General features: G+C 46.0%; 4 protein-coding genes across 4 annotated transcripts in view; all 4 read left to right on the top strand.

The window, feature by feature from the left end:
- The first annotated feature begins 25,999 nt into the window (after positions 1-25,999).
- LOC123120829 (D-aminoacyl-tRNA deacylase) lies at positions 26,000-32,214 on the top strand. The gene is made up of 9 exons (XM_044540815.1): positions 26,000-26,246; positions 27,060-27,243; positions 27,581-27,723; positions 27,792-27,855; positions 28,517-28,569; positions 29,126-29,181; positions 29,907-29,975; positions 30,805-30,990; positions 31,843-32,214. The coding sequence occupies exons 1-9, from the start codon at positions 26,145-26,147 to the stop codon at positions 31,940-31,942; spliced, it is 957 nt and encodes a 318-aa protein (XP_044396750.1). The 5' UTR covers positions 26,000-26,144; the 3' UTR covers positions 31,943-32,214.
- Positions 32,215-37,041: 4,827 nt separating this feature from the next.
- On the top strand, positions 37,042-39,992 carry LOC123120826 (fasciclin-like arabinogalactan protein 2). Its single transcript, XM_044540813.1, has 2 exons — positions 37,042-37,507; positions 38,850-39,992. The coding sequence occupies exons 1-2, from the start codon at positions 37,151-37,153 to the stop codon at positions 39,699-39,701; spliced, it is 1,209 nt and encodes a 402-aa protein (XP_044396748.1). The 5' UTR covers positions 37,042-37,150; the 3' UTR covers positions 39,702-39,992.
- Positions 39,993-41,600: 1,608 nt separating this feature from the next.
- On the top strand, positions 41,601-43,263 carry LOC123120827 (ervatamin-B-like). Its single transcript, XM_044540814.1, has 2 exons — positions 41,601-42,236; positions 42,346-43,263. The coding sequence occupies exons 1-2, from the start codon at positions 41,765-41,767 to the stop codon at positions 42,939-42,941; spliced, it is 1,068 nt and encodes a 355-aa protein (XP_044396749.1). The 5' UTR covers positions 41,601-41,764; the 3' UTR covers positions 42,942-43,263.
- A 25,808-nt stretch (positions 43,264-69,071) lies between these two features.
- LOC123120823 (auxin transport protein BIG) overlaps positions 69,072-72,089 on the top strand; it is a 22,777-nt gene continuing 19,759 nt past the window's right edge. The window contains exon 1 of the mRNA XM_044540810.1: positions 69,072-69,426. Coding sequence (XP_044396745.1) covers positions 69,210-69,426 — 217 coding nt within the window. The 5' untranslated portion in view covers positions 69,072-69,209. The remainder of the gene's footprint in view (positions 69,427-72,089) is intronic.

Below are 72,089 nucleotides of genomic sequence, written 5' to 3'. Positions count from 1 at the left end.
CAGACAACCCTCATACTCCCCTCCGCCTGCGACTGGACCGGCGCATCTTCAACGGCTCCTGTTCGTTCCGTCCGAGGCCTCGCTGTCGTCCTCCGCCTTGCGGCCTTGGTTTGCTCGCCGTGCGTGGTGCGCCGCCCTCTTGAATTGTCAACGTCGTCAACAATCGAGAGGAACAAGGAGATGACTGTACGTGGAGAGGATGACAGTAGGGACCCACCAGTGTCATGGCAGTACGCAAGCAAGTGCCTCTATAGTACAAGCCCAAAAATATGGTTCCTCCTAATGGTTGGACATCTGGGGCTCACGCCATTGTCAACGTAGTCAATAAACGAGAGAATTACACTACGAGCGGCTGACACCAGGGACCCAGCAAGTCGCGCAGTTTTTTTGAGGAACAAGCAGTTGTTATTTATACTAGTTTTAGCGACGGATCAGGGTAACAACGGGGCTGTGCGGGGGCTGTGGCCCGTCTAGCCAGGGTTTTATTTATGTTTACCACATCATGAGCCCAGTTGTGTTTTTTTCTTGCTGAAAATGGCTAGCCCAGTTCTTTTTTTTAAGAAATACCCAAACAAGGCCTACTTGCTTTATCGGCCCTGCTGGGCTGCAAATCTTTCAAGACGAGGAGAGTTTCATTCGGTTTGCCCAGAAATGGGCTGTACATTTTTAAAACACATCAAACCGGGAATTAGTTTCAATTTTTTTCATTACAAGATCTTAAATTCCATTGATTTTTATGCGTGGACAATTATTTGGATTTTATATTTATATAAATTATTTTTCAAAATAGTTTGAATGTGAATCGATATTTCTGGATTAAAAACAGTTGACCGCACCAAAATATGCAAAATTTCGTATACTTTTTAACCGTGGCCACAATATGGGGTGTAATGCTAACAAAAAGAAGATGGGCTCCAAAAAAATTCTTAAGAATTAGCAAATGGGCTGTACATTATTAGAAATAATGGCAGATGGGTTGTATGCTGTTTTCCACAGATTTGAGGCTGACTTGTGCGCCTACTACAGGTTGACGCGTATGCTTTCATAAAAAAAGGTTGACGCACACGCAACGCCCTGTCAACTTAGTCAACACACGAGAGCAGTGACTGTTGGATGTCCATCCAACGGCTGTCGTGCTTCTTCAATCTCTGCTCTTCATGCTCCAGCCGCTCAAACAAGCGCCGGCGGGACTGCCTGCTCCCTCCTCCCGCGGCCGGCTATGCTGCCGCGCAGGCCTCACGGCCCCACCGTACTCCCATCGCTGGCCTAGCCATCCCTCTACTCACCCACACATGCTGTTATTCTCCGGCGACGGCAGACGAACCAGTAAACCCTCGTACTCCTCCGCGTGGGAAACAACTGCCGAGTATTCCCTGGCTCCGTGTCGTTCCCTTCCTAGGCCTCGCCGTCGTCCACCGCCCTGGTGCTCTCGGCGCGGCCTGGTCAACGTGGTCAATGAACGACATCCATCGGAAGTGGACTGTACGTGGAGAGGCTGATAGCTGGGTCCACGGCCGCACGCAAGGAAATGCCTCCTTATTACGCGCAAAATAATGATTCCTCCACCTGACAGCTAGGACCCACAGGAAGGGCCTCTATATTTCACGAAAAAATGTTCTCCCCGCTGACAGGTCGGACCCACCAGCTATTTCTTCGCACGCAAGGAAGTGCCTCCTTATTACGCCCAAACAAATGAATACCCCCCTGCTAGCTGGGACCCAACATATTGTTGGGCTGACTTGTGGGCCTACTAAGTTGACGGGGACGGAGGGCTTTGTCAACTTAGTCAATACTCCAGTGACCGTATGATGTCCATCCAACGGCCATAGTGCTTCTTCAACCTCAGGTCTTCTTGCTCCAGCCGCCCAAAGCAGCGCCGGTCGTGCCGCCTGCTCCTGCCTCTCGTGGCCGGCTGTGCTACCGCGGAGGCCTCACCGCCCCCATACTACTCCCACCACTAGCCAGGCCATCCCTCCACTCACCCACACCCCCTGTTATTCTGCAGCGACGACAGCCTCACACCGCAGCCGAACCAGTGAACGCTCGTACTCCTCTCCGCGTGGGCATCCACTGCCGCGTCTTGCCCGGCTCCGTGTCGTCCCCTTCCTAGGCCTCGCCGTCGTCCACCGCCGTGGTGCTCTCGGCGCGGCGTGGTCAATGTGGTCAACAGCCGACTTCCATCGGAAGAGTACTGTACGTGGAGAGGCTGACAGCTGGGTCCACGGCAGCCGCAAGGAAGTGCCTCCTTATTACGCGGAAAATAGTTATTCCTCCACCTGACAGCGGGGACCCACCGGATGGGCCACCAGTATTTTGCGAAAAAAATCATTTCCCCCTGACTGCTGGGACCCACCGGACGGGCCACCGTATTTCGCGAAAAAAACGTTCCCCCCGCTGTCAGCTCGGACCCACCGGAAGTGCCTCCTTATTACGCACAAAAAAATGAATACTCCCCCGGCTAGCTGGGACCCACCTTGGTGGGAGGCTGACTTGTGGGCCTACTAAGTTGACGGGGACGAAGGGCTTTGTCAACTTAGTCAATATGAACGATTCTAGCTCCAGTGACCGTACGATGTCCATCTAACGGTCGTAGTGCTTCTTCAACCTCTGGTCTTCTTGCTCCAGCCGCCCAAAGCAGCGTCGGTCGTGCCGCATGCTCCTGCCTCCCGTGGCCGGCTGTGCTGCCGTAGAGGCCTCACCGCCCCCTACTATTCCCACCGCTGGCCAGGCCCTGCGGCGACGGCAGCCTCACACCGCAGCCGAACCAGTGAACCCTCGTACTCCTCTCCGCGCGGGCTTCCACTGCCGCGTCTTCCCCGGCTCCGCGTCGTCCCCTTCCTAGGCCTCATTGTCGTTCACCGCCGTGGTGCTCTCCGCGCGGCGTGGTCAACGTGGTCAAGGAACGACTTCCATCGGAAGAGTACTGTACGTGGAGAGGCTGACAGCTGGGTCCATGACCACAGCCCAGTTTTTTGTTTGATTTGCCAAGTAAGTCGCTTTGTCAGGCCTATTGGGCTGCAAATCTTTCAAGACGAGGAGAGCTTTCATTCGGCTGGCCGAGAAAATGGCCCATCAGTAATGAGAAATGGGTTGTACATTTTTAAAACACATCAAACCGACAATTAGTTTCAAATATCTTTTTTTATTTCAAGAATTTAAATTACATTAATTTTTATGCGTGGAGAATTTGTTGGATTTTATATTGATATACATTTATTTTTTAAATCAGTTTGAATGTGAGTCGAAATTTCGGGATTAAACAGTTCGGACCGCACCGAAATATGCAAAAAATCGTATAATTTTTTTACCGTGGCCACAATATGGGCTGTAATGCTAACAAAAAGAATATGGGCTCCAAAAAAACCTTAAGAATTAGCAAATGGGCTGTAAATTATTAGAAATAATGGCAGATGGGCTGTATGCTATTTTCCACAGATTTGAGGCTTTCCTAAAAAAAGGTTGACACACAAGCACTGACTATTGGATGTCCATCCAATGGCCGTCGTGCTTCTTCAATCTCTGCTCTTCCTGCTCCAGCCGCTCAAACAAGCGCCGGCGGGACTGCCTGCTCCCTCCCCCCGCGGTCGGCTGTGCTGCCGCGCAGGCCTCACCGCCCCACCGTACTCCCATCGCTGGCCTAGCCATCCCTCTACTCACCCACACCTGCTGTTATTCTCCGGTGACGGCAGACGAACCAGTAAACCCTCGTACAGTCGTACTCCCCTCCGCGTGGGAAACAACTGCTGAGTCTTCCCTGCCTCCGTGTCGTCCCCTTCCTAGGCCTCGTCGTCGTCCACCGCCGTGGTGCTCTCGGCGCGGCGTGGTCAATGTGGTCAACGACCGACTTCCATCGGAAGAGTACTGTGCGTGGAGACGCTGACAGTTGGGTCCACGGCCGCAGCCAGGAAGTGCCTCCTTATTACGCGCAAAATAATTATTCCTCCACCTGACAGCGGGGACCCACCGGACGGGCCATCGTATTTCGCGAAAAAAATGTTTCCCCCCTGACTGCTGGGACCCACCAGCTACACCTTCGCACGCAAGGAAGTGCGTCCGGGCAAAAAAACAAAACGATTCGCCCCCTGACTGCTGGGACCCACCAGCTATATCTTCGCACACAAGGAAGTGCCTGACAGTCGGGACCCACCTGGTCGAAGCGTACATAGCGATGTCATTCTGGTCGCGAACGTGTACGTACATATATACTGGTGGATGTAGAGGCGCGCACGTGTCGTAGTAGAGGCGCGCACGTAGCATGTACACGTACGTACAGCGGCCAGGGTGCAAGAAAGAAAATACGACCACGTATGTGTACATACGGGCGGGGTCTCGAACGCCTACTCGCGCATACGTACGGCCAGGGCTTGTGTACATGGCTGGGTCGAACGGAGAAACAGCGTCGTCGTCGTGTTCATGGGGAGGCAACGGAATGCGTCGTGTTCATGGGGAGGCAACGGAATGCGTCGTGTTCATCGGGAGGCAACGGAATGCGTCGTGTTCATCGGGAGGCAACGGAACGCGTGGGAGCCCACCGGCTGGGTCGGAATGGAATGCGTGGTCGTGTTCATCGGGAGGGCTTGGACGAAACAGGCGATGGAAACGAGGCCTGGCGTACTACACAACGGAGGAAACGGACCTCCTACGTTCGGAACGGGGTCCTGTTGATCGGGAGGGGTGTGGCGTACCGCAAAACGGAGGAAACGGACCTCCTACGGTCGAAACGGGGGTCCTGTTGATCGGGAGGGGTGTGGCGTACCGCAAAACGGACGAAATGGACCTCCTACGGTCGAAACGGGGGTCCTGTTGATCGGGAGGGGTGTGGCGTACTGCAAAACGGACGAAACGGACCTCCTACGGTTGAAACGGGGGTCCTGTTGATCGGGAGGGGTGTGGCGTACCGCAAAACGGACGAAACGGACCTCCTACGGTCGAAATGGGGGTCGTGTTGATCGGGAGGGGTGTGGCGTACCGCAAAACGGGACTCCACGGGATATTATTCATCTCCACCGTCGACCTCCTCCAGCCTCCACGGGCTACCGTCGACCTCCTCCAGCCTCCACGGGCTCCTGTTCATCCAGCCTCCACCGCGCGCTACTCCACCGGCTACTGTTCAACCACCCCTCCACGGGCACCCCTCCACCGTCTACTGTTCATCCAACCCTCCACGGGCACCCCTCCACCGTCTACTGTTCATCCAGCCCTCCACACCACGGGGTCCTGTTCATCCAGAGGCAACGCCACCGCTCACTGTTCATCCAACCCCCCCTCCCCCCGCAACGCTCACAGTTCATCCCAGAGGCAGCATCGATCGGCTTCAGTTAGCAGCAGTAGCGAAAAAATCGCTCGATCGGGTTCAGTTAACAGCCATCGATCGATCGCTCGGGTTCAGTAACGCGTAGCCTGCAGTGCAATCGCTCGGGTTTAGTTAGAGCCAACACCTCGCACACACGCGCGTACGTGTATGAGAGAAACGCGCATCGCTCGGCCCCCGACCTCCCACCGTAACCGGGAACTCCCCAAAATTTTCCTCGCCCTCGCTTATACCACGGTTTTTTCCGTCATGGACGGCCCAAAGAATGTCATGCAGCTGCGTCTCCGGCCCGCCCAGGACGAAAAGCCCATTTTCTGTCATGATTTTTTGTCATAGAAGTAGGAGCCCACCACATCTATGATGATACCGGGTTTTGTCACAATTATCGTCATAGAAGTGTTATATGTATGACAGAAAAAAATTTCGTTCGAACCAAAATGTCACGGATGTGTCTTTTTTTTGTAGTGTGGGCACAACCCACCTGGGCGCACCAGGGGGGCCTGGCGCGCTCTGGTGGGTTGTGCCCCCCTCGGGGCACCCACCCAGGTGCTGCTCTGGCCCAATGGATGTCTTCTGGCCCATAAAAATCTCCGTGGAGTTTCGTTGCATTTGGACTCCGTTTGGTATTGATTTCCTGCGATGTAAAAAACGAGCAAAAACAGCAACTAGCACTGGGTCAATAGGTTAGTCCCAAAAAATGAGATAAAGTTGCTATAAAATGATTGTAAAACATCCAAGAATGATAAAATAACAACATGAATACTTCATAAATTATAGATACGTTGGAGACGTATCAGCATCCCCAAGCTTAATTCCTGCTCGTCCTCGAGTAGGTAAATGATAAAAGAAATAATTTATGAAGTGTGAATGCTAGAAAAGTGCACAAGTTTGATCAATGACGATTTCAATCACTTTTCCTAGCATCATAACAGAAATTCTTTCTTATAAAACTTCTCATGTTGTAGTGGCAACCAATTCACATGTTAAGGTTCAAACAATGAACTCTCTTGAAACTCAACAACCTATGTTCTTAGTCACCAAGCAATTGCAATTCAACTTATTCAACAGAGTTTAAGTAAGAGCTCCACATACTCAACTATCATATAGTCTTCTATGATTGCTAACACTCACCGCATACACATAAGCAAAACGTTTCAACCGGACACATAGAAAGATAGGGGTTTATTGTTTTGCCTCCCAACGTATTCCCCTCAAGGGTGATGTCAACAATAATAACTCATGTTACCCATATTCAACTGGACATATGTGCCTAGATCTTTCCTCACGACATGATGCTTGCCAAAAGAGAAAAATAAATAGGAATAGAGAGAATAACTTTGACTCTTTGCATAAAAATAAATACTGAAAAGTAAAAGATAGGCCCTTCGTAGAGGGAAGCAGAGGTTGCCATGCGCTTATTTGTTTGTATGCTCAACCCCTTAGTGCAAAAGAACGTCATGTTATATTGCCCCTTATGATAGCAACCTTTATTTTGCAGTCCGTCGCTTTTATTGCTTTGCCATCATAAGTTCGTACAACGCTCAATTTTCTCTTACACTAAATGATCTAACACTTCTAGAAGCAATTTTTATTGCCTTATTGCACCGATGACAACTTACTTGAAGGATCTTGCTCAATCCTTAGGTAGGTATGGTGGACTCTTGAAGATAAGATTTGGGTTTAAGGGTTTTTGGATGCACAAGTAGTATCTCTACTTGGTGCGGAATTTTTGGCTAGCAAAGATGGGGGGCAAGCACCACATGTTGAAGGATCTATGACAATATAACTTCTATGTGAATATGAACAAACATAAATCATTACGTTGTCTTCCTTGTCCAACATCAACAATTTTGGCATATAATATTTTGATGGGGGCTCACAATCACAAAAGATTTCCAGGATAGTGTATTTGCATGTGAAAGTTCTCTTCCTTATACTAATTATTCGTGAATTGCTTGTATGACCAATATTGTGATTGTCAAGCCTCAAAAGTTTCACTTTCTAAACCCAATGTGAAGGTACCACTAGGCATGATATGATATAAACTTCATGGCATTCAATTTATTCAACAATTTACTCAACGAATATAAGTGAAGCACAAGAGCAATTCCAAAGAAAATAGCTTCGTTGACGGGATGTGAATGCCGCTTACTTAGCCTCCTTGGCAACTATTTGAGGACTCTATTTTATTTAAAAACTTTCAGATCTAAGTATTTTATTAAAACAGAAAGCAAAACAAAAATAAAATGACATTCTAAGAATAGCACAACTCATGTGAAGAAGCAAAAACTTAGGCTCAACCGATACTAACCGATAATTGTTGAAGAAGAAAGGTGGGATGCCCCGGTGGGATGCCTACCGGGCATCCCCAAGCTTAGATGCTTGAGACTTCTTGAAATATTATCTTAGGGTGCCTTGGGCATCCCCAAGCTTGAGCTTTTGTGTCTCCCTGGTTCCTCTCATATCACGGTTTTCCTAAATCTCAAAAGCTTCATCCACACAAAACTCAACAAGAACTTGTGAGATAAATTAGTATAAACTAATGCAAAAACCTTATCAATCTCCACTGTAGCAAATCACTAAAACTATTATTCAACATTTCATACTAAATGCCTCTGCAATTTAATACTCATATCCTCAAATAGATTCATTAAACAAGCAAGCATATGCAAACATAACAGTAATCTGCCAAAACAGTACAGTCTGTAAAGAATGCAAGAGTATCAATACTTATTCAAATCAAAACATTATTAAATTCTACCACACTGTAGAAATTTTATCAGAGCTTATTATACAAAAAGTTTCAACATTTTATCACATTCTGACTTTCCTAGGGAATTTTTGCAACATCGATAAACTTTCTGTTTTCAAACAGCAACATGTATACTTGCAAAATAAGCATGGTGAAGGCTATCCTTTACATTTTTATTGAAGTGAAAGATGCAAAACATTATTCTAAATAACATCAAGCAAATCTTATCAAAATAAATTGACGCTCCAAGCAAAACACATATCATGTGACGAATAAAAATATAGCTCCAAGTGAGGTTACCGATAATGTTGGAGACGAAAGAGGGGATGCCTTCCGGGGCATCCCCAAGCTTAGTTGCTTGGATATTCCTTGAATATTGCCTTGTGGTGCCTTGGGCATCCCCAAGCTTAGGGTCTTGTCACTCCTTATTTTCCTCATATCGATGTCTCACCCAAAACTTGAAAACTTCAATCACACAAAACTTAACGGAACTTCGTGAGATAGGTTAGTATGATAAAGAGCAAACCATTTCACTTTGGTACTGTCAAAGACAATATTAATATTTTTCCAACACAATGCCTACTGTAGAATATCATATCCACAATTTATATTGAGCAATATAAGCCATAGAAACTAGAAAACAAGCAAACTATGCATTGAAAACAGAATCTGTTAAAAACAGAACAGTCTGTAGTAATCTGTACTCAAACCATACTTCTGCTACTCAAAAAATTATGAAAAAATTAGGACCACGTGAGAAATTTGTATATTGAACTTCTGAAAAAAATAATAAACTCAATAGCACTCTTCTGTTAGAAAAGAGACTTATTTTCGTGAGCGCAAAAGTTTCTGTTTTTCAGCAGGGTCAAATCAACTATCACCCAACATGAACCCAAAGGCTTTACTTGGCACTTTATTGAAACAAAAGCAGTAAAACATGATTACTACAGTAGCATAATAACGTGAACACACAAAAACAGTAGGTAAAAGTATTGGGTTGCCTCCCAACAAGCGATTTCCTTTAATGCCTTTTAGCTAGGCATGATGATTTCAATGATGCTCGCATAAAAGATAAGAATTGAAACATAAAGAGAGCATCATGAGTCATAAGTTCCTCTCTCATAATAATTTTCAGTAGCATCATGAATAGATTCATCAATATAACCATTACATAAAGCATTCTTTTCATGATCCACAAGCATAGAAAATTTATTACTCTCTATGGCATACATGTCATCATAATAATCATCATAGATAGCAACTTCATTGTCATAATCAATAGAAACCTCTTCCAAAATAGTGGATGTATCACTAAATAAAGTCATGACCTCTCAAAATCCATTTTCATCAATATTTTAATAAGATTCAACACCCTCCAAAATAGTGGGATCACTACTACCTAGAGTTGACACTCTTCCAAACCCACTTTTATCAATGTAATCATCATAATAAGTTTGATCATTCAAAGTAGGGGGACTAAAAAGATCATCTTCATTAAACATAGCATCCCCAAGCTTGGGACAAATATTAATTGCAGCAAATAAATTCTCAAACATGTCATTCTCATCAAACATAGCATCCCCAAGCTTGTGGCTTGGCATATCACAAGCATAATCATTCTCATCATTAATAGTACGAGTAGCACCAACGATATAACAATTGCTATCATCATAATTTCCCAAGTTGGTGCCAAAAAAATTTCCAAGATTATAAGAAGCATCATTATCCTCCCAATCATAATCATCACAAAAAGCAATAGGCATAACAAAATCATCATCAAGTGCATCATCTTCCACAATTATTTTTGATTCATTTTCATGAAGCACAACAATAATAGGAGCAATGTTATTTGGGATAGATACCTTTTTACCTCTATTCTTTCTTCTTTTCTTATTCTTCACCACATCATGCGTGGGTTTAATTAATCTTTTCAAGCTTCTTATTGATGAGATTGGTTGGATAGGAAGAATCTCCTCGTTACCTGATTCATCATAATAAACACTAGGAGGGTAATGGGAAATATTTTCCCTTTCATTAGTACTCCCTTCATATTCTATTTGTTTTCTTGACTTTAGATAGTTTGCAATATAAGGATTATCAATGCAATTTACCGCACAAAACATATAAATTTCCTCTAGATCAAAATCAAGAAATCTTTCGAGATTAAATTTTGGAATACCCTTAGTTATATGTTTCATTTCTTCATACCCCAAAAGAAGACTAAGCTCTTTATGATGCTCAAGGGTAATCAATTTATCACAATTTCTGGACACGATTTGATCATGAAAGAATTTGCATTGGAGATTTAAATGACCACATTCATTGCAAAGTTCACAAGGATGGCGAAAAAAATTACATCTTTCAGCACAATCATCTAGCCTCTCTTGCAATTTTTTCGTTTCTAAATATTTATGCTTCTTACAAAATCTATCTTCCCTTTTTGGTGTGCAATTGCACTCCCAATTCACTCCGCAAAAAGTGACATGCTTATAAGAAACATTTCTGTCATGACTTGTGCAATCATCATTAGCATTTTGGATATTCAAAGAATTCATACTAACAACATTGCAATCATGCTCATAATTCAAATATTTTGTGCCAAGCATTTTATTGACTTCTTCTTCTAACAATTGAGCACAATCTTCCGAACCATCATTTTCAAGAAATATATTATAAAGATGATCAATAATATGATGCAACCTAAATTCCATTTTTTATGTTTTCTTTTTATAAACCAAACTAGTGATAAAACAAGAAACTAAAAGATTCAATTGCAAGATCTAAAGATATACCTTCAAGCACTCACCTCCCCGGCAACGGCGCCAGAAAAGAGCTTGATGTCTACTACGCAACTTTATTCTTGTAGACTCGTGTTGGGCCTCCGAGCGCAGAGTTCTGTAGGATAGTAGCAATTTTCCCTCAAGTGGATGACCTAAGGTTTATAAATCCATGGGAGGTGTAGGATGAAGATGGTCTCTCTCAAACAACCCTGCAACCAAATACAAGAAATCTCTTGTGTCCCCAACACACCCAATACAATGGCAAATTGTATAGGTGCACTAGTTCGGCGAAGAGATGGTGATAAAAGTGTAATATTGATGGTAGAAATATATTTTTATAATCTGAATAAATAAAAACAGCACGGTAGCAAATAGTAAAAGGGCACAAAAACGGTACTGCAATGCTTGAAAATGAGGCCTAGGGTCCGTACTTTCGCTAGTGCAATCTCCAACAGTGCTAACATAGTTGGATCATATGATTATCCCTCAAAGTGCAATGAAGAATCACTCCCGAGTTCCTATTAGCGGAGAACAAAAGATAGAAATTGTTTGTAGGGTACAAAACCACCTCAAAGCTATTCTTTTCGATCGATCTATTCAAGTGTTCGTACTAAAATAACGCAAAGCTATTTTTTCCATTCGATCTATCCTAGAGTTCGTACTAGAATGACACCAAAGCAAATTCATATTCATAATACTCAATCCACACAAAGAACTACAGAGAGACCCCAAAGTTTCTATCAGAGAAAAGATAATAAAAACGTGCATCAACCCCTATGCAAAGATTACCCCAATATCACTGCGGGAATCCGCAAGTTGAGTGCCATAACATACATCAAGTGAACCAATATGATACCCCAATTGTCACCTCAAGCATTCATACTGCAAGACATACATCATGTGTTCTCATCTCTGAATATTCAATCCGACAAGACAAAACATCAAAGGGTAAAGACTCAATTCATCACAACAAGAGTACAGAGGGGAGAAACATCATATGATCCGACTATATTAACAAAGCCCATGATATAGATCATGAGAGAGAGAGAGATTAAACACATAGCTACTGGTACAAACCCTCAGCCCCGAGGGTGGACTACTCCCTCCTCATCGTGGTGGCCGCCGGGATGATGAAGATGGCCACCGGAGATGATTCCCCCCTCCGGTAGGGTGCCGGAACGGGGTCTAGATTGGTTTTCGCGGATACAGAGACCTTGCGGCGGCGGAACTTCTGATCTAGGTTAACCCCGATGGGTTTCGGAATATTTGGGAATTTATAGTGCAAAGAGGGGGTGCGGGAGGCCATCGAGGTGGGCACAACCCACCTGGGCGCGCCAGGGGGGCCTGGCGCGCCCTGGTGGGTTGTGCCCCCTCGGGGCATCCCCCAGGTGCTGCTCTGGCCCACGAAAAATCTCCGTGGAGTTTCATTGCGTTTGGACTCCGTTTGGTATTGATTTCCTGCGATGTAAAAAACAAGCAAAAAATAGCAACTGGCACTAGGCACTGGGTCAAGGTTAGTCCCAAAAAATGATATAAAGTCTCTATAAAATGATTGTAAAACATCCTAGAATGATAAAATAATAGCATGAATACTTCATAAATTATAGATACGTTGGAGACGTATCAGCGCGGAACAGCCACCACACGCTCCGCTGCCGGTGCCCGTCGGCAGCTATTGCCGGCCGCCGTTGCCGCCACACCACCATCGAAAGCCAGGGCCATCACCCGCTTCGCCGCCGTGGTCCGAAGGCGGGAGGTGGCCGTCGTGGCCGCCACCCCACTGCCAGCCACCGTGGCCATCACCCGCTCCGCCACCGCGGCCCGAAGGCGGGAGGTGATGGTCGTGGCCGCCACCCCATTGTCGGCCGCCGTGGCCGCCATCCCACCGTCGACAGCCGGGGTCATCACCCGCTCCGCCACCGCCGCCCGAAGGTGGGAGGCGAAGGTGGATGCCCGCACGTGCGTCAGCGACCTTGCGTGCTACACCGAGTTCCTGCGGGAGGATGAGGAGCGCCTCGTTTAGCACGTAAAGAGCCTTACCGCCGCCGTGGCCGTGGCACACGCCGCCTCAGAGGCGAGGAATCAGGAGATCTACGAGGAGAACCACCGCTTCAAGAGGGGTCGTTTGGAGTGGCAGAGGGCATTCGAGGTGAGCATCGCTGAAGCTGCAACAGCGGCAGGCACCGTATTGCGGTTGCCCAACCCGTCGGTAGGCTCGTAGTCCTCCTCCTCCTCGTACTGTGCGCGCCCGGCAGAGGAGAGGCAGCCGGAAGTAGTATAAAGCCCCTTCACAGTAGTAGTAGTATCTAGGGGCTATTTTGTTCAGTTCATCAGACCATAGATGTGGTGGAACTGTACAACGTACTTAAAATTAGCTAGTATATATAGTTGAACTAGCTATTTCAGTACGTGGTTGGCAACAATTGGGGAAAAGTTTGGTCGGTTTAGCTGTCGAGTTGAACTGTTTGTATAAATTAAGAACGACTGCTTAATCTATGAATGAAATCTATGCTTAATACTGAATTTTTAGCTTCATATTTTGACAAATCGCAGTGTTACAAGGTTGACAAATGGCAATGTTACTAGATCAACAAATGTCAATCTTTTCAGTTTGACAAATGGCAACAAACCCAATATGACAGATGCAAATCTTACCAAATTGTTTGTACGTGGTTGCACACAGGTCATCCAAAAGAACCGTTTGCGTTGAAGAGATGCACAAATCCTGCTCTCACTTTGCATCATGTCATCCCGGGATCGACGGGCGGGGCGCGGGAGGACGGCAGCTGGCGGCGCTGAGGTAGCGTTCGACGGCGGCGTCCCATGCCGCTGAGGGGGGCGCGCACACGGAGAGGAAGGCGGGCGGCCATGGAAGTCAAAGGGCTCGCTTCCCAGTGAGCCTGCGCAGCGTAAAGCTCGCACGCTTCCCGATGAGCCTGCGCATTCGAGGACAACTTGCACGCCTCTCGGTCAGGCTGTGGACCAGACTGGGCTTGCACGCATCCCATTCAGTCAAGGTCAAGCAGCTGTCCGCACGGCACCTCCTACAGCCATTAAAACCAAGACACGTGGCGTCACGTGAATGGTTAACAGAACGCACACGGTTTGAATTATACAAACATTTGAGATATTAAAGTGGTAGCTATTTTTTTAAATGCCTTTGTTGGCTGTCATTATTCGAGTGCGCCTTCTCTCAAAATGGACACGAAAAATACCACAGCATGTCGGGTGCCATTCCATGATACCATGCCAAGTTACATGAATTTCAGACGAGTTTTGGATCTACTAGAATTTAAAAATAAAGTATCTCAACGTTTTGCCGGCAATCAACGATGCTCTGGTGTTTGAAATTCATTCCCATTTCTTGCATGGGACCTAAGCATGCACCCAAGGACACAGATTTGATTTTTCAACCAATTTATATGCACTGGAGCATGTGCATGTAGTTCAAATTTGAATTATGCACATAAATGCATCGAAAACTCAGTTAATGCATAAAAATGTCCAAACGAACCCCAAAAAATCACAAAAATTGACACAACACTCCTGTTGTTCTATGTTGACACGAGAAAACTTTTGAAAGCAATAAGAGGCCATTGATATCGTTTCGTCCCCAAAGGTGGGACGTTCCCTACCGAAACCCTCATGCTTGTTGTGAAAAGCTCTGGTTTTGTGAGAAGCATATACCCAAACCTGCCCCAAATGGGACAAACTTTTTACCACGGCATGTTGATGCCGCTCCATGATAGCATGCCAAGTTTCATGAATTTCAGACGAGTTTTGGATTTACTAGAATTTAAAAACCAGGTATCTCAATGTTTTGCCGGCAATCAATGGTGCCCTGGTGTTTGAAATTCATTACCATTTCTTGCATGGGACCTAAGCATGCACCCAAGGACACATATTTGATTTTTCAACCAATTTATATGCACTGGAGCATGTGCATGTAGTTCAAATTTGAATTATGCACATAAATGCATTGAAAACTTAGTTAATGCATAAAAATGTCCAAACGAACCCCGAAAAATCCCAAAAATTGACACAACACTCCTGTTGTTCTATGTTGACACGAGAAAAAATTTGAAAGCAATAAGAGGCAATGGATATCGTTTCGTCCCCAAAGGTGGGATGTTCCCTACCGAAACCATCATGCTTGTTGTGAGAAGCTCTGGTTTGTGAGAAGCATATACCCAACCTGCCCCAAATGGGATAAAAATTTTACCACGGCATGTTGATGCTGCTCCATGATAGCGTGCCAAGTTTCATGAATTTCAGACGAGTTTTGGATTTACTAGAATTACAAACGCAAGTACGTTGACATTTGCCAGAGAGCCACGGTGCCGTGGTGTTTGAATTTCATCCCCATTTCTTGCATGGGACATAAGCATAAACCCATGGACACATATATGATTTTACAACCCATGTTGGTGCACCGGAGCATGTGCATGTAGTTTAATTTTGAATTGTGCACCTGAAATGGCTAGAAAACCAATTTAATGTATAAAATGTTCAAACGAACCCTGAATAATTCTAATTCTTTTACGACACACATATAGTTGTGTGTTCACTGCAGATAAAAGGTCTAGCAATTCAAACACCGTCCATTGCCGTTGTGACCCCATTATGTAATTCAATTGAAGATGAAAAATCAAGTAGATCACACACAGTTTATTATCACCAACAGTGTGAGATGCAACACAAAATATCCTGGAGCACCGTTGGTGTATATATAGTACGCCTATGGCTTATGCGAGATGGTGCATCGGCTACAGTCCACAGCCAGCATCTCAAGCACACTAGCTCGCTCCCCAAATATCATTTCACTGTTCAATCGTCGCCGGTGAAAGATGGGCTCGTGGACCCGCGTTGTGAGGGCAACTTCGGTGGCCCACTCCGGCGAGAGTGCGGCCACAGCCGCCATGCGCGTGCCAACAAGGAGCATGAGCGCGGCCGCAATCTGCGACCGGACGGCCAAGGCAGCCCAAACGGCCGTTGTTGCTTCTCAGGTGGCGCCAGCAACATCTACCTCGGGGATAGCAACTGGCGAGAGTGGCACAGCAGCTGTCCGTTCCGCAGCAGTGGCCTTAGCCCTGATGGAGGCAGCCCACGCCCAGCTCGTAGCGGTTACAGCACAAATCGGACGAAGCTTCTCCGACAACGGTCGGCAACCCACGGCCGAAGAGCTGGCAATTGTCGAGAGCGTGCGAGCAGTCGTCCGTTCCTCCGCCGCATACCTTGCGATGACAGAGCTCGTCCAAGCCCGGATCATGGCCGCCCACGCCCAGCTCGTGGCGGCCTTTTCCAAAGAGATGGAAGACACGGATGGCGAGATGTTTGCCGAGTATGGTGCGATGGATGCCATGGAGCCCCTTCCCCAGGAGACCGTCGGGCGCGAGCTGGACATGGAGGCGGCGGCGGAGATCGACGAGCACCAGCTGTAGTACTAGTACTCTTTGTTTTGTTTAATTAAGAGCGCCAGTCTTTAATTTTTTAGAGTAATGTTTAGGTCAGCTAGCTCTGTTTAATTGCTGAACTTGCTCGATTAAGAAGTGTGGGTGTGTTGTAGTCTCATTTGTGTACCCTATTTATGCAATGACGTGGATGACCACTGTAACCATGGAAATTCGAACCAAAATTTTTGACGTTCAAACTCATCACACACGGGTTAAACTATCTGAATCGTTTGTGATGTTCACATATTGTACACAGTTCTGAATAAGGGACCGTGTCTGATGACACTTTGCGCGCCAGTTTTTTCGCTGAAGCGATTCCAAATTTTCGTCTTCCGCGGAAATATCTACCTCCCCGCCCCCTCTCCCTTACCAAAAGCCACATTTCCCCTGTTTCCGCCTTCCTTTCCAAGTTGAAACCTTCACTCCTTGCTTGCAGCGCCGCCTCCTCGCCGGCGACCCTCCTTCACGCTGCTCGGCCTCGTCTATCCAGGCAGGTAATCCACACCCGACCCCCATCCTCCTCCTCCTTCCACATCCCACATGCCCCGACCGCCGGCGCGAGAGCGGCACCTTCCACCCAAATCACCGACCCCTCCACCAAATAAGTGCCGCCCTAAACCATGGTGCATGCAGTTTAGCCAGGATCTCAAGGAGCATTTGGCAGCGGAGAAGCAAATCGCGGCTGCACGCGCGGATGAGGTCGCGATGGCTGCCATTCGTGCCGACCCCCAGATCTTGGAGGAGCACCTTGCCATTTGCTAGCTACGCCGGTTAAGCATGCTCGGTTTACCCGTTGCGTGTGCTGCTCTTGCCTTTCCTTCACAAATTCTAGTGAATTGTGCTATGTAATTTTACCATGCAATCTGTTGCTCTAGTGTATATGTTCTATATGTCGTGCAGTGTGGTGCTCACTTATTAACTGTTTTCTTAATTACTTGTTGTCTTTAGTTAACCGTTTGGTTCAATTCTGCAAATATGATGTTCAATTCTTCAGGCTACAATTTTGTATTGTCTTCCATGTGAGAAATAAATCGAATTTATCTTTACAAAATACATGAGAAACGAATACAATTGCTATATTTTCAAGTTGTCAACCATGCTTGGTTTGGTTATACATTGTGCAATGTGATGCTCAGTTAACATTTGGTTCATTTGTGTTGTGGTGTTTAGTTAACTGTTTGGTTCAATTCTGCAATCCGATGTTCAATAGTTGTGGGTGCATTCTGTTATTGTATACCATGTGAGGAATAAATTGAATTTGGCCGTAGTAAATACATGAGAAACAAATACAATTGTTATATTTCCAAGTTGTTAACCATGCTTGGTTTGGTTAACTGTCTGATCTTCTATTAGGAGTATGTTATATTGTGCAATGTGGTGCTCAGTTAATATTTGGTTCATTTGTTGTGGTGTTTAATTAACTGCATGGTTCAATTCTGCAATGCGATGTCCAATTGTTGTGGCTGCATTCTGTTATTGTATACCATGTGAGAAATAAATCAAATTTGGATGCACTTAATACATGAGAAACATATACAACAATAAAAACAACAACAACAACAAAGCCTTTAGTCCCAAACAAGTTGGGGTAGGCTAGAGGTGAAACCCATAAGATCTCGCAACCAACTCATGGCTCTGGCACATGGATAGCAAGCTTGCACGCACCCCTCTCCATAGCTAGCTGTTTGGTGATACTCCAATCCTTCAGGTCTCTCTTAAAGGACTCCTCCCATGTCAAATTCGGTCTACCCCGCCCTCTCTTGACATTCTCCGCATGCTTTATACAAGTGCTATATTTCCTAGTTCTTAATCATGTTTGGTTTGGATAAATGGGTTTCCATGTGGCTTGAATTAATCTAATGAATTTGCAATGTGCTTATTTTTCATCAACATATTTTACTGATAGCATGCGAACCCTTACTTAACCTGATGACTAACTACCTTATATGTGTTGCAGGGAAACAATGGGAAGCACTGAGGTTTACAATCGAGGTTAGCACGTGCATGGTCCGTTGTCTAATAGCACATTATTGTGCAATTGCAGGAACCATTCTAATATTTATGTTTTTAACAATTTGGTCTTGCACATGTAGGTCCTGCTTTTAGAGGTTTTGACCCACTGTTAGACCCTTTTTGCATATGGGGAAATGAGTTGTCCATGAATATCAATCAAATCAAGAAACTCAGAAAGATTGTTAGGATAAAGAAATTAGCAACAAAAAACAACAAGATCTTTGTCTGCACAATGAAGAAGACATCAGTTCACTACAAGATGGTACTAACTAGTATACCTTGCCTTTTTTTATTCCTTTGCCCCATTTCCAATATAGAGAAGATATTTATGCACATCCTTGTTTTCAGGCCTTTCCAAAGCAGTTCACTGATGATTACCTCTCAAACCACCTATATGGTCAAGAGGCGAGGAAGATTTTCATACAACACCCACGGTTCAATATTGAAGTGTTCCTGAAGAGGACGAAGGACGGATGGTCAATCATCCACAGGCACTGGCCTAAATTTGCAAAGACCTTCAACATGAATGAAGGCTCAATATTCACCTTCCGCTTCAGCAGTTTTCCAGATGAGATGCATCTGTCTATACCGTCTATGATGCTAATTTCGAAAGGTTCTACATGTTGCATGTGAAACTTGGTGCTGGTACAGTTGTGTAATGGGGTAGCTGAGTGCTAAAGCTATATCACGTTGTACTCCGATCTAGGTGTCATACCTAGTGCATCGGGACCAATGAAAATCTTTTGTGACAATACTGGTGCAATTGCCTTGGCAAATGAATCCGGATTTCACAAGAGAACCAAGCACATCAAGAGACGCTTCAACTCCATCCAGGATCAAGTCCAGGTGGGAGACAAAGAGATTTGCAAGATACATACGGATCTGAATATTGCAGACCCGTTGACTAAGCCTCTTACACGAGCAAAACATGATCAGCACCAAGGCTCCATGGGTGTTAGAATCATTACTGTGTAATCTAGATTACTGACTCTAGTGCAAGTGGGAGACTGAAGGAAATATGCCCTACAGGCAATAATAAAGTTATTATTTATTTCCTTATTTCATGATAAATGTTTATTATTCATGCTAGAATTGTATTAACCGGAAACGTAATACATGTGTGAATACATAGACAAACAGAGTGTCACTAGTATGCCTCTACTTGACTAGCTTGTTAATTAAAGATGGTTATGTTTCCTAACCATAGACATGAGTTGTCATTTGATTAACGGGATCACATCATTAGGAGAATGATGTGATTGACTTGACCCATTCCGTTAGCTTAGCACTTGATCGTTTAGTATGTTGCTATTGCTTTCTTCATGACTTATACATGTTCCTATGACTATGAGATTATGCGACTCCCGTTTACCGGAGGAACACTTTGTGTGCTACCAAACGTCACAACGTAACTGGGTGATTATAAAGGTGCTCTACAGGTGTCTCCGAAGGTACTTGTTGAGTTGGCGTATATCGAGATTAGGATTTGTCACTCCGATTGTCGGAGAGGTATCTCTGGGCCCACTCGGCAATACACATCACTATAAGCCTTTCAAGCATTGTAACTCATGACTTAGTTGCGGGATGATGTATTACGGAACGAGTAAAGAGACTTGCCGGTAACGAGATTGAACTAGGTATTGAGATACCGACGATCGAATCTCGGGCAAGTAACATACCGATGACAAAGGGAACAACGTATGTTGTTATGCGGTTTGACCGATAAAGATCTTCGTAGAATATGTGGGAGCCAATATGAGCATCTAGGTTCCGCTATTGGTTCTACATAGTTCTCGAACTCGTAGGGTCCGCACGCTTAAAGTTCGGTGACGATCGGTATTATGAGTTTTTGTGTTTTGATGTACCAAAGGTAGTTCGGAGTCCCGGATATGATCACGGACATGATGAGGAGTCTCGAAATGGTCGAGACGTAAAGATCGATATATTGGACGACTATATTCGGACACCGGAAGTGTTCCGGGTGGTTTCGGAGAAAACCGAAGTGCCGGAGGGGTTACCGGAACCCCCCGGTGAAGTATTGGGCCTTAGTGGGCCTGAGGAGAGAGAGAGGGCAGCAGCCCAGGAGGTGGCGCGCCCCCTCCCATGAGGAGTCCGAATTGGACTAGGGGAGGGGGCGCGGCCCCTCTTTCCCTCTCCCTCTCCCTCTATTTCCTCCCCCTTCCCTCTTCCTAGTTGGACTAGGAAAGGGGAGTCCTACTCCTACTAGGAGGAGGACTCCCCCCTCCTTGCCGCGCCCCAAGGGCCGGCCGGCCTCCCCCCTTGCTCCTTTATATATGGGGGCAGGGGGGCACCTCTATACACACAAGTTGATCTGTTGATCTCTCCCAGTTGTGTGCGGTGCCCCCCTCCACCATAATCCACCTCGATCATATCGTAGCGGTGCTTAGGCGAAGCCCTGCGTCGGTAGCAACATCATCACCGTCACCACACCGTCGTGCTGACGAAAATCTCCGGCGAAGCTCTGCTGGATCGGAGCTCGCGGAACGTCATCGAGTTGAACGTGTGCTGAACTCGGAGGTGCCGTGCGTTCGGAACTTGGATCGGTCGGATCGTGAAGACGTACGACTACATCAACCGCGTTGTGCTAACGCTTCCGCTTTCGGTCTACGAGGGTACATGGACACACTCTCCCCTCTCATTGCTATGCATCACCATGATCCTGCGTGTGCGTAGGATTTTTTTTGAAATTACTATGTTCCCCAACAGTTTCTTCTACGGATCGTGTGTGATGCATTCAATAACGCAAACGATTTAACGGAAAAATTGTGTGTGATGTACCTGTGAACGGAAGCGTTTTCCTTGGAGCGACTATGTGGGGTGTACATACGAACGGAAACGTTTAGCGGGGACTGACTGTGTGGGATGTACTTGCGATCGGAAACAATTTCGCCTGTATAATTGTATTTTTCTAGCTCTACTGTACATATTTCCGTATTTGAGCGCTCTCCGGTCGCACACGACCTCATTTTGCCGAGCGTGTGTGCCAGGAGGGCATATCCCCGACGGTTTCCGGGTCATGTGGGAAGGACCCCCCTATCGCCCACACTCACTAGGCGACGGTTTCAAATGCCGTTGCGGAAAGGGGTTAAAAACCGTTTGTATAGCACCGACGTGTACCAGTGCAACAATGCTAATATAATTGGATCATATAACCATACCTTAACGTGCAATGAATAATCACTCCAAAATTCTTATCTAGCAGAGAACATAAGACAAAATTGTTTGTAGGGTACGAAACCACCTCAAAGTTATCCTTTCCGATCGATCTACCCAAGAGTTTGTACTAAAATAACACCAAGTTATTCTTTCCAATCAATCTATCTAAGAGTTCGTACTAAAATAACACCATATGATACACATCAACCAACTCTAATGTCACCTGGATACTACAATGTTACCGCGAGTATCCGTGAGTTGATTATACGATATGCATCAAACAATTTTAGATTCATAATACTCAATCCAACACAAAGAACCGCAATGAGTGCCCCAAGATTTCTACCGGATAAACAAGGACAAAAACGTGCATCAACCCCTATGCATAGATTACCCCAATGTCACCTCGGGAATCCGCGAGTTGAGTGCCAAAACCTATATCAAGTGAATCAATATGATACTCCATTGTCACCACGGGTATTCATAGCAAGACATACATCAAGTGCTCTCAAATCCATAAAAGTATTCAATCCGATAATAACGAAATCTCAAAGGGAAAACTCAATTCATCACAACAAGATAGAGAGGGAGAAACACCATATGATCCAACTATATTAACAAAGCCCACGATACATCAAGATCGTGCCAAGTCATGAACACGAGAGAGAAAGATTAAACACATAACTACTGGTACAAATCCTCAGCCCCGAGGGTGAACTACTCCCTCCTCATCGTGGTGGCCGCGAGGATGATGAAGATGGCCACCGGTGGTGATTTCCCCCTCCGGCAGAGTGCCGAAACAGGGTCCAGATTGGTTCTTCATGGCTACAGAGGCTTGCAGCGGCGGAACTTCTGATCTAGGGTTATTTCTGGGGGTTTCTGTATTTATAGGATTTTTTGGCGTCGGTTTCGCGCGAAGATGGGCTTCGAGGGGGCCACAAGACACCCACACACGGGCAAGGCACCTGGCGCGCCCTGGTGGGTTGTGCTCAACTCCTTCACCTTATGGTCCTCCCACGAAGCTTCTAGTGCCTCTTTTGTTCCAAAAAAATCATCAAAAAGTTTCGTTGCATTTGTAGAACTTTTATTTTTGCACAAAAAACAACATCACGATAGTTCTGCTGAAAACAACGTCAGTCCGGGTTAGTTCCATTCAAATCATACCAAAACCATATAAAAATGTTGTAAACATGGCATGAATACTTCATAAAGTATAGATACATTAGAGACGTATCAAGGGCAAGCGCCCGTATTGACGGTTGTTTGATGCTCTGCCTCGCACGTCTTCAGCATACAGAACAAACGACGATGTTCCATACGAGCGCCCGCGTCCGTATGAGTGGTCGTATGATCGAAATTTTCATATAATGAAGCCGCCGACGCAGGGGTTTCTTCTTCTTCCTCCCCAAGCGCCCAAGCCTCTCACCTCTCTCTCTCAAACCCTAATTAAAATCCTCCATTTCTTCGAGGATTTTGTTTGTTTGATCCATGCATCTTCATCCTTGGTGAGTTTCTCCTCAGATCCATGGTTCATTTGCAAGTTTTTATGGTGATTTCATCCATGAGATGCAAATATTTTTGATTTTACGTTCGATTTGCACGTTATGATTCAAAGTAATATTTTAGGATCAATCTTAGATAGTATTAGAACTCGATCCCCACTTAAAAATTACATTTTCTATCGTTATTTTTGTCGTGTGTAGGAAATGATGAGGTTGGCGATTGCTGCGGGGAAGAAGGCCTTATCCTCCTCCTCAATATTAGATAGCTCAAGATGGTGATCTGTGGCTTCCACCTAGTCAGTGACATTGACATTCACAGGTTCACCATGATGAACCCACCTAGTATATGTGACTGACATCCCATACAAGTTAGATTATTTTCCACGATTGACCGAGGTCTTGAAACTGAATTCACACAAGTGCTACATGGGCAACACACCTCTGCTTTCGGACCACCGTACCGAGCTTTGGTCCCTAGGATGTGGCTCTAGGGGGATACCCTCATTGGGAATCATGTAAACTTCACAAAATTGCTCAAGTGTCATCTCTTTAGGAACATCATATAAATGGAATGACACATTGGGTATATCTCTCCTAGCATCAAAACATAAGTTTTACACGAAAGTATTAGTGAGGAGGAGGTATTGGTCATACTTATCTTCGAGGAAGGGAATGATGCCGACATTGTTCGCCAAATAATAGAAATCCTCGAAAATTCCCGCATCCTTCAAGAACGTGTCACATGGCCACTCATACGGTCACACCTCGGCCGCACAAGGAAGATTGTAGTTGGGCTTCAGGGTTTCCTTACGACCCCGGCTCGAAGAACCTCTCAACCTCCACTTGAGCATTTCCTTTTTCTCTAAAAATTTCTAAAAATTTTAGTACCTAAAAAATAAAGTGAATAAAACTTAACAAAATTGATAACAACTACTCTCACAACTGTCTAGAGGCTATATCATGCATCAAAACTACTTTGGACCAAACAAATTCAACATGCAAGCTCCAATACATGGTCACTACAACAACAAAAATTTGCAAAGCATAAAGCACTAGAACAAAAATTAATTGGACCATTGGAGAAGTCACATACCAAGGAATAATCCCCCAAAACAGTTTCGGAAACAGAGCTCCAAGCAAGGAGATCGACAATCGCAGGAGAATGAGCAAGAACACGGGTTTGAAAGCAATGGTGATTTTTTTTCTGGAGGAAGGAGAAGGCAATGGGTGGCTGGAATAAGTGCGGCCCCCCTGTGGGACCCACAAGCCTAGTAGGTGCGCCTAGGGGCTAGGCGCGCCCTGTGAGCTTGTGGCTCACAGATGCATCCCCTGGGGTGTGTTCACTGTCAGAATTCTAAAATATTACAGAAAAATCATACTAAATTTTCAGGTCATTTTGAATTTTTTTATTTTTAGGATATTTTTAGTGCACGGATAATTCAGAAAACAGGATCATCATTGCATTTCTACCTTATTCAACTTTAAATAAAAGAGAGTAAAAAGTGGGTACAGTAGGTTGTGCTTACTAAATTCATCGACCACATGCCTCTAAAAAAGAATCCATTAATAAGGTTGATCAAGTCTTATTAACAAACTATTTCCGAATAACATGAAATCGAAGAATCTTCGTATAACACTAGGTTACCTCAATGGGGATATGCATCTCCCCAACAATAAGAGTTTCATATTTCTTTTTGACTGGCGGAAGAGGAAATTAAAAACCTCCAATAGTGATTGTAGCATTTTTTCAATAATATTGATACTATTCACCGAACTGTTTCTTCAGATCTATGTAGCAAGATTTAGTGTCAGGTGCTTCCGATCTATGCAAGGATTTAACGACGATGACTGCGACTCCAAGACGCTGGTCCTTAGAGGCACGTGCATGAAGACTTCCCAACTGTTATCGACAAGATCAAGCCGGCTCCGGTAGAGGAGCGACGACAGCGGCGTGGTGGCGGCTCATTCTAACGGTAGTAGCGGTCGTTCAGTGGGCTCACAATCTCAATGTAGTTTTATTACGTCTCAGATGGTTTGTACTTTCGATAAACTTTTATAATAAACCTATTGTTTTTTAAGAAAATTGACCCAAGTTACGAGGAAACAAGGAAGCATATGTTATGGCCTAAGAGCATCTACAAACGGAATTGCCTAATACGGGTCCTTATACGTCTGCGGACGCGCCCGCGAATAGCGACCGGACGAGCCTCAATTTTTGTCATTTGCAACCACAAAACCTATTTTTAAAACACCAAATACATGCAAACACATGCACACCAATCATTTTGAATGTTTTAGTCCATGTTGGACCGGCAGGGTTGTCAAAACATCAAATAAATTGTTTTTACTTAAGATTTCCAGTGTAGATGTAACATTCGTGTTGAACCGACGGGATTGAGTGTTTAGTCCCACCTCATCGCGCGAGGAGCGACACGACTGACTTAAATAGCTGCGTCGTCTAAAAGCCGTAATCTTTGGTCATCATTGCACCCTTCCTGAAGGATCAACATACAAGGTTCATAATGACGGTGCTCTACTTGGCTCTTTTTTTAAATTAAATCATTTTTGATTTCTTTTTATCTGAATTTGAATGGGTACATTTTTTTTCTAAAGTCCGATGGCGGTGCTTGAGCGGCAAGGAGGGGGGACGAATATGACAAATTGACACGGGCCCTATTAATCAGTCCGACGTGACGGGCGCATCCGGGCGTCCCTATATCCGCCCTCTTTATCGTTACCAAGGATCTATCTTTGTCTCTTGATTCGAAACAGAGAAAAGTATGGCTGGATATGGAGACCGCCGGTCAGTCTCGACGTTTGGGCCGGTCGAGGGGAGCCTGGTTGTGTGATGTTTTTTCGTCCTAACAATGACCGGGGCGGATATGGGGTTTGGTTATAGATGCTGTAATGAGTACGAGTAGCTTGTTTGTGACTTGCACGGGACGCATCCGAGTGTTGTCCGTTTAATCTCAGCCATTAAACGTTCGAGCAAACGGCCCGTATTGTTCTGACCCGTGACACAGGCGTGCACTGCCCCCTGAAAACCCATACCTGCGGGCTACGGCGCGAAGATTTCCCCCAGAAATTAATAAACCACCAAAGCCATAGCTTGAGGCGGCGAGAAGCAGAGCCGGAGAAGGAGGGGAGTCGGAGAAGATGGTTGTTCTCGTGGTAGCGACGGCGTCCGACCCGGCGTCCATCGGCCCCGCCGCCGCGTTCCTGGCTATGCCTGGCTGGTCCCCCGGCCCGCCCATCCCCGTGAGGAAGCTCTTCCCATCACCCATCAATCTAACTCCTTTTCAGTTTCGAGCACATTCGACTGTACACGCTGTTCTTGGCAATCTGTATGCATCAATCGCGAGATTAACTTTGCCGTTGACTAAGGATTATTAGTAGCGACGGAGTGCGGTGCCGGTTAGGGTTGGCACAGTGCCTAGCGTTTAGAAATAGATAAATAGTTGCGGCTGTGAAGCAGGAAGCTCGTTCAATGAGAAAAATCTCTGCCTCACGATTTGCTTCTTGAAGGCCAGAATTTCGCTTTTTGTTTGTCTACTGAAAAACCTCCATGTGGGATAAATGTCATCCTAGAATGCGTGCAATAAAATTATTCTGACTGTATTCTGTATCATTATTTTTGTTAGTCTAACGAAAATAATGTGGTTAGATTCTGAAGAATAGATTCAACCTATACTCTCTAGGTTTTGATATATTAAATAGAAATTTGTTGCCAAAGCTGTGTTATGGAGACTATTTCGGTTTCTGGAATGACTGTTGCTGGCAACATAGTGGCAGTGACAGCAATCTGGGAGTAACAAACAAACTGTTTATTAGGTGCATTGTTGCTAGAATTTTGTATCCACGAGTATACCCTAGTAAATTGCATACCTCACTGGTGTACAGAGATCTAGGATCATGTAATGTAACAAAGCAATGGTCCATTATGTTCCACTGGCTCTGATCTCATTTAAAGTTACCTGCAATTTTTATCCTTATTTTATTTATTCGTAAGGTATCTGAAAAATGTGTTTGTGGCATAGTTCCCAACTAACTGTTGCTGATATTTGTTTTTAGGAGGGGATGGAGAGCTTTACAAATGGGAATGTTAGGTTATTGAAGCATGAACGCAGCATTGTTGCAGAGGATGATCTTGACCGTCGGTGGCAGGAAGCCACTGGAGAGGCTGTTTCTGAGGTCATATTCCTCAGCAAACACACTGCAGTCTCCAACCGCCCTGCACTCACTGTCCATCCAATCGGTTGGTTCTGCATTCATCTGTCTGTATCTTTGTTTAACACACAGGTGCAATCAAAGCTTGATATGTTATGTGTAAAATCCTATTAAATACATAAATATGATACCACATACAAATTGTTAATATATTCGAAAGGTACTGCACTTTTTCTTCTAGCATACAGGCAATAAATTATATTCCCAGCTTGCGATTGTTTGGTTTCATGGTTTGTGAGCAATGTCCATGCTTTTCAACCCACATGCATACAGGCATATTGATTACTAATTTAGTGGTTCCTTCTTACCACAATCTTTGTTTTATAATTGATGGTATGCTCATTCTTGTGAACGTGCTTTTGAAGGTGTGCCACATCTGAGGGAGGATGAGACCCCCCCTCAAGGAGGGAGGCCTGGATGGGCAGGGGTGCCAAACCCTCGAATTGGCCCATGGTTCCGGTTGATGCAAAAGGTTGCTGCCGACCAAGGTCTTGTTCCAGAGTTTGAGGTACGTTGCTTCCTTGATGCCTTTTCTATTTCTGAATCAACTGATATTAATACTGATTGCTTTTGAAGATTACACTTGAAGCTACTCACCATGGACCACTTACCAGTACACCCACGATGTTTGTTGAGATAGGTACAAATTTATATCCATCCTTAGTTCCTTACATTTTTTGTGCATTAGTTCTTCGGATAAACTCATATAAGCTTTTTTTATTGCTTAGTGCAGCCAAAGGACTGGTGCTTTGATATTTAAGAATTAAATTCAGGGACAATTGCCTATTTAACCTATGCTGTGTAGGGTTGGGCTCTGCTCTAACGTTTCTTTCACAAAACAAACAAACACGAACTATAATGAGGATACCACAGTATCTCTGCTGAAGAATTAGGTGCTAAATGCCAACGATCATTTATATTATTATTTGAACTTTCGAATCTTAAACATCCAAAAGATAGATCATTTATTATTTGGACTATAATTTTATCATGTCAAAAGATTCACACTTGTGCAGCCCAAGCAGCCAGGCAACCTACATCTGTAAAACATCTTGCATTCAACATGAAAACCAATTAATGAACCAGATAATCAACTCCTCCAAAAGATACTGCACAGAAAAAACTGGCTGATCGAGATACAATAAAGTGATTACATTGGGCTCATATGAATTTCCTGATATAAAAGCAGCAGGTGGCCACTCCTGCAGTTGATTTGCATATAAATGCAAAACAAGCAAGTCTATGCTATTGTCAATGAATATGTTGTACCAGAATAGCTAATGTGAATGTTTGTATGTCAGGAAGTACACAAGAATACTGGGGTAGACAAGATGCTGCACAGGCCATTGCTCTAGTTGAGTCCCCCCCCCCCCCCTCCCTCCCTCCTTCCCTCTCTCGTCATGTACTTTGTTCCTTCTTGTGGATTCGCAAGAGAACCCGAAGGGTTTTGTTGTTCGAACTGCAAGATCTCATGCCATGCCCCGTCCCCCCTCCAGGAAAAGGTCATAATGCATGTATGATGTATAGGTTGAAATTAGTACAGCAAAGCATTGACACTTATTGGCGCATTGTCCATATTCAATACCTTTCAGCTAAAATGCAGCTTTCACCCTTTTTCTTGACTGTCAAACTTTCTTTTCTTTTAATTGTGCATAGTACCTGACTACCTGTTGGAGTAGTACCAATTAGGCAACTACCCAATGTGCAGAACTTGTTTTAATTGTCACCATAATTCCTAATGTGGTAGAAGCAGGTAAGAACTTGCAAAAAATGCACTCTTATCACTGTTTAAAGTAACCGCAGGCTCATGAGTTTCTAAATATTAATCTCATGTACATTTGAGACTTGTTTGTTTCAAAAGTAAAGACAAACATAGGAGAACATGGAACTGAGCTCTCCAATCATTTCAGGTTCTATGGAAAGGTCTTGGCCTTGAGGAAGGAAATGCTGTTGGAACTTGGCTGGGGTATGTTGACATATTCTTTTCTCATTATTGGAGTCTCAGTGAGGTGGTTGCATGGCTGGTTAGAATCTTTGCAGTAATTCATTATGTTTTATGGGGGTGAGCAGTGATTTAATATTCAACAGGAACTTTCTCTGGGGATCAGGATGATTGGAATTTGACAACTCAAATTCAAAATTGCGCGAATAAAATGTTAGATCTCTGCAACAATGTATTAGTCAAAAGATTTATGACTTCACAGTCTTCTATACTCCCTGCATCACTAGATATAGGTTTTCCTTAAATGCTTGCAGTCAAGCACTTAATTTTGGCCGTCAGTATGTAAAAATGTTACTTCTCGACAGACCAGGACATAGATGGATCAGTGTTATCATAAACGGAAAATAATTTCACTTTCAAAATATTATGCTTCACAAAATAGTTTTCCTTTTGAACCGAAAACTGCAGGAGAGGTCCAGACAGTAAAAAATTGAAATTATAAAGTCACAAACATTGGTCCTTTAGCAATATGTGCCACAATTCAGTTGACCTTAGTTTGTGAAACCTGTATCATTCTGCATTGACATAATTAAGTTATATTATGCTCTTGCATACCAGGGTTGCATCTTATCAGTGACATACTTTATTTGTTTGGTATCTGAAATGGCGACCTTCCTTTTTTTCTTTCAAGTATTCATTCATTACTTTTTCTCTTCTTAAGGCTCTAAACCTCATTTCTGGTTATGCAGGAGTGGTGAAAAGGTTCTACTAGGTATCGGTGGTGGTCACTATGCCCCTCGCCATATGGATATTGTCATGTAAGCACTGAGGTGAAATTATTCTTGCAGGCAGTTTCTAAAGACACATTGTTGCCCCTCGAATTCTGGACTTACAATGCTTTTTATAATTGTAATAATGATTCAGTATAAAAGTGTATGACCTAAGCCAACCCACTCTGTTACAGATAGATGATTGGCTGTTTCTTTTCATGCTCATGTTGTGTAGTGAAGTTGCTCCCTGATATTGATCACGAATTATGATGATATTATCCGAGGGAACATCCATGAGATTCACCTTAGATCACAATGATTCCTTTTTAAACCTGAACACCATAGAGAGATGAAGGGGGAGAGGTAATACAAGTGGTGCCACCTTCGCAACAGTGTAAGAACATAAATTCACCAATAGTACAACCAAATATAGCATACATGGATCTCGAAGCAAAATATGTAGCCAATATGCAGTGCTCTAATGCCAGTGTGCCAAAATGCATTTTTGAACATCTTATAACTTGTTTGAACATGATTCTGTAGTTATTAGTTTATTAAATATTATTATTATTACGGAGCTGCGCCGTTTACAAAGCGTATTGTTGTTGAAATGGATATAACCATACTAGAAAAAATGGTTTGTTCTGCATTGTTTGATCGATTCCTGATTTTTACCTAACTGCCGATAAATTCTTGGTGTCTCTTATGCTGAAGCGAATATGTATGCAGCCCTATTCCTTAGTGACTACTCTTTCCGAGCTATGTGTTCTCTATATACTTATTTACTGAGGGGCAGACTGGCAGAGACGTGAGCATTCCTCTCATGCTTGAAAAATATTAGTAGTCTGATATTGTTTACGTGCTCAATTTTTATCAGCAAAGACGGTGTCTGGGTGGGTCATCTCCTGTCTGGTTACTCTTTGCCGATGGAGGCTCCACCTCAAGTAAATGGAAAGAGTTCTGGTGAGGTTGGTGGGATGTGGAAGCATTCCATCAAAGTTTCGTATGAAGCCACAAAGGCAGGATTTCCCGGTGGTGAAGTTATAGCACATCTTGATCAGAAGTAAGTAGCATAACCAGTTTCTTCTGGGACACCTCTTATAAAAAGACTATAATTGTAGTAGCAGTTTCATAAACTGGATTAATTAGCAGCAACCAACCCACCTTAAGGTGAAAACAAGCTTGTTTCGGTTCCCAAACAGCAAAATCTCAAATAATCTTTCTTGCAAATAGGTCGTATTGGAATTCTTTTGACTTTTCAATGTTGCTCAGTGTGGTTCCTGTGCACTGCATGCCATCACAATCTATGAAAAGAACATTCAATACTTGTTTTGGTATTTGGTTTTATTCGATATATATGGTTAAATCATTTATTAACCTAGCTAGACACTCTACATAATCCACATCTGTGACTAATTCATGCACCCAAATGTTACGCTAGCTGAATCTTGAATGGGCATGATAAGTTTTCCTTAATATCGTATATGTTCTTTTGGTTCATACTAGCTTGTACTGTTCGGCAAGTCTCTCTTGGATCAATGTCCATCGAACATTGTTGAGTGTCACTCATTTTTCATTTTCCCTCTTCTTTTCTGCTGGACGGTTCGTATTTATCTTGAAGTTCAACATTAACAGCTGAAATTTTCTGCAACTATTTAAAAACTTTCGTCCATGACCATCTCATCATACTCGCCTTCCTCTTCGTAATCAAATAATGTTTCATTGGGAGGCATTTTGCCCAAATTTGTTCTTGTATGGTTTCAAAACAAAAAAAAAATCTGCTTCAAAGGTCCATTTATGACTTGCTGCAAGCCTATTTAGTGTAGGGTTCATTTGGATGGCGATGGCGATAAACACTTGTTAATGCTACCTCAATCGTGTTGTAGGCTGATGTTTTTGGTGTCTTGCTTTGCAGGAGCTTCAAGGGCTGGCAAAAGAACGCCATCACGAGCTATTTGCAGGAGCAAAATATCAAGATAGGAAAACCCAATGATTTCCTCTGCAAAAAAATTTAACCGCGTCCGCAAGGCAAGTCGTCGAAGTGACTTCACCCTCCCTAGGGCCTGGCACATACAAATGGAGTAAATATAGAGCACTGTATTTTCGTAACCCGATTTCAAGATGTAGAGTACTCCCTCCCCGTTCGTCTTAGAAGGCCTGACTTGTGCCAAAAAAAAAACAGGAATATACTACGAGAGAGACATATCTTAAGGACACGACTATGCGTGCTTGTGGTTCCCAGAGTTGGCAGGCAAATGGGGGCTATCATTATCCATATTTTTATTTCTGTTGACTGACTATGATGGTTGAGACTTTACAAAAAGAAAATGGTTGAGACTGGTGCGCGTACGTTCCAGCTGGTTAGAGCATGCCAATCAATCCTGGTCAGGGTTCAACTGCTAATTAGTCCTCACACGCCAAGCCACCAAGAAGCGTGGGCAAGCTAACACGCTGCCATCTCAACACGTTTGGACGTACGTGTACTAATCACCCTTATCCATGGACGAGCTGCTGCCTATGGGGTCGATTTGGGTTGTTCATGTAATGTAATCATGCCAGGTACTGGTAATCATGTCAGTATACAAACTGAATATATTAGCAGTTACAAGTTAACTTGGGTAAAATTGTGCACACAATTTTTGATATACCAATGTGAAGATCAATTTGGAGGCAAGGTATCAATGTTTTTTTTCTAAACACGGTACAAACAGGTGCTCACATACACCACGTGCACTCATTCCTATGAATGCACACACACAACTTATCCCTACGAGCTAGTCATGCGCGAGTATGAGGAATGTGGGCTAGCAAGAGAGAGGCATTGAAGGTCCCCTTGCGTCTGGCGGCATAGGGGAAACACTAGCCACCACAATCGAAGGGCCCCTCCTCCACCACCACCACCCCCGCATTGTTGCTGACGGAGGGCCTTCCTCCGAAGTCGCGCTGTGCCTGGGGATGGTGGCGGCGGGGCGGTTTCGTCCCTTTCACCTCTCCTCCCAAGATCCGATCTAGCGTGTTGCGGGGTGATCCCCTCTAGCTGTTGCATCCTACCCTGCCGGTCTTCTAGCACTCGTGGTTGTTGTTTTCCTTGGAGGCGTTACCATGGCCTCCAAGAAGTCACGACGTCGAATTGGATGGATGGCGGCGGGGAAATCACTAGGTAAGTTCTCCGGATTGAATGGTGGCGGAGTCACGGCGTCGAGCTCCTTCTTGAAGGCGCTATCTTGTTCGCTTGCAGCATCCATGATGTTGGCTTTGGAGATGTTGGACATTGTGTTGGTTCAGCCTACCTCTCCAGTTCTAGGTTTGGTGGGTTTAGCTGTGCTATTCTCACTGTTCGGGCCGAGCTTCTCTTGTGTCTCTACTCCGGATATCATGTCCACGTATTCTTGCGTCCATGCCATGTGTTGTACCCTCTCTTGTACTCATTCCATTTTCTTCTATCAATGAATAGATACACAAGCTTTGCGTATTCACGAGAACAATAAATCATAGGTAGGTGTACACGACAAATTTGTTGTCTCTTTAGTTTACATAAACGTGGTCCTATACATATATATTGTTATATTTGTATGATGTTTGCAATGTTGGTACAGCGTTGCCGTCAGAACAATGTTTGCCATTGCAGGTCAATAATTTAGCAAAACAGAAAACGATTTCTCTGCATTTGAATATATTTTACTATTATAACTAACTTGCTGGGAGATGGGCGAATTGGCTCCCGAGCTCATCTACACCCGCCATGAACAGTAAAATTAAATAAAATAGTAGACAATTTCAACCCCCCCCCCCCCCTTTTTTTGCAGGATAGATGCTTCAGTGCTTGAGGTCTATGCCAAATTTCAGCTAATTTGGACATCTGAGTAGCTCTCAACAAAAAAGGCAAATTTGAAGTTTGTTAAACAGTGCATTGTTCATGTACTGTTTGGACCGGGTTTTTTTTCTGAGAGCTACTCAGATGTTCAAACGAGCTGAAATTTTGCACGACCCTCACGCACTGAAACATCTCCCATGCTTTTTTTTTGTATTTTATTTGATTTTACTGTTTATAGGGTGCAGATGAGCCCAGGCTTAAAATTGGATATTCGACGTGTTGGGCCTTACTATCTATATTAGCATAATCTTACTATATCCACTAATCTGCATAGTTGGATTTTGAGACTCCAGGCGCGGAGCTTTGGACGTGCACCTTTTGGAAGCCACAGAAAATGTTTAATGTTAGAGATGTGTAGTGCCAAAAAACGTCTTATACTAAGTTATGAAGGGAGTATTTGATTATTCATCTTAACAATCAAAGAGGAACAAACATACTTTTTTGTTCCTGTTGTTTACAGGAGTGTGCCTGCTAGACAGGCTGGAAAAAATGATGGCATTGAATTCTGGATAAATTATCGTGCAGGGAGATGTAGGTGTAACTCGTGAGGATGTTCTCCAACAACCCCAACGAACGTATAAAGTAGTATCAAGTACTAGCTGTTTACAATGTATGATCAAGACCTTTAAGAAAAATAAGCGCACGTAGAAAGTATTTATATGAAGCTAAACGAGGCTATCATAGTGTTTTCCTTCCTCTGCTGCGCATACAACAAGTTCACGTGCGACTCGTTCAACACCATATCTGGTTCACAGCTATTCCAATTAAAGGTGCTACCAGCTAGGTCCAAGTCATGGTCGGCTAAACTTTCAATTCATATTCTTCTTGATATCTTGTTAGCTCATCTGAAGAGTTCTCACTGCATACAATATCCTCACCTGCTGCTTCTCATGATTAGTGCGAACCAAACTCCTGCGTTAGTCGAGGAACACAGCTAGCTGTCACACTCACACATCAGTTGCGCTAACTAACAGTTGTTGCTGCCTTCTTCAAAGATTGTTCTTCTCATAAATTTCAAATTGCATAAGAATGATTAGCTGCACAACTGGCATTATGATGGAATACTGTGATAACTTCGAATTTCTAATTCCTTTCTTGTATTTATGTTTGCACGATGGTATTTCTTTACAAAATAAATCTCCACCGTGCAGTTCAACGACTGCAAGCGTAGTCAAGCAATCTACAATCAACATATATAAGAGGGTAACCTCAAGAGGAGGGAGAACAATGGCAGAAGCCATGCAAAAGATGAGTCTAGGAAAGAGACAAGAAGCTGTTAATCACCTTTTAATCAGGAGAGCCATGGATGCTAGTAATGGATTGGATCCAACAAAGCTTGCACCAGAAAGAACATAGCTCTAGTTCCATTTATTGTTAGTGCCGCCTTGGATGGTTACATTTAAACCAACCTCCCAAAGAGGATTTCCGACGACGTATCACCAGTAGCGCTGCAAACAAATCGAGTTCGGGCTAGTTGGACTTGGCTTAGCTTAACTTAGTGAAGCTCAAGATCGAGCTGTAGAAAATGGCTCGTGCTTAGTTTGAAACGATCTTCAGTCGATATCATGCTAGTTTCAAGCTAAATGCCATGGTTTTCGGACAAGGCAGACAACAACACAACATAAAAGACCAAATAGTATTCGAATCAAAAGGGTGATAATAAAAAAAAACAAGGTAGTTTTACTAATTCTCTGTCAACTGAAGACTGGTACTTAATAGCAAGATATCGTTGTTGAACTAGTAAAAGTAGATGTGTCTGCTCTCAAACTTCAAAATAAACAGGATATTTAACACACGGCTGGGCATGTACCATATTGAGGCCTAAATTTTCTCCGTGTTGAATTATGCTTCCAGGTTTGCTAGTAGATAAAATGGTGAAAAATCATGCATAACATATATAGTAATAAAGTATCCTACTTTCTAATATATATCAGGATTATTTTATATGATTATGGCTAGTGTTGGCTCAAGATCAACTCGTTTCTCAATCGAGCCATAAAGTTCTTATACTCAGCTCTTTTTTTTTCGAATTGATCTCGAGTTGACTCACAAGACGAATCGATCTTGAGCGTCTCACCTCGAGCTTTTCTTGCAACCCTAATTACCGACAACAGACCGCGCTAGCACATGGGGCCCCGAACTGACCACATGAAGTAATCACATCTGTCCGCTCCCATGATCTCCTGGCCACGCACAACATTCACCTTTTGGGCCGTGTGCGTGTGTGTGGATAAAAGAGACCCTCTTATCTAGTGAACTCAGCTGGGTGAGGCGGTGTCAAGATCTTGGATGCTGAGGCGGCGGCCTTGGTGGTGGTAGCGCGGTGCTCATAGGCAGAGCCCGTGGCTTGGTGCTGCCCGGTGGCCATGGCCGTGTGGGGTACGTGGTAGCCGTGGTGTGGCGTTCGGTGGCGGTGAGTGTTGGCCGGGGTGAAAATCTGTTCTATCTTGGGATGAACCGGCGGCGGCAAAGCTCGTTCCCTTGTTGAAGGCGTCGTCGCGGCTCTCATTGCCTGTCGTGCGGCTCCAGAGGAAACTCCGATCCTTAGATCGGGCGTGGCAGCGCTCCGGTGTCGTAGCCTTCCTGAAGGCGCCGCCTTGAAACCCATGGTTCGTCATATACGACTTCATGTCTTCGCGATGATAGTGCTAGGGGTGGTGTTGCTGCGCTCATCGCCTATGTATCTTGTCTTGTGTGTGTGCGTGTGTTGTGGTGACGTGCATTTGTACTGGCTTGTTGATGATTATTGTTTTATATATAAAGCGGAACGAAAGCCTTTCTCGATAAGCATGACAACCGTGAACTGTCTGCATGGCAATTTATGCTTGCCAAGGATGGCAAATTTAGTTTGCTAGCTGCTGCCCATAGCAGAAGGCAATGTAACAGCACCTAAGCCAAACAGAGGTCTCAAACGTCGCCGTCATCGGCGTCACTTTCTTCCAACGGCTAGAAGAACTTGGCGCCCAATGGCCGATCACGAACGTTGTCGGTCTGGCGCTCCCCCAACAAACGTCGAGCTTGCCGTTCCAACGATCTCGATCAATGGCGCCACAAACAAATGGTAAGAAGAGGCTTACACAACACAAAAACAAAGAACAAAACCCAGTTAAGAAGAGGGACAACGACAGCCCACCGGACCGGCGGGTGAGCAAAATACTCCGTCGTTCCCGGCTCCCGCAACTACGTACACACCTTCTCCTCTTCCCGCCAATACATATACACAGTAGCACACACACCTCTCTCGCTCACATCTCTCCTCTTCTCTCTCCCCGGCCTCTTTCTCTCTCTCTCTCTCTCTCTCTCTCTCTCTCTCTCTCTGCCTAGTGCTGATACTGTTGTGTCCTCGGCAATGGCGAGAAGCCGACAGTCCATGCTCCTGGCCTTCGCCGTCGGGGCAATGGCGGCGGTGCTGCTGGCATCCCCGGCGGCGGCCAAGAGCTACAACATCACCAAGATCCTGGCGGCGCACCCGGAGTTCTCCAAGTTCAACGCGATGCTGAGCAAGACGCGGCTCGCGTCCGACATCAACCGGCGCCAGACCATCACCGTGCTGGCCCTGGACAACTCGGCCATGGCGGCGCTGGACCACTACACGCTGCCCACCGTCCGCCACATTCTGTCCCTGCACGTCCTCGTCGACTACTACGGCAACAAGAAGCTCAAGCAGCTCTCGCGCGGCGCCACCGCCTCCGCATCCATGTTCCAGGTATGCACACCACACAATTGTATACATGTGTATACAGATTTTGGTGTGCACAATATATAGTTATCTCGAATTTTCGATAATTCTTACACACCCACAAGTTATCACCATTTTGCTAGATCTAAATCACATGACATTTTTTTTTCAATATCCAAATCACCACCCTTATAATTTGCCATCCGATTTCTCTCTGCTGCGAATGGTTTGAATTTCTGTTTCAGAAATATTTTTGCCATAGCCGAAACCACTGAATACACAGTTTTCATTTTTGGGCCAAAAGGAACGAGATTACCACTTCAATTCGATTGAAATCCAATCAAGCATTTTGAATTTTAAAAAATACTTTGATTTTCAATTTGTTTGTAGTACCATAATGGCTGGAATATTATGACCGGAACACAAATTATTTCAGTACTTACCCACAATGACTGAAATTTCACTGAAAGTGAACACCATACTGTTTTTTTCTAGTTGGGTGAACACCATACTTAAGATACATGCAGAGGCGGGGGAAGTCTTGATTAGATGACATGGACTGACATAAGTAAATCTAATTGATTTAGGTATAAACATGATATGTGGCATGAATTATGCAAGATACTAACAATCTGAGAAAACCAACATAAATTGTCACTTGAAAAAATAAAACCAATTTTTTTGTGGATAAAAAATAAAACCAATTTAAATACAAACAAATTCAAAATATGTATTTCAACCGTTCATCGGCCCTATTATCTAAACCGATGCTAATAATAGTAGTGGTGTTTATAGTGGGCGGCATTTCCTGACTGAGATGAGGGGCAAGGATGCGGTGTTCTGCTGTGGGTGTTTATTCAACGCACTTTCACCTATCGCAAAAGCTATAGATACAATACAAGCCACTGAAATGTACTCCTTGGCAAAGGGACTGGCCAGCCATGGTATCATTTGAGTATCACATTTTCAACCCAAGTTGTTGATTCTTTGGCCACAAAATTCCGCGATGGTTGCATGATGATCGGGCCGTTGGTTGGTTGCCAAGTCACTAAAGCAGACAGTGGTACTGCTGTCGTACTAATTCACCCACGGATGTTTGGCACGGTAGGCTTGGAATTCCATACGCAGCCCGGTTGCCGTTTCCTCTAGCGTGTATACTCATTTCCTATCTTCCATACCTACAGGATTGATTGACTTCTGGGCCTACATTGTCCAATCATGTACACATAGTATCATTTATCCTCATTACTAATTGGCTAGATTAAACAAGAGTACACTCATTAAATAAATAGATTACATGTAAACAAAAGTGTCGCGAAATGTATAATTTTGATTTGCTAACACGCTCCATGCTTTCAAATGATTTCAGTCTACCGGGACGGCGTCGGGCATGTCGGGCTACGTGAACATCACGTCCCACAAGGGTGGCAAGGTGGAGTTCGTCAGCCAGGACGCCGACGACACCGTCAAGCCGTCCCGGTACGTCAAGTCCATCAAGGAGATCCCCTACGACATCTCGGTGCTCGAGATCAACTCCGTGCTCTCCTCCTCCGAGGCCGAGGCGCCCGTCCCGCCGCCGGCGCCGGTCGACCTCATCGAGCTCCTCTCCAAGAAGCACTGCAAGTCGTTCGCCGGGCTCATCTCCGGCAACGCCGACGTCTTCCGCACGCTCAACGAGACCAAGGACAACGGCCTCACCCTCTTCTGCCCCGTCGACGCCGCCGTGGCCGCCTTCATGCCCAAGTACAAGAACCTCACGGCCAAGGCCAAGACGGCCATCCTGCTCTACCACGGCGTGCCGGACTACTTCTCGCTGCAGCTGCTCAAGTCCAACAACGGCATGGTCTCCACGCTCGCCACCACCAGCGAGGTCAAGAAGGACTACAGCTACGACGTGCAGAACGACGACGAGAAGGTCACCCTCGTCACCAAGGTCGTCACCTCCACCGTCACCGCCACCGTCGGCGACAGCGAGCCGCTCGCCGTCTACGCCGTCTCCAAGTTCTTGAAGCCAAAGGAGCTGTTCAAGGTCGCCCAGGCGCCAACGCCCGCCCCGTCAAAGAAGGGCAAGAAGGAGGCTGGCGACGACGACGACTCGTCTGACGACGAAGATTCCGATGATGCCACCACTGATAAGGGTGATGCCGCGCCAGCGGTATACGGGCGATGGGCGACCGCGGCTGCGACGGCGGGAGCAGTATTGGCATTGTTGATGGGCTAAAAGAGTGAAAGCCGCCGGCTGTTTTATGCATGCATGTTCAAATTTAATTATTACTCCTATATTTGTTTTCCCTTTGGTATTTTTAATCTTATTTTCTGCGGCGAAATCTCTATCACTTGTCAGTGGTGGTAGAAACAAAATAAGTAGGCGGCTGGTCTCTTTCAAACATCTACAAAAATCAAGAAACTAGCTTAGAGGTGCGATATGTAGTTTCTTTTTGGAGTCTTGTTGATTGCTAGTATGATGTAATTATTTGCCTTGTAATTAATACAGTTGGAATGTTCTCATGTACTTCCTCTGTTTTTAAATATAAGTTTTTTAGACATTTCAAATGGACTACAACATATGAATGTATGTAGACATATTTTAAAGTGTAGATTCACTCATTTTGCTCCGTATGTAGTCATTTGTTGGAATCTCTAGAAAGATTTATATTTAGGAACGGAGGGAGTATATCTATGGAAGTATGGTACCATTCTATTGCAATGTACTCATGACGTGCAAGAGATCATCTCTTCTTTTTTACATGCCCTAAGTCCTCCTACCCCTGGGCTGCTCGTCAGCTCGTGATATCGTCTGGTGGATGCACCCCCAGGACGATGACGCCCCGCGCCAGCATGCCACCCACATGCTCAACCACACATCGCCGATCTCGCTGATCCTCTCATCCAGCAGCAAGGTTGACGCACGAACATCCACGCCCCTAGCCACCGAGACAACCGCCCTCCATCCGTCAATGGGAACCAACAACATGTGTGGAGGAGCAACGCGCCGATCACCCACCAGCCGATCCTCCCGCTCAAGGACAGATTGCCCAAACGCAGCCCCCCGTAGCCGTTGGATCTACATGGGCTTAATTATCCCGACAAAATGCATTGGGCGATGGCAGAGGGAAGGGGAAGCCGAGGGAGGGGTGAGCGCCACCGCCCGAGTCGCTAGGGAGGAGGACGTTGCGGGGGCTCAATCCTGATAGAGAGTCAAGATGATCAATAAATAAATAAACATATTTTAGAATTATATAAAATAATCATATGTATTTTTAGGTTCAATTCTTGTGTTATTAATCTAAATATTCAATAAAATCTCACTAGTATATTGCAACTAATTCTCAAATCAATCGCGCAGGGTACCATCTAGCTAAACAGTACCGTGTACTTTTTTTTAAGCCGGGCGTAACCCCTTTCCATTACTTGCATAACGGAAATACATATAGTCTTAAGAGTTCAAAAGGAAACCTAGAAAGGGAAAAGCGAGCTCAAAGCACCGCTGGGAAACCCACAATGAGCACTCGCCATCGAGCAGCTCACCATGGGGCGAAAACCGAACTGACACCCTAAAACCTGCAGACTACCTCTAATAAGACCAGAAGAGTTCAAACAAGTTTATAAGGCCACTCCAGACACAAAACATGCGCCCACGCAGGAGCAAAAGGACTATCCCAGACATAGACATGCGCCCACACAGTACCGTGTACTTCATTCAACGAAATTAGGCAGTGAGATTTTTTTCCTCGAGTAGTACGCTACGACCTACGAGGCAATCCGCGTGATTTCCACGAAGAAAACGGACAAACAAGCAAGCGAAACTGCAGGCCGATCCCATTTCGATCAGACATCAACTTCTCCATCTCCAGCTCTGTGCGTCCATCCTAGTGAGTGGGCAGAGCACTCTGCCGTGTGCCGCACAAGTTCTTGGAAGAAGAAGAAGAAGAAGGCGAAGAATTCAAGAATATACGGAGAGAAGAGAGCAGCCGCCGGATAGGAACATCCATGGAGTCATGGACTCGCTATCAATACGTTGGACTACGGTGCTTGAACGCACTTCATCCACAGTACTATTTCTTTTAGGCCTCTGCATCAATTCCATCTACAGTAATGGTGCTGCTGTGTATGCGCGCGACGGCCGTGATCGGCGACGAAAAATATGGAATCCGCTCGCCCGGATGCCCCATCTTACCTGCCGTTCGCGCGCATACAAATAGAATCGCGGGCGGCATGCTTGCGACGTGCTTAGCTCGCTCCCGAACCCATTGCAACAAGACCTGAGCATAAGCAAGCTCACTAATGGCGCCGGTTCACAGCTCGCGCCGCCTCAACGGCGCACTGCTCGCGCTCGCGCTCGTGGCCGCCGCCGTCGTCGCCGACGTCGCCGCGGCGCGAGGGGTGCCCACCGTGGCCGCCAGGCACGAGCGGTGGATGGCCGAGTTCGCGCGAGCGTACGCGGACGCTGAAGAGAAGCTGCGGCGGCAGGAGGTGTTCGCGGCCAACGCGCGGCACGTCGACGCTGTCAACCGGGCGGGCGACCGGACGTACACGCTCGGGCTCAACCAGTTCTCCGACCTCACCGACGATGAGTTCCTGGAGACGCACCTCGGCTACCGTCACCAGCACGGCGGGCTTCGTCCCGCGGACGACGCGCCGGCGGCAGCTGTGAACATGTCCAAGGCTGCCGCTGGCCATTTCCAGGACACGCCGGACAGCATGGACTGGAGGGCCCAGGGTGCCGTCACCCAAGTCAAGGACCAACTCTCCTGCGGTAAAACTCTGCATGCATTCATGCATGCATACCATAGTCCATACGCCAAAGTTCGCATATGAATACAAGTACAAAGCAGATGTTTTACGCGCACGTTGCGTGTGTACAGAAAGTTGCTGGGCGTTCGCGGCGGTGGCGGCGACGGAGGGGCTCGTGAAGATCGCCACCGGCGACCTCATCTCCATGTCGGAGCAGCAGGTGCTCGACTGCACCGGCGGCGCCAACACCTGCAACGGCGGTGACATCAACGCCGCGCTGCGCTACGTCGCCGCGAGCGGCGGCCTGCAGCCGGAGGCAGCCTACGCATACAGCGGCCAGCAGGGCGCGTGCCGCAGCGGCGGCGTCATGCCAAACTCGGCCGCCTCCGTCGGCGCGCCCGGGTGGGCGGCCCTGTACGGCGACGAGGGCGCGTTGCAGGAGCTCGCGGCCAGCCAGCCGGTGGCCGTGGGCGTGGAGGCCACGGACCCTGACTTCCGGCACTACATGAGCGGCGTGTACTCCGGCAGCCCGTCGTGCGGGCAGAGGCTGAACCACGCCGTGACGGTGGTGGGCTACGGGACGGACGGCCCCGGGCAGGACTACTGGGTGGTGAAGAACCAGTGGGGGACGGGGTGGGGCGAGGAGGGCTACATGCGCCTCGCGCGCGGGAACGGCGCCAACTGCGGCATCGCCACCTATGCCTACTACCCGACCATGGACAGCTAACTGATCCATGAACCATCGAGCATGGTCTATCACCTACAGACCTACAACACGGCGCACCTACAGTACATATGGGTTTTCTCTTTGAATAATGAAAACTAGGAGTAGCAGTCTGGCCTGCACATTTGTGCTACAGTTGCATCTTTTGCGGTAGTTTAGGATCTTCAGAGAGCATCTTGGACAACCACTCACGATCATCAACTGCTCTGAATGAAACCCGCCAGGGAGTTCACAGAGACCATCAGTGAATAACATATGATCCCGTGCGCGAGCGAGGTAACTAAGGAATAATAAGTTATGCGTAAGCATGGAGTCACATAACTATTTGGCGTCGTGTAGTGTTTTGAAAGAGCCACAAGAAAGATCTTGGTTGCACCTTCCAATCCATTTGTCAAATAAAATGAGAGAAAATGTGTATAAATACTTTGAAGCATTAAACACTAAAGATAAAATATTATAGCAGATTATAAACTAATGGTTCTATTCGCAAAATAAAATAAAATAAAAAAGCTCAAAAGGAAAAACATAGTATGCTTCAAAACGTGTAAAGTGTAGCAATGGCTGGAAACACTAGACCAAAGACTACCTTTAAACTTGAGTTTGCAACAAAGATTAAATATGAGAATTAAAATGAAAACATAAGGTGAAAAATAACAAGTACGTACTTTGTTTATTGGTACCTGAATATAGATGTGGTCTCTATTATGATGGGCAAGACTCGCATGAAAGACAGAAAGCACATCCAAGTACCAACATCTTGGATAATATAGGCCTAGTATTGACTGCTGGACAACATGAATCATTCCATGGTTCAGTGCATAAATCGATAATCCTCTTTCTCTCTTTTCGAGTAACATTCAAAAGTCCCCTCAATTGCATTTGCAAAATATCACACCTTTCCCGATATGCTGAAGTCAATATTGGAATTGGGAAGCTTTGATGATATGGAATCAATACACTACTTATTGGACCAGTGTAGCACGCAAGAAGCCTGCATACAAAAAGACAGCATTCGTTAGAACGTATATAGTTAACTCAAACAATTTTAGGCATAGCCGATTGGAAATCCAAGTCAAATCACTGGCACTTGCACATTTGCATATACCAATCTCTCGCCTCAAGAGTGTCATACCAGATAAGCTAAAAATGAAAATAAAACCAATCCTTGCTACGAAGCAAATCAATAGGCATGGAAGGCACATGTGTTATTCTTGCACTTGTAACTAGACGTGACAAAAATGCACAACAAAAAATGAAGGCCTGTTATATAAAAGAGTCAAAATTACCACCAAATATGAATGACCAAAAGTAAAAGAGAAAAGGGTAAATCATACTGCATGAACCCTCATGAATGCTACACATTAATTTATAGGGGTGATCAATGTGGTTTTGGGCCGGAAAGGCCAGTAGGCACGAGCACATTAATCTTGACCTTGAAGATGTTGATGTACATGATCCACTTTCTTCGGGACTGCATCTTCCTGGGCGGAGGAGCCATGGCAGCCCCCATCTCCTCATTCCCCTCCTCGAGCCCTAGCTCATCTCTCCCCATCATCTACACGAATTCAAATCAAGAACTACCACCAGTGAAGGGGACACTTGAGAGGGCGCCAAGGTAGAGGAGGGAGTGGTTGACCTAGTGGTGTTGGCCAAGAAAGGGAGCTAGAGAGGAGCAGATGACAGTCGTCACCTGATCTGGATAGGATTCGCTGTTGTAGCGGATCCCCCTTTGACCATGGCAAATCCCCTCGAGCGGCAGATCCCCTCGTGTGCCTCGCCTCCCTCCCGCATCGGATCCCCTCGCACACCTCACCTCCCTCCCCGTGTTGGTTCCCCTCGCGCTCCTTACCTCCCTCCTGCGCCGGATCGATCCCCACACGCGCATCGGCTAGATCGACGTAGACCGCCCGCGCCGCCACATTCTTTGTATCGAGTGCCTCGCCTAGATCCCTCGAGTGAACAGTTTTTCTTATGAGTGTAGCGAGCCAGCGCTAGAAGATTTGACATAAATGGGCTTGCATGGCATCCCAATAAAGCCCAGTCAACCAGGTCTTGAAAAAAGTCACGAGAATAGTGACCCATTAGGACAGGTGAGCTAAGTTGCGGTAAACTAGAGCTGAAACAAATATCTGACAGACAGAACGATCTGAACGCGAAATTTGACGACCGAAATCACTTGTGGTGTGAGAGAGCTTGGTTATGTATGTATATTTTTCTTGTATAACTTGAAAAAAAAAATCTAAGTATCACACATACGCATTATTGTCTTATGGCCATGAAGCACAATGGACATTTTATCCTCAAGAGAGGGGTTGCATGCATACACCAACATGTCCAACGTCTCAATAAAAGGATTCAAAACAAAATCTCACATGTTTCGACAGAAAATCGTCGTTATAAGTTGGTAGGTTATAGCATCATGCTTGGCTTACTATATTAGCACCGAATAGTTATCACGGCAATAATGAATATATCTACCTCGTAAGACCATAACAAGTTAACTAGTAAGATGCGTTGCGTTGCACGGAACATTGAAATGCATTGATTTGAGAGTTGTTTATGTGACAAAGTATGTGGAGGTCATCTCATGTGTAACAAACATCGATAGGTTTCTTCGGATATTTTTCTTCTGTAGAGCTCACAAGCATCCGGATGAATAATAAATGTAGGCAAAATAGATAAAAGAATATCTTTTGCAAACAAAAGCGTTCAAGTGTTCAACATGCATCCAAAACTTTTGAAGAAATAACACTTATCGTGCTTTGCAAAAAATGATCTTTAAGAATTATTTTTTGGGTATGGATTTTGTTTATTTTTTCTAGACCACCATGAATGTAACTCAGGATGGCTTGGAAGGGGCAGAGGAGATGGCGAGAAGGAGGGGGCGTGGTGCTTGTCGGCAATGCAGCCTGAGAGAAGGCATGAGAGGAGTTGGGGGCAGACGGGCGCCGAAAGCAGCGACCTCTCCAGATCCATCTTATTTTTTCCTGAGATGGCTACATGAGGTGAGAGGGAGAGATGGCTGAACGTGAGAGGCAGGGGGTTATCTACAAACGAGAAGTGAAGTACAGAGGTCTTTTTGCAAAACTGACATAGTTTGTCTCAGATGCGTTGGATATAAATCGAACGGTTATAAATGAAGGATGGCAGGCACACCATCATCACCAACTCAGCTTTTTATAGGAGTAGAGATTACTAACGAAAAAGTTGTCGAAGCATGTCAACATCTGATCTAGTTTGAAAATCTTGCCGCAAAACCTAACGGGCGAAAACAGATTGCCAATCAGATTGACAGATCGAGCATGTGATGCCATACTGTGTTCTCACATTGGTGTTTTTGTTGCATGCATATGTGAGAGGCAAATTTGACAATTTTGACTTATAGACGAAATCAAATCACAGAATGAACTGTCCGTGAAACTATTTCACGCGGCTGACCTTTTTGGGTGACGCCTGACACGAAGGCGCCACACTACACTGTGCAACGCCTCACAGATAGGCGCTACACGGCCAGCGTCGCACCCGTGTGGTCCGAAAATTACCAAGTCAGTGTGCAGCGCCTGAGAGTTAGGCGCCACACTATACAGTGTAGCGCCTAGCTCCTAGGCGTTGCACTAGTGCAGCGCCTGAGAGCTAGGCGCCACGGGTCAGCCGCGTGAAATAGTTTCACGGACAGTTCATTCTGTGATTTGATTTCGTCTATAGGTCAAATTTGTCAAATTTGCCTATGTGAGATAGGATATTGTGCCACATGATAGACTTAGGTTGCGATAGTATGGTCCTTCTGTGTGGAAAATACCACTAAAGGCATCATATGGATAACAAAACTTTTTATTCGATGACAAAATGAAATATCTCATTCGTATTTCAATTTATGTTGACTGTATCGTTATTCCTTGTTATCACGAAAAAAAATCTCTCTGTAACCTAAGCAAATAATCGTAAAAGAAATTGAAGTCGTCTCTCCGCAGTAAAAACTCTCTCCAACCTCTTTTGTTGGGCTAGAAACACATCTCATTTAACTAATTTGGTAATTCGGTTAAAACAAAATTAGTTTCGCAAAATATTAGATGCTGGACACAGAACGCACATGCATTTATTTTGCTCGATTCCATGTACATTTTTTTCCACCGTAACACTACCTTGCCAAGTGAAGTGGGAAATGGCGTACATCACTTCCGAAATATTAGCATTTGACCATATATATAGCAATGCCAGTTTATGAGTAGTGTCATTCAAGATATTTGCTGACTTGGAAAAGGAGATGAAAGACAAACTCGCGAAGAATAAAGGGTAAAATACAAGGGTGACACTAAGGCTGTGTTTGGTTGAGCTGTAGATTCTTCAAAAGCTACTGTGGAAAAGCTGTTGTAGAAAAGCCGCTGTGAAAATGCTGTTGTTGAAAAGCTGGAGGGTGTTTCGTTAAGACAACTATGAAACTGTAGATTTAACTCTGAAACGTCTATAATGCCCCGGAGCATGAGTGAACATGTTTATATGCTAATTGACCACAAAGCAGTGATATGTACATTTGTACGTAACTGAACCATCATTTTGTAAAGGAAAATTATGACAATTTAGGTGATTCATAGGTAACACATACACAATTAAAAGACTATAGTTTGCTATTTGTTTACATGACATTCATACAGGCATACGCATTTTCTACATAATTAGGCATATCAAGTTAGAAAAATACAAACAAATTAAGCAAAAAATTATGTAATAACTAAACACCAGGATGAGGCGGTAGACTGGTGCTGGAGGGGCGACCCCTGTGAGGGAGTTGGGGGAGGAGGAGGAGGGCGGAGGGAGTTGGGAGGGGGAGGAGGAGAACGGAGCCGGGTACGCCGGCGCTGCCGGCCGGTTGGACCTGTGCATCAGGACAGAGGAGGACGGGAGGAATGGAGGAGCAGGGAGCAGTGAGGAAGAGGGAGGAAAGTTCCTGGGGGCTGAGCACGTGGCAGCGGTGGGTCGCCGGAGCAAGCGGCGTCGGTCACCGGAGCAGCCGGTGGCGGGCGGCGGCGGCTGCCAACCCTAGCTGCTGCGGTGACTCCTTGTCCTCATGCGTGAGCGAGCAGAGGGGATAAGCTCGTGCGTGCGTTTCCTCTGTATGGATCGAGATAAAGAGCTGAACCGGTATGACTTGGGAGTGTCATGGTGGGTAAATAACATCAATTCACATGGAGACATCTAAAAGTGATCGGTTTAGAATCTGTGGAAGTTGGGGTAGCCCGGCTGCGAATATTACACTACGAGAAAGCTACAGATTCTTACAAACAACAGTGAGAATTTACCCCTTTGGTTGGCTTTTAGCTTCTCAAAAGCAGAAGTTGGGAAAAGGTGCACAACCAAACACAACCTAAGTAAGGCTCCGGCAGAATTTTTTCTAAGGAATACAACAATCTCAAATGTTATTACCGAAAAAGACTTTCGCCCCGCTTTATAAATAAAGCAAACTGCCAGAGAGCACACATACAAGGACTAGTCCACACACACCCAAGTCTCACAACACAGTACAAAGGTTCTGCTGAGGGCACAGCTCAACAAGCCCAAAAATAAAAACCAGAAAAAGCCGGACGAGAAAGCGTCTAGTCTGGTTCCGGCGGGGGCGGCGGCGATAGACGGACAACCATCGAGCGGAGGCCGGCGATGAAGGCGGAGATGGCGTCGCGGTCCTGAGGGCGGCTAAGCGGCTGCCAAAGCTGCAAGAAACCCGAAAGTTTGAAGAGAGCGTCAGTAGCCCGTCGAAGAGGAGTGCGCTGGATCACAAGCTTATTGCGGATCGTCCAGAGGGTCCAAGCGAGGACCCCAATCTCAAGCCACCTAATGTGGCGAGACGAAAGGGGGACATCTGGAGTTCGGCAAATAAGTCTGGAAAGTTGGTGTGGCACCAATTTCCACCGATCGCTTCGCGAAAGCAACTCCAGATGAACTGAGCGGACACGCAGGAGAAGAAAATGTGATTCGAGTCTTCGGGGACACTGCAAAGCGGGCAGATGCTAGTGCCCGGACCATTCCGCTTGCGAACCTCAACCCCGGACGGGACTCGACCGCGAATCCATTGCCACATGAAGATACGGATCTTCAGAGGTAGGCGGATGGACCACACCGTCGAGAGGGGGAGGGGGCGGAAGAGGGGGCGATAGCCAGGTACAGAGACTTGGTGGAGAATTGGCCCGAAGGATCAAGGCACCAACGCACCAGGTCAGGGCCACCGTCCACCATAGGTTCGTGGAGGGCAACACAGTCTAACAACTCACGCCAGGCGGCGGATTCCAAGGGCCCAAAAGGCCTTCGGAAAGCAAGGCGCCCTAAGTCAAGAAGGGCCCTCTCGACAGAGATCACGGGATCGACGGAGATGGAGAAGAGGCCGGGAAAGCGCGCCGCAAAGGGGGTGTCCCCGGCCCAGCGATCAAACCAGAACAGAGTCGAAGCTCCAGAGCCGACCGAGATGGAGGTCTCGATGCGGAGAACCGGAAGAAGCTGGACAATCGATTGCCAGAACTGGGATCCACCAGACCTCTGGCAGAAGGCGAGGGGCTGCGAGCGAGCGAGGCTCTGCCCAGATCCGTTCGATCTGGTGCAGGGGCTTGCAGCCGGCGGCGCCGACGGAGGTGGACGGCGGTGGCGTGCTCCGCGGGCGCTGGTCCTTGCGGGAGCTGGTGCTGGTGTGCTCAGCGGCTGCCCGAGGGGTGTGGCTGTTCCTTCGGGCGCCCTTGGGTGGCGATGTTGGAAATATGCCCTAGAGGTAATAATAAAATGGTTATTATTGTATTTCCTTGTTCATGATAATTGTCTGTTGTTCATGCTATAATTGTATTAACTGGAAACCGTAATACATGTGTGAATACATAGACCACAACATGTCCCTAGTAAGCCTCTAGTTGACTAGCTCGTTGATCAATAGATGGTTATGGTTTCCTGACCATGGACATTGGATGTCATTGATAACGGGATCACATCATTAGGAGAATGATGTGATGGACAAGACCCAATCCTAAGCATAGCACAAGATCGTGTAGTTCATTTGCTAGAGCTTTTCTAATGTCAAGTATCATTTCCTTAGACCATGAGATTGTGCAACTCCCGTATACCGTAGGAATGCTTTGGGTATACCAAACGTCACAACGTAACTGGGTGGCTATAAAGGTGCACTACAGGTATCTCTGAAAGTGTCTGTTGGGTTGGCACGAATCGAGACTGGGATTTGTCACTCCGTATGACGGAGAGGTATCTCTGGGCCCACTCGGTAATTCATCATCATAATGAGCTCAATGTGACTAAGGAGTTAGCCACGGGATCATGCGTTACGATACGAGTAAAGTGACTTGCCGGTAACGAGATTGAACAAGGTATTGGGATACCGACGATCGAATCTCGGGCAAGTAACGTACCGATTGACAAAGGGAATTGTATACGGGATTGATTGAATCCTCGACATCGTGGTTCATCCGATGAGATCATCGTGGAACATGTGGGAGCCAACATGGGTATCTAGATCCCGCTGTTGGTTATTGACCGGAGAGTCGTCTCGGTCATGTCTGCATGTCTCCCGAACCCGTAGGGTCTACACACTTAAGGTTCGGTGACGCTAGAGTTGTAGAGATATTAGTATGCGGTTAACCGAAAGTTGTTCGGAGTCCCGGATGAGATCCCGGATGTCACGAGGAGTTCCGGAATGGTCCGGAGGTAAAGATTTATATATGGGAAGTCCTATTTTGGCCACCGGAAAATGTTCGGGATTTTTCGGTATTGTACCGGGAAGGTTCTAGAAGGTTCCGAAGTGGGGCCCACCTGCATGGGGGGACCCACATGAACGTGGGTAGTGGGGGCAAGGCCCCACACCCCTGGTCAAGGCGCACCAAGATCCCACCTTAGAAGGAATAAGATCATATCTCGAAGGGATAAGATCAAGATCCCTAAAAAAGGGGGATAACAATCGGTGGGGAAGGGAAATGATGGGATTTCTTTCCCCCACCTTTGCCAACGCCCCAATGGACTTGGAGGGCAAGAAACCAGCCCCCTCCACCCCTATATATAGTGGGGAGGCGCATGGGAGCAGCACCCCAAGCCCTGGCGCCTCCCTCCCTCCCGTGACACCTCTTCCTCCCTGCTTGCGCTTGGCGAAGCCCTGCCGGGATCCCGCTACTTCCACCACCACGCCGTCGTGCTGCTGGATCTCCATCAACTTCTCCTCCCCCCTTGCTGGATCAAGAAGGAGGAGACGTCCCCGCTCCGTACGTGTGTTGAACGCGGAGGTGCCGTCCGTTCGGCGCTAGGATCATCGGTGATTTGGATCACGACGAGTACGACTCCATCAACCCCGTTCTCTTGAACGCTTCCGCGCGCGATCTACAAGGGTATGTAGATGCACTCCCCTCTCTCTCGTTGCTAGATGAATCCATAGATTGATCTTGGTGATACGTAGAAAATTTTAAATTTCTGCTACGTTCCCCAACAGTGGCATCATGAGCCAGGTCTATGCGTAGATTCTATGCACGAGTAGAACACAAAGTAGTTGTGGGCGATGATTTTTTCAATTTGCTTACCGTTACTAGTCTTATCTTGATTCGGCGGCATTGTGGGATGAAGCGGCCCGGACCGACCTTACACGTACTCTTACGTGAGACAGGTTCCACCGACTGACATGCACTTGATGCATAAGGTGGCTAGCGGGTGTCTGTCTCTCCCACTTTAGTCGGATCGGATTCGATGAAAAGGGTCCTTATGAAGTGTAAATAGCAATTGGCATATCACCATTGTGGCTTTTGCGTAGGTAAGAAACGTTCTTGCTAGAAACCCATAGCAGCCACGTAAAACATGCAACAACAATTAGAGGACGTCTAACTTGTTTTTGCAGGGTATGCTATGTGATGTGATATGGCCAAAAGGATGTGATGAATGATATATGTGATGTATGAGATTGATCATGTTCTTGTAATAGGAATCACGACTTGCATGTCGATGAGTATGACAACCGGCAGGAGCCATAGGAGTTGTCTTAATTTAATGTATGACCTGCGTGTCAATGAAAAATGCCATGTAATTACTTTACTTTATTGCTAACCGTTAGCCATAGTAGTAGAAGTAATAGTTGGCGAGACAACTTCATGAAGACACGATGATGGAGATCATGGTGTCATGCCGGTGACAAAAGTGATCATGCCGCGCCTCGAAGATGGAGATCAAAAGGCGCAAGATGATATTGGCCATATCATGTCACTTTATGATTTGCATGTGATGTTTGTCATGTTTACATCTTATTTGCTTAGAACGACGGTAGCATAAATAAGATGACCCCTCACTAAAATTTCAAGAGATGTGTTCCTCCTAACTGTGCACCGTTGCGAAGGTTCGTTGTTTCGAAGCACCACGTGATGATCGGGTGTGATAGATTCTAACATTCGCATACAACGGGTGTTGACGAGCCTAGCATGTACAGACATGGCCTCGGAACACAAGCAAAACACTTAGGTTGACTTGACGAGCCTAGCATGTACAGACATGGCCTCGGAACACAAGAGACCGAAAGGTCGAACATGAGTCGTATAGTAGATACGATCAACATGGAGATGTTCACCGATGATGACTAGTCCGTCTCACGTGATGATCGGACACGGCCTAGTCGATTCGGATCATGTATCACTTAGATGACTAGAGGGATGTCTATCTAAGTGGGAGTTCATTAAATAATCAGATGAACTTAATTATCATGAACATAGTCAAAATGTCTTTGCAAATAATGTCGTAGCTTACGCTTTAGTTCTACTAAGATATGTTCCTAGAGAAAATTTAGTTGAAAGTTGATAGTAGCAATTATGCGGACTGGGTCCGTAAACTGAGGATTGTCCTCATTGCTGCACAGAAGGCTTATGTCCTTAATGCACCGCTCGGTGTGCTGAACCTCGAGCATCGTCTGTAGATGTTACGAAACATCTGGCATACACGTTTTGATGACTACGTGATAGTTCAGTGTGTGATGCTAACGGTTTAAAATCGTGGCACCAAAGACGGTTTTGAAACGTCGCAGAACATATGAGATGTTCCAAAGACTGAAATTGGGATTTCAGACTAGTGCCCACGCCAAGAGGTATGAGACCTCTGACAAGTTTCTTAAGCCTGCAAACTAAGAGAAAAAAGCTCAATCGTTGAGCATGTGCTCAGATTGTCTGAGTACTACAATCACTTGAATCGAGTGGGAGTTAATCTTCCAGATGAGATAGTGATGGTTCTCCATAGTCACTGCCACCAAGCTATTAGAGCTTCGTGATGAACTATAACATATCAGGGATAGACATGATGATCCTTGAGCAACTCGCGATGTTTGACACCGCGAAAGTAGAAATCAAGTAGGAGCATCAATTGTTGATGGTTATGTTGGGAATCGTAGCATAATTTTAAAATTTTCCTACGCTCACCAAGATGCATCTATGGAGTCTACTAGCAATGAGGGGAAAGGAGTGCATCTACATACCCTTGTAGATCGCGAGCGGAAGCGTTCCAATGAACGTGGATGACGGAGTCGTACTCGCCGTGATCCAAATCACCGATGACCGAGTGCCGAACGGACGGCACCTCCGCGTTCAACACACGTACGGTGCAGCGACGTCTCCTCCTTCTTGATCCAGCAAGGGGAAAGGAGAGGTTGATGGAGATCCAGCAGCACGATGGCGTGGTGGTGGATGTAGCGGGTCTCGGCAGGGCTTCGCCGAGCTTCTGCGAGACGGAGAGGTGTAACAGGGGGAGAGGGAGGCGCCCAAGGCTGTAGGTTGCTGCCCTCCCTCCCCCCTTTATATAGGCCCCCTGGGGGCGCCGGCCCTGGAGATGGGATCTCAAGGGGGGCGGCCAAAAGGGGGAAGGGGTTGCCTTGCCCCCCAAGGCAAGTGGGAAGCTCCCCCCCTAGGGTTCCCAACCCTAGGCGCATGGGGGGAGGCCCATGAGGGGGCGCCCAGCCCACTAGGGGCTGGTTCCCTTCCCACTTCAGCCCACGGGGCCCTCCGGGATAGGTGGCCCCACCCCGGTGGACCCCCGGGACCCTTCCGGTGGTCCCGGTACAATACCGGTAACCCCCGAAACTTTCCCGGTGGCCGAAACTTGACTTCCTATATATAATTTTTCACCTCCGGACCATTCCGGAACCTCTCGTGACGTCCGGGAACTCATCCGGGACTCTGAACAACTTTCGGGTTTCTGCATACATATATCTCTACAACCCTAGCGTCACCGAACCTTAAGTGTGTAGACCCTACGGGTTCGGGAGACATGCAGACATGACCGAGACGCCTCTCCGGTCAATAACCAACAGCGGGATCTGGATACCCATGTTGGCTCCCACATGTTCCACGATGATCTCATCGGATGAACCACGGTGTCGAGGATTCAATCAATCCCGTATACAATTCCCTTTGTCAATCGGTATGTTACTTGCCCGAGATTCGATCGTCGGTATCCCAATACCTTGTTCAATCTCGTTACCGGCAAGTCTCTTTACTCGTACCGCAATGCATGATCCCGTGACTAACGCCTTAGTCACATTGAGCTCATTATGATGATGATGCATTACCGAGTGGGCCCAGAGATACCTCTCCGTCACACGGAGTGATAAATCCCAGTCTCGATCCGTGCCAACCCAACAGACACTTTCGGAGATACCCGTAGTGCTCCTTTATAGTCACCCAGTTACGTTGTGACGTTTGGCACACCCAAAGCACTCCTACGGTATCCGGGAGTTGCACGATCTCATGGTCTAAGGAAAAGATACTTGACATTGGAAAAGCTCTAGCAAACGAAACTACACGATCTTTTATGCTATGCTTAGGATTGGGTCTTGTCCATCACATCATTCTCCTAATGATGTGATCCCGTTATCAATGACATCCAATGTCCATAGTCAGGAAACCATGACTATCTGTTGATCAACGAGCTAGTCAACTAGAGGCTTACTAGGGACACGTTGTGGTCTATGTATTCACACATGTATTACGATTTCCGGACAATACAATTATAGCATGAACAATAGACAATTACCATGAACAAAGAAATATAATAATAACCATTTATTATTGCCTCTAGGGCATATTTCCAACAGTCTCCCACTTGCACTAGAGTCAATAATCTAGTTACATTGTGATGAATCGAACACCCATTGCGTCCTGGTGTTGATCATGTTTTGCTCTAGGGAGAGGTTTAGTCAACGGATCTGCTACATTCAGGTCCGTATGTACTTTACAAATATCTATGTCTCCATTTTGAACACTTTCACGAATGGAGTTGAAGCGACGCTTGATATGCCTGGTCTTCCTGTGAAACCTGGGCTCCTTCGCAAGGGCAATAGCTCCAGTGTTGTCACAGAAGAGAGTCATCGGGCCCGACGCATTGGGAATCACCCCTAGGTCGGTAATGAACTCCTTCATCCAGACTGCTTCCTGTGCTGCCTCCGAGGCTGCCATGTACTCCGCTTCACATGTAGATCCCGCCACGACGCTTTGCTTGCAACTGCACCAGCTTACTGCTCCTCCATTCAAAATATACACGTATCCGGTCTGTGACTTCGAGTCATCCAGATCTGTGTCGAAGCTAGCGTCGACGTAACCCTTTACGACGAGCTCTTCGTCACCTCCATAAACGAGAAACATATCCTTAGTCCTCTTCAGGTACTTCAGGATATTCTTGACCGCTGTCCAGTGTTCCATGCCGGGATTACTTTGGTACCTTCCTACCAAACTTACGGCAAGGTTTACATCAGGTCTGGTACACAGCATGGCATACATAATAGACCCTATGGCCGAGGCATAGGGGATGACACTCATCTTTTCTATATCTTCTGCCGTGGTCGGGCATTGAGCCGTGCTCAATTGCACACCTTGCAATACAGGCAAGAACCCCTTCTTGGACTGATCCATATTGAACTTCTTCAATATCTTGTCAAGGTATGTACTCTGTGAAAGACCAATGAGGCGTCTTGATCTATCTCTATAGATCTTGATGCCTAATATATAAGCAGCTTCTCCAAGGTCCTTCATTGAAAAACACTTATTCAAATAGGCCTTTATACTTTCCAAGAATTCTATATCATTTCCCATCAATAGTATGTCATCCACATATAATATGAGAAATGCTACAGAGCTCCCACTCACTTTCTTGTAAACACAGGCTTCTCCATAAGTCTGTGTAAACCCAAACGCTTTGATCATCTCATCAAAGCGAATGTTCCAACTCCGAGATGCTTGCACCAGCCCATAGATTGAGCGCTGGAGCTTGCATACTTTGTTAGCATTCTTAGGATCGACAAAACCTTCCGGCTGCATCATATACAACTCTTCCTTAAGGAAGCCGTTAAGGAATGCCGTTTTGACGTCCATCTGCCATATCTCATAATCATAGTATGCGGCAATTGCTAACATGATTCGGACTGACTTCAGCTTCGCTACGGGTGAGAAAGTCTCATCGTAGTCAACCCCTTGAACTTGTCGATAACCCTTAGTGACAAGTCGAGCCTTATAGATGGTCACATTACCATCCGCGTCTGTCTTCTTCTTAAAGATCCATTTGTTTTCTATGGCTCGCCGATCATCGGGCAAGTCAGTCAAAGTCCATACTTTGTTTTCATACATGGATTCTATCTCGGATTTCATGGCTTCTAGCCATTTGTCGGAATCCGGGCCCGCCATCGCTTCTTCATAGTTCGAAGGTTCGCCATTGTCTAACAACATGATTTCCAGGACAGGGTTGCCGTACCACTCTGGTGCGGAACGTGTCCTTGTGGACCTACGAAGTTCAGTAACTTGATCCGAAGCTTCATGATCATCATCATTAACTTCCTCCCCAGTCGGTGTAGGCACCACAGGAACATTTTCCCGCGCTGCGCTACTTTCCGGTTCGGAAGGGGTGACTATCACCTCATCAAGTTCCACTTTCCTCCCACTCAATTCTTTCAAGAGAAACTCCTTCTCCATAAAGGACCCGTTCTTGGCAACGAAGATCTTGCCTTCGGATCTGAGGTAGAAGGTATAACCAATAGTTTCCTTAGGGTATCCTATGAAGACGCATTTTTCCGACTTGGGTTCGAGCTTTTCAGGTTGAAGTTTCTTGACATAAGCATCGCATCCCCAAACTTTTAGAAACAACAGCTTAGGTTTCTTCCCAAACCATAATTCATACGGTGTCGTCTCAACGGATTTCGACGGAGCCCTATTTAAAGTGAATGCGGCAGTCTCTAAAGCATAACCCCAAAATGAGAGCGGTAAATCGGTAAGAGACATCATAGATCGCACCATATCCAATAGAGTGCGATTACGACGTTCGGACACACCATTTCTCTGAGGTGTTCCAGGCGGCGTGAGTTGTGAAACTATTCCACGTTTCCTTAAGTGTGTACCAAATTCGTGACTTAAATATTCTCCACCACGATCTGATCGCAAGAATTTTATTTTTCTGTCACGTTGATTCTCAACCTCATTCTGAAATTCCTTGAAATTTTCAAAGGTTTCAGACTTGTGTTTCATTAGGTAGACATACCCATATCTACTTAAATCATCAGTGAGAGTGAGAACATAACGATATCCTCCGCGAGCCTCAACACTCATTGGACCACACACATCGGTATGTATGATTTCCAATAAGTTGGTTGCTCGCTCCATTGTTCCAGAGAACGGAGTCTTGGTCATTTTACCCATGAGGCATGGTTCGCACGTGTCAAATGATTCGTAATCAAGAGACTCCAAAATGTCCATCTGTATGGAGCTTCTTCATGCGCTTGACACCAATTTGACCAAGGCGACAGTGCCACAAGTATGTGGGACTATCGTTATCAACTTTACATCTTTTGGTATTCACACTATGAACATGTGTAACATCACGTTCGAGATTCATCAAAAATAAACCATTGACCAGCGGGGCATGACCATAAAACATATCTCTCAAATAAATAGAACAACCATTATTCTCGGATTTAAATGAGTAGCCATCTCGAATTAAACGAGATCCAGATACAATGTTCATGCTCAAAGCTGGCACTAAATAACAATTATTGAGGTTTAAAACTAATCCCGTAGGGAGATGCAGAGGTAGCGTGCCGCGGCGATCACATCGACCTTGGAACCATTCCCGACGCGCATCGTCACCTCGTCCTTCGCCAGTCTCCGTTTATTCCGTAGTTCCTGTTTTGAGTTACAAATATGAGCAACCGCACCGGTATCAAATACCCAGGAGCTACTACGAGTACTGGTAAGGTACACATCAATTACATGTATATCACATATACCTTTGGTGTTGCCGGCCTTCTTCTTGTCCGCTAAGTATTTGGGGCAGTTCCGCTTCCAGTGACCACTTCCCTTGCAATAAAAGCACTCAGTTTCAGGCTTGGGTCCATTCTTTGACTTCTTCCCAGTAACTGGTTTACCGGGCGCGGCAACTCCCTTGCCGTCCTTCTTGAAGTTCTTCTTACCCTTGCCCTTCTTGAACTTAGTGGTTTTATTCACCATCAACACTTGATGTTCTTTTCTGATCTCCCCTTCCGCTGATTTCAGCATTGAATATACCTTAGGAATGGTCTTTTCCATCCCCTGCATATTGTAGTTCATCACAAAGCTCTTGTAGCTTGGTGGAAGCGACTGGAGGATTCTGTCAATGACCGCGTCATCCGGGAGATTAACTCCCAGCTGAGACAAGCGGTTATGCAACCCAGACATTCTGAGTATGTGCTCACTAACAGAACTGTTCTCCTCCATTTTACAGCTGAAGAACTTGTCGGAGACATCATATCTCTCGACCCGGGCATGAGCTTGGAAAACCAATTTCAGCTCCTCGAACATCTCATATGCTCCATGTTTCTCAAAACGCTTTTGGAGACCCGGTTCTAAGTTGTAAAGCATGCCGCACTGAACGAGGGAGTAATCATCAGCACGCTGCTGCCAAGCGTTCATAACGTCTTGGTTCTCTGGGATTGGTGCATCTCCTAGCGGCGCTTCTAAGACATAATCTTTCTTGGCCACTATGAGGATGATCCTCAGGTTCCGGACCCAGTCCGTATAATTGCTGCCATCATCTTTCAGCTTGGTTTTCTCTAGGAACGCGTTGAAATTGAGGACAACGTTGGCCATTGATCTACAAGACATAGTGTAAAGATTTTAGACTAAGTTCATGATAATTGAGTTCATATAATCGAATTATTTAATGAACTCCCACTCAGATAGACATCCCTCTAGTCATCTAAGTGATACATGATCCGAGTTTAACTAGGCCATGTCCGATCATCACGTGAGACGGACTAGTCAAGATCGGTGAACATCTCCATGTTGATCGTATCTTCTATACGACTCATGCTCGACCTTTCGGTCCTCCGTGTTCTGAGGCCATGTCTGTACATGCTAGGCTCGTCAAGTCAACCTAAGTGTATTGCGTGTGTTCCGAGGCCATGTCTGTACATGCTAGGCTCGTCAACACCCGTTGTATTCGAACGTTAGAATCTATCACACCCGATCATCACGTGGTGCTTCGAAACAACGAACCTTCGCAACGGTGCACAGTTAGGGTGAACACTTTCTTGAAATTATTATAAGGGATCATCTTACTTACTACCGTCGTTCTAAGCAAATAAGATGCAAAAACATGATAAACATCACATGCAATCAAATAGTGACATGATATGGCCAATATCATCATGCTCCTTTGATCTCCATCTTCGGGGCACCATGATCATCTTCGTCACCGGCATGACACCATGATCTCCATCATCATGATCTCCATCATTGTGTCTTCATGAAGTCGTCACGCCAACGATTACTTCTACTTACATGGCTAACTCGTTTAGCAATAAAGTAAAGTAAATTACATGGCGTTATTCAATGACACGCAGGTCATGCAAAATAATAAAGACAACTCCTATGGCTCCTGCCGGTTGTCATACTCATCGACATGCAAGTCGTGATTCCTATTACAAGAATATGATCAATCTCATACATCACATATATCATTCATCACATCTTCTGGCCATATCACATCACATAGCACTTGCTGCAAAAACAAGTTAGACGTCCTCTAATTGTTGTTGCAAGTTTTTACGTGGTTTGTAGGTTTCTAGCAAGAACGTTTTCTTACCTACGTATGACCACAACGCGATTTGCCAATTTCTATTTACCCTTCATAAGGACCCTTTTCATCGAATCCGTTCCGACTAAAGTAGGAGAGACAGACACCCGCTAGCCACCTTATGCATCTAGTGCATGTCAGTCGGTGGAACCTGTCTCACGTAAGCGTACGTGTAAGGTCGGTCCGGGCCGCTTCATCCTACAATGCCGCCGAAACAAGAAAAGACTAGTAGCGGCAAGAAGAATTGGCAAACTCAACGCCCACAACTGCTTTGTGTTCTACTCGTGCATAGTAACTACGCATAGGCCTGGCTCATGATGCCACTGTTGGGAATCGTAGCATAATTTTAAAATTTTCCTACGCTCACCAAGATGCATCTATGGAGTCTACTAGCAACGAGGGGAAAGGAGTGCATCTACATACCCTTGTAGATCGCGAGCGGAAGCGTTCCAATGAACGTGGATGACGGAGTCGTACTCGCCGTGATCCAAATCACCGATGACCGAGTGCCGAACGGACGGCACCTCCGCGTTCAACACACGTACGGTGCAGCGACGTCTCCTCCTTCTTGATCCAGCAAGGGGAAGGAGAGGTTGATGGAGATCCAGCAGCACGACGGCGTGGTGGTGGATGTAGCGGGTCTCGGCAGGGCTTCGCCGAGCTTCTGCGAGACGGAGAGGTGTAACAGGGGAGGAGGGAGGCGCCCAAGGCTGTAGGTTGCTGCCCTCCCTCCCCCCTTTATATAGGCCCCCTGGGGGGGGCGCCGGCCCTGGAGATGGGATCTCAAGGGGGGGCGGCGGCCAAAGGGGGAAGGGGTTGCCTTGCCCCCCAAGGCAAGTGGGAAGCTCCCCCCCTAGGGTTCCCAACCCTAGGCGCATGGGGGGAGGCCCATGAGGGGGCGCCCAGCCCACTAGGGGCTGGTTCCCTTCCCACTTCAGCCCACGGGGCCCTCCGGGATAGGTGGCCCCACCCCGGTGGACCCCCGGGACCCTTCCGGTGGTCCCGGTACAATACCGGTAACCCCCGAAACTTTCCCGATGGCCGAAACTTGACTTCCTATATATAATTCTTCACCTCCGGACCATTCCGGAACCTCTCGTGACGTCCGGGATCTCATCCGGGACTCCGAACAACTTTCGGGTTTCCGCATACATATATCTCTACAACCCTAGCGTCACCAAACCTTAAGTGTGTAGACCCTACGGGTTCGGGAGACATGCAGACATGACCGAGACGCCTCTCCGGTCAATAACCAACAACGGGATCTGGATACCCATGTTGGCTCCCACATGTTCCACGATGATCTCATCGGATGAACCACGGTGTCAAGGATTCAATCAATCCCGTATACAATTCCCTTTGTCAATCGGTATGTTACTTGCCCGAGATTCGATCGTCGGTATCCCAATACCTTGTTCAATCTCGTTACCGGCAAGTATCTTTACTCGTAACGCAATGCATGATCCCGTGACTAACGCCTTAGTCACATTGAGCTCATTATGATGATGCATTACCGAGTGGGCCCAGAGATACCTCTCCGTCACACGGAGTGACAAATCCCAGTCTCGATCCGTGCCAACCCAACAGACACTTTCGAAGATACCCGTAGTGCACCTTTATAGTCACCCAGTTACGTTGTGACGTTTGGCACACCCAAAGCACTCCTACGGTATCTGGGAGTTGCACGAGCTCATGGTCTAAGGAAAAGATACTTGACATTGGAAAAGCTCTAGCAAACGAAACTACACGATCTTTTATGCTATGCTTGGGATTGGGTCTTGTCCATCACATCATTCTCCTAATGATGTGATCCCGTTATCAATGACATCCAATGTCCATAGTCAGGAAACCATGACTATCTGTTGATCAACGAGCTAGTCAACTAGAGGCTTACTAGGGACACGTTGTGGTCTATGTATTCACACATGTATTACGATTTCCGGACAATACAATTATAGCATGAACAATAGACAATTACCATGAACAAAGAAATATAATAATAACCGTTTATTATTGCCTCTAGGGCATATTTCCAACAGGTTAGTAAAACCCCTAGTTTCTAGAAGGGCAAGGGCAAGAAGGGATACTTCATGAAACGGCAAATCAATTGCTGCTCTAGTGAAGAAACCCAAGGTTGAACCCAAACCCGAGACTAAGTGCTTCTGAAATGAGGGGAACGGTCACTGAAGCAGAACTACCCTAGATACTTCGTAGATGAGAAGGCTGGCAAGGTCGACAGAAGTATATTGGATATACATTATATTAATGTGTACTTTACTAGTACTCCTAGTAGCACCAGGGTATTAGATACCGGTTCGGTTGCGAAGTGTTAGTAACTCGAAATAAAAGCTGCGGAATAAACGGAGACTAGCTAAAGGTGAGATGACGATATGTGTTTCCAAGGTTGATGTGATCAAGCATCGCATGCTCCCTCTACCATCGAGATTGGGGTTAAACCTGAATAATTGTTATTTGGTGTTTGCGTTAAGCATAGACATGATTGGATTATGTTTATCGCAATACGGTTATTCATTAAAGGAGAATAATGGTTACTCTGTCTATTTGAATAATACCTTCAATGGTCTTGCACCTAAAATGAATGGTTTATTGAATCTCGATCGTAGTGATACACATGTTCATGCCAAAAGATATAAGATAGTAATGATAGTACCACATACTTGTGGCACTGCCACTTGAGTCATATTGGTATAAAACGCATGAAGAAGCTCCATGTTGATGGATCTTTGGACTCACTCGTTTTTGAAAAGATTGAGACATGCGAACCATGTCTATTAGTATATATGCATGAAGAAAGTCCATACAGATGGATCATTTGGACTCACTTGATTTTGAATCACTTGAGACATGCAAATCATACCACATGGGCAAGATGACTGAAAGGCCTCGTTTTCAGTAAGATGGAACAAGAGAGCAACTTGTTGGAAGTAATACATTTGATGTGTGCAGTCCAATGAGTGCTGAGGCACGCAGTGGATATCGTTATGTTCTTACTTCACAGATGATTTGAGTAGATGCTGAGAATATTTACTTGATGAAACACAAGTCTGAATTATTGAAAGGTTCAAGTAATTTCAGAGTGAAGTTGAAGATCGTCGTGACAAGAGGATAAAATGTCTGTGATATGATCATAGAGATGAATATCTGAGTTACGAGTTTGGCACACAATTAAGAAATTGTGGAAATTGTTTCACGACTAATACCGCCTGGAACACCATATTGTGATGGTGTGTCCGAACATCATAACTGCACCCTATTGGATATGGTGCATACCATGATGTCTCTTATCGAATTACAACTATCGTTTATGGGTTAGGCATTAGAGAAAACCGCATTCACTTTAAATAGGGCACCACGCAATTCCGTTGAGACGACACCGTATGAACTATGGTTTAGAGAAACCTAAGTTGTCGTTTCTTAAAAGTTTGGGGCTGTGACGCTTATGTGAAAAAGTTTCAGGCTGATAAGCTCGAACCCAAAGCGGATAAATGCATCTTCATAGAATACCCAAAACAGTTGGGTATACCTCCTATTTCAGATCTGGAAGCAAAAGTGATTGTTTCTAGAAACGGGTCCTTTCTCGATGAAAAGTTTCTCTCGAAAGAATTGAGTGGGAGGATGGTGGAGACTTGATGAGGTCATTGAACCGTCACTTCAACTAATGTGTAGCAGGGCACAGGAAGTTGTTCCTGTGGCACCTACACCAATTGAAGTGGAAGATTATGATAGTGATCATGAAACTTCAGATCAAGTCACTACCAAACCTCATAGGACGACAAGGATGCGTACTACTTCAGAGTGGTACGTAATCCTGTCTTGGAAGTCATGTTGCTAGACAACAATGAACCTACGAGCTATGGAGAAGCGATGGTGGGCCCGGATTCCGACGAATGGCTTGAGGCCATAAAATCCGAGAGGATCCATGTATGAAAACAAAGTATAGACTTTGAAAGAACTACTTGATGGTCGTAAGGCTGTTGGGTACAGATGGATTTTAAAGGGAAGACAGACAATGATGGTAAGTGTCACCATTAAGAAAGCTCGACTTGTCGTTAAGATGTTTTCCGGCAAGTTCAAGGAGTTGACTGCGATGAGACTTTCTCACTCGTAGCGATGCTAAGAGTCTGTTAGAATTATATTAGCAGTTACTGCATTATTTATGAAATCTTGCAGATAGGATGTCAAAACATTGTTTCCTCGACGATTTTCTTGAGGAAAGGTTGTATGTGATACAACCAGAAGGTTTTGTCAATCCTGAAAGATGCTAACAAGTATGCAAAGCTCCAGCAATCCTTCTAAGGATTGGAGTAAGCATCTTGGAGTTGGAATGAAAGCTTTGATGAGATGATCAAAGATTTTGGGTTTATACAAAGTTCATGAGAAACTTGTATTTCCAAAGAAGTGAGTGGGAGCACTATAGAATTTTTGATGAGTATATGTTGTTAACATATTGTTGATCAGAAATGATGTAGAATTTCTGGAAAGCATCCAGGGTTATTTGAAAAGTGTTTTTAATGGAAAACCTGGATTAAGCTACTTGAACATTGAGCATCAAGATCTATAAGGATAGATCAAAAACGCTTAATAGTACTTTCAAATGAATACATACCGTGACAAGATTTTGAAGGAGTTCAAAATAGATCAGCAAAGAAGGAGTTCTTGGCTGTGTTACAAGGTGTGAGTATTGAGTAAGACTCAAGACCTGACCACGGCAGAAGAAAGAGAAAGGACGAAGGTCGTCCCCTATGCTTTAGACGTAGGCTCTACAATATGCTATGCTGTGTACCGCACCTGAAGTGTGCCTTGCCATGAGTTAGTCAAGGGGTACAATAGTGATCCAGGAAGGGATCACATGACAGCGGTCGAACTTATCCTTAGTATCTAGTGGACTAAGGAATTTTCTCGATTATGGAGGTGGAAAGGGGGTTCGTCGTAAAGAGTTACGTCGATGCAAACTTTGACACTAATCCGGATGACTCTGAGTAGTGAACCGGATTCGTATAGTAGAGCAGTTATTTGGAATATCTCCAAGTAGCGCGTGGTAGCTACATCTACAAGATGACATAGAGATTTGTAAAGCACACACGGATCTGAATGTTGCAGACCCGTTGACTAAAACCTCTCTCGTAAGCATAACATGATCAAACCCTAGAACTCATTGAGTGTTAATCACATGGTGATGTGGACTAGATTATTGACTCTAGTGAACTTTGAGTGTTAATCACATGGTGATGTGAACTAGATTATTGACTCTAGTGCAAGTGGGAGACTGTTGGAAATATGCCCTAGAGGTAATAATAAAATGGTTATTATTGTATTTCCTTGTTCATGATAATTGTCTGTTGTTCATGCTATAATTGTATTAACTAGAAACCGTAATACATGTGTGAATACATAGACCACAACATGTCCCTAGTAAGCCTCTAGTTGACTAGCTCGTTGATCAATAGATGGTTATGGTTTCCTGACCATGGACATTGGATGTCATTGATAACGGGATCACATCATTAGGAGAATGATGTGATGGACAAGACCCAATCCTAAGCATAGCACAAGATCGTGTAGTTCGTTTGCTAGAGCTTTTCTAATGTCAAGTATAATTTCCTTAGACCATGAGATTGTGCAACTCCCGGATACCGTAGGAATGCTTTGGGTGTACCAAACGTCACAACGTAACTGGGTGGCTATAAAGGTGCACTACAGGTATCTCCGAAAGTGTCTGTTGGGTTGGCACGAATCGAGACTGGGATTTGTCACTCCGTATGACGGAGAGGTATCTCTGGGCCCACTCGGTAATGCATCATCATAATGAGCTCAATGTGACTAAGGAGTTAGCCACGGGATCATGCGTTACGGTACGAGTAAAGTGACTTGCCGGTAACGAGATTGAACAAGGTATTGGGATACCGACGATCGAATCTCGGGCAAGTAACGTACCGATTGACAAAGGGAATTGTATACGGGATTGATTGAATCCTCGACATCGTGGTTCATCCGATGAGATCATCGTGGAACATGTGGGAGCCAACATGGGTATCTAGATCCCGCTGTTGGTTATTGACCGGAGAGTCGTCTCGGTCATGTCTGCATGTCTCCCGAACCCGTAGGGTCTACACACTTAAGGTTCGGTGACGCTAGAGTTGTAGAGATATTAGTATGCGGTTAACCGAAAGTTGTTCGGAGTCCCGGATGAGATCCCGGATGTCACGAGGAGTTCCGGAATGGTCCGGAGGTAAAGATTTATATATGGGAAGTCCTATTTTGGCCACCGGAAAATGTTCGGGATTTTTCGGTATTGTACCGGGAAGGTTCTAGAAGGTTCCGAAGTGGGGCCCACCTGCATGGGGGGACCCACATGAACGTGGGTAGTGGGGGCAAGGCCCCACACCCCTGGTCAAGGCGCACCAAGATCCCACCTTAGAAGGAATAAGATCATATCTCGAAGGGATAAGATCAAGATCCCTAAAAAAGGGGGATAACAATCGGTGGGGAAGGGAAATGATGGGATTTCTTTCCCCCACCTTTGCCAGCGCCCCAATGGACTTGGAGGGCAAGAAACCAGCCCCCTCCACCCCTATATATAGTGGGGAGGCGCATGGGAGCAGCACCCCAAGCCCTGGCGCCTCCCTCCCTCCCGTGACACCTCTTCCTCCCTGCTTGCGCTTGGCGAAGCCCTGCCGGGATCCCGCTACTTCCACCACCACGCCGTCGTGCTGCTGGATCTCCATCAACTTCTCCTCCCCCCTTGCTGGATCAAGAAGGAGGAGACGTCCCCGCTCCGTACGTGTGTTGAACGCGGAGGTGCCGTCCGTTCGGCGCTAGGATCATCGGTGATTTGGATCACGACGAGTACGACTCCATCAACCCCGTTCTCTTGAACGCTTCCGCGCGCGATCTACAAGGGTATGTAGATGCACTCCCCTCTCTCTCATTGCTAGATGAATCCATAGATTGATCTTGGTGATACGTAGAAAATTTTAAATTTCTGCTACGTTCCCCAACAGGCGAGCGCGGGCCGGGTCCGGTGGCTGGCACGGGATCCGGCGTCCGGCGGCCTAAGGTGTTGCTGTGCTTCCTTCCCGCGGGCAGCACAGGCTGAGGCGGCAAGGGCCTGCCGGCGGCGCGCGGGGGCTGTTGCGCTCGTCGTCGACGGCATGGTGGCGGTGGTGGTGTTGCGTGCCGGCCGGATTTCGCCTTTTTCCGGTCGGCGGCGCGGGTTTGGGGCCCCGGCCCGGCGTGGCTGCGGCCCCGGCTGTGGGCGGCGGCAGCGAGGTGGCTTCGCCGTGCCGGCTCCATAGCAGCTCGGCGGGTCGACTAGGGCGGCGGCTGGTTTTCCGGCGTTGGCTTGTCTGTAGGCGGCCCGTTTCGACCTTCGGCCCTCTCCTCGTCGTCTGGTTGCTACCTTCGTTGAAGGTTCGGCCCTCCTCCGACTACGGTCCATCGCTCGTCTCGCGCTCGGCAGCAGGACCGAGCTCGTCTCGCGCCCGGCAGCAGGACCGACCTCGTCTCGCGCCCGGCAGCAGGATCATGCCCGTCTCGCGCCCGACAGCAGGACCGTACTCGTCTCGCGTCCGGCAGCAGGACGGATCGATGGAGGCCAATTTTGGCCGGCCTTTGGGTTTCGGCGTTGGCGGCAGCCCAGGGGTGTGAAAGGCGGTTCCTTTCCGCTCGTACCTTTGGTTGGGGTAGCGGTGGGTCTCGAGTGAGGTGGTGTCCAGGTCTTGAATGCCAGGGCGGCGGCCCTGGTGGTGGCTCCGCGGTGCTCTTGGGCAGAGCCCGTGGTTAGGTGCTGCCTGGTGGCCATGGCCGTGTGGGCGGCGTGGTCATTTGGATGTGGCGTCCGGTGGTGGTGAGTGTTGGCCGGGGTGAAAACCTGATCTATCTTCGGACGGACTGGCGGCGGCGAAGCTCGCTCCCTTCTTGAAGGCGTCGTCACGACTCTCATTGCCCGTCGTGTTGCTCCAGGGGAAACTCTGATCCTCGGGTCGGGCGGTGACAGCGCTCTGGTGTCGTAACCTTCCTGAAGGCGCCGCCTTGGAGCACACGGTTCGTCATATGCGGCTTCTTCTCTTCGCGTTGGCGTGTTCGCGCCGCCTTGGAACTCCGGTTGCTCGTGTAGTACTAGGGGAAGTGTTGCTGCGCTCAGTGCCTATGTATCTAGCCTTGGGTGTGTGCGTGTGTTGGGGTGGCGTGCGTTTGTATCTGAGCTATGGTCGGTCATTGCTTTATATATAAAGCGGGGCGAAAGCCTTTTTCGGTATGCTAGAGTTGATGTATATTCAAAACAATAGACAATGCCAGATAATTATGTAATTCCGTGCTTACGCACAACTTATTATTCCTTAGTTAGCTAGGGTCAGTCAGTGTACTTCATGCTAGAGTTCATGTATAGCTTGTGAACTGAAGTTATATGACTCATTTTCACCAGGTTTACGCATATTGCTTCATTTTTTATATGGCATGTCATACTAAGGTGTTACTACTTTTATTGAGGGATCAAGGTTAGTGTTGCTATGCACTGTATACTATTCAATTGATGTACAATATGTTAGTATGAGTAGTGCAATGCTTTTCAACTGTTTGCACCATCTAAATTTTAACAAAAAAAATTGTATCCATCATTCAACACTTTATTTATGCACAGATATATGAAAATCATATTGCTCTCTCGTAAAAATAGAAGGACACTGCAACGCATGTTGTCAACGATACAGTAAACCAAAACAAGAGTGTGCCCATATGGGCACAACACACCGAGGGCAATGTAGAAATATCATCCGCTCCAGAAATATTATCATCCGTTCCACAGGGGTCATACAACAAAAAAGCTCCATAAAAATATCACCGTGAACCGACTTAATCAGGAGCGGCCACTGACCACACAGCTAAGCAGAGTCTAATCAAACGAATCCAGCCCTCCTTACTCATGAAGAAATCGAACCAAAACCCCAACCCCAACCCCACCCGTGTAAAATAAAGAAAGGCCACTCGGCACATCGCGTCGTCTTCTTCCTCCCCATCTCCCCCCTTTCTCCCCCCTCCTTTCTCTCTCTAGAGCACACGCACGCAGTGCAAAAACCCTGGCCGTCTCCGGGCGATCGATCCGACCCTGCGCCAGCTCGTCTCTCTAGGGCTCCGCCGCCGATCGGAGATCCCTCAGAGATGGCGGCGGAGATCTCGGCGCTCCTCGACCTCCTGCGCCCCGCCGCCGCCGGCGACCGGGACCCGCCGGCCCGCCGCCTCCGCACCGGCGCGGCCCGCGCGGGCCTCGAGGCGCTCGCGGGGGCCCTCGCCGCCGGCCCGCCGCCCGAGCCCGCCCGCGCCGGCGCGGTCCTCGCTGCCGCCCGCGCCGTCGTCTCCACCGTCCTCTCCTCCTCCGGTGAGCTCCCCCGATCCTCCGAGCCCTTGGGCGGCTAGCGTTTCGGCCTTCTCCGAGGCAGCTACCTACTTTGCTTCTGTCGAGGGTTTTGGATTTGCTCAGTAGGCTGTGCGATCTCGCAGTGGTGAGCTTCGCGGGTGCGAGATGCGCTGCAGCTGCTCCTAGACTGCATTGGCTTGCGAATTATGATCCTCCGCTTGTTTAATCCCTTTCCGGGAGCAGGATTCGCCTCGTTAGAGCAATGGTTGGATGGCTTAGGGCCACGCTTTGGACTGGTCTGCTCAAATCATAGCGGGTTTTCTCCTGCCGATCGATCTAGAGCTTCCATGTTTCGTCGCTTTACACAACTGGGAAACTTTCCAGCGGTAGTTTGCTGTTTTGCCTTTTCCTTTTTGCACGATCGTAGGGTACGAGTCTGATTTTTCTGCCTAGCTTAGTCTTTCCTCTGCCTTATTGCTTGCATCATACTTCCTGTTTCATGCATCGAGCCTCACTTGCCTTGTTCTGTTTCAATTACCTTGTTTCTGTGTCATGAGAGGATTGCACGCTTGTTTGGGTTTATGTTTTTGTTTTAGCTTGGGTAGTACTATTTGTGCTGTGAGGTCATGGATGCTTACATCTGTGGGCTACCATGAATTGATTATGAGCTACCATGAATTGATTATGAGCTACCATGAATTGATTCATATATGAGCTAATCGCAGATGCATGCATGTGCCATGCTCGTATACTGACTTCATAGCCTAGTAATGTAGTATCGGATATGCTTTTCTTATTTGCATTGCTCAGGCGCTTGGCTGAGAGGATGATTGACATTTGGCAGGGCAGCGCAAATAGGCTAGATATTGACTGTTCACTGATTTGGTGGAAACTTATGTTTTGTTATTTTTAGGCCCTGTTTATTTTTCAAGCAAGGTATCTGTATTTGACCAAAGATTGGCAAGCTTATGCAAGAATCATCTGTGTCTAGTAATTTGTGGTATAAAGCCTGAATGTCTGTTTCCTAAACAACAGCAACAGCAGCAAAGCCTTTTAGTTCCAAACAAGTTGGGTTAGGCTAGAGTTGAAACCCATAAGATCTCGAAACCAACTCATGGTTCTGGCACGTGGATAGCTAACTTCCACGCACCCCTGTCCATGGCTAGTTCTTTGGCGGTGTTCCAATCCTTCAGATCTCTCTTAACGGACTCCTCCCATGTCAGGTTTGGTTATTAGCATGCTTTAACTGTCCGCTGTGCACTGCCGCTTCTGGAGGCCTGCGATGTACATGTCCAAATCATCTCAGACGATGTTGGACAGGCTTTTCTTCGATCAGTGCTACCCTAACTCTCTCACGTATAATCCTCATTCCAAACCCGATCCTTTCTTGTGTGGCCACATATCCATCTCAACATGCGCATCTCTGCCACACCTAACTGTTGGATATGTCGCCTTTTAGTTGGCCAACATTTAGTGCCATACAACATTGCCGGTCAAATTGCTGTCCTATAGAACCTGCCTTTTAGCTTTTGTGGCACTCTCTTGTCATAGTTGTCGCCAGAAGCTTGGTGCCACTTCATCCATCCAGCTTTGATTCGATGGCTCACATATTCATTGATATCACCATCCTTCTGCAACATTACCCCAAATATCGAAAGGTGTCTTTCTGAGGTACCACCTGCCCGCCAAGGCTAACCTCCTCCTCGTGCCTAGTTGTACTGAAACCGCACTTCCTGTACTCAGTTCTAGTTCTACTAAGCCTAAATTAGCAAATTAGGTTAGTCTTGGTTAACAGTTGTAATTGTCTTCTTGTTACGTCTGTGAACACTACTTCCAATACCAGCTTCATGTTTTTTGATATGCTGAGGCTTCCACAAATGTGCAAATATTTGCTACTCCCTCCATCCCTTTATACAGGGCCTAACCCCAAATTTCGTTTTTCCATAATTACTCATCCTAATTAGCTGTCCCATGCATGTAGCCATTAATATATTTCTCTCGCGTGTTGTGCGTGGCCTCTCCCATCAATTTTCTGCATGCATCAACCAATTGTTAGCAGCCACGTTAACTCTTAGCAGCCGCATGCAGTGAGGAGGCGAGAGGATTAATGCATTAATGAGTGATGCATGCGAGATTTTAACGGCGGCCAGCCAGCTATTTGTTGTGATCCTGTTGGCCAAAATCTACTCCCTGAAATTACTCCCAACTTCCATGCTATCGCCTTGGTATGGGAGATTTGAAAATTAGGCCCTCTAAAAATGGATGGAGGGAATAACAATTTCAGTCATACTGGACTTCATATTCATTCATCCATCTCATCTGAAAACTTATGAAATGTGAAGACATCCCTGTAGATCTTAATTTACTTGCTTTTTGATGCACCTTTTAGATTCTTATTTGATTTGATGTTTCATAGTACCTTGTTTACTATATTGTTTTGTTCTTTGTTTGTGGAGTTTACTGTTGTACTTCAAGAGATAGGTGTGTATTATATACTTATTTCTCTCATATGGATGGATCCTGCTTTGATACATTTCATTACCCTTTTGAGCATCTTGGTGCCTGCCTTATGAATTTGATGCTGTCCAGTAAGTTGTGAGTGCTCTTGTAAGTTAGGAGTATGCTGATGCTTCTGATGTTACTTTGCAATTATTGTTTCTTTACTTGTATTGTATTTGGAATTT

The sequence above is a fragment of the Triticum aestivum genome, chromosome 5D (genome assembly GCF_018294505.1).
Source record: "Triticum aestivum cultivar Chinese Spring chromosome 5D, IWGSC CS RefSeq v2.1, whole genome shotgun sequence".
Classification (NCBI taxonomy): Eukaryota; Viridiplantae; Streptophyta; class Magnoliopsida; order Poales; family Poaceae; genus Triticum; species Triticum aestivum.
Note: the sequence above shows the minus strand (reverse complement) of the source record. Positions and strands in the feature narration are given on the sequence as shown.

Coding starts and splice junctions, on each gene's coding strand:
- LOC123120829 (XM_044540815.1), top strand. CDS start 26,145: ATGGTTGTTCTCGTGGTAGCGACGGCGTCCGACCCGGCGTCCATCGGC. Junction 27,244..27,580: donor ACTCACTGTCCATCCAATCG/GTTGGTTCTGCA, acceptor GTGCTTTTGAAG/GTGTGCCACATCTGAGGGAG. Junction 29,182..29,906: donor GCTGTTGGAACTTGGCTGGG/GTATGTTGACAT, acceptor CTGGTTATGCAG/GAGTGGTGAAAAGGTTCTAC.
- LOC123120826 (XM_044540813.1), top strand. CDS start 37,151: ATGGCGAGAAGCCGACAGTCCATGCTCCTGGCCTTCGCCGTCGGGGCA. Junction 37,508..38,849: donor CCTCCGCATCCATGTTCCAG/GTATGCACACCA, acceptor AAATGATTTCAG/TCTACCGGGACGGCGTCGGG.
- LOC123120827 (XM_044540814.1), top strand. CDS start 41,765: ATGGCGCCGGTTCACAGCTCGCGCCGCCTCAACGGCGCACTGCTCGCG. Junction 42,237..42,345: donor CAAGGACCAACTCTCCTGCG/GTAAAACTCTGC, acceptor GCGTGTGTACAG/AAAGTTGCTGGGCGTTCGCG.